Source organism: Haemaphysalis longicornis, unplaced genomic scaffold, assembly GCF_048455015.1.
Source record: "Haemaphysalis longicornis isolate Haplotype H1 unplaced genomic scaffold, Haemaphysalis longicornis Haplotype H1 scaffold_4, whole genome shotgun sequence".
Taxonomy (NCBI): Eukaryota; Metazoa; Arthropoda; class Arachnida; order Ixodida; family Ixodidae; genus Haemaphysalis; species Haemaphysalis longicornis.
In genome coordinates, this window is record NW_027526361.1 from 28,627,512 (window position 1) to 28,699,600 (window position 72,089).

The 72,089-nt window shown below is 48.5% G+C and overlaps 1 protein-coding gene across 1 annotated transcript; it reads left to right on the top strand.

Moving 5' to 3' along the window:
* Window positions 1–11,501: 11,501 nt before the first annotated feature.
* Window positions 11,502–23,489, top strand: LOC144178414 (reelin domain-containing protein 1-like). Its single transcript, XM_077706250.1, has 4 exons — window positions 11,502–11,632; window positions 14,801–15,013; window positions 20,564–20,774; window positions 23,378–23,489. Exons 2-4 carry the CDS (start codon window positions 14,809–14,811, stop codon window positions 23,439–23,441), a joined length of 480 nt encoding a protein of 159 aa, XP_077562376.1. The 5' UTR covers window positions 11,502–11,632; window positions 14,801–14,808; the 3' UTR covers window positions 23,442–23,489.
* Window positions 23,490–72,089: the final 48,600 nt, after the last annotated feature.

Here is a 72,089-nt window from a genome sequence, read left to right on the forward strand (position 1 = left end):
TGAACCCCATATGAACAGCGAGCCTTGGCATGAATATGCAGAAATCTGAACAATGAGCATCGGCTGAACTGCTCTTTCCCCTACCTTTTTATCTCTCCCCCCTCGTGGTATCTGACCTCCTTACATCAATAAAGCAATTCTCGCCCTTTACATTAGTGAGTGCGCTTTCCGTGCGCTTACGTGTTTTTTTTTTTTTTTGTTGGCTGTTTGCTTATTTCTGATCCTGATTACTGTGAAGGAGGAACGTTAAAAAACACAAGAAATCGGCACATAAAAGAAATAGACGTATTAAGAAACCCACAGTGCTTCCAAATGAGCTAGCTCGCGTTTTATCGCTTTTTAACTATATCAGGCGTATAGTAAATATAGCCTAAATTAGTCTCCTAATTGCGCATATTCGACTTCCGCTTTCTTTTGCTGCGTGCGCTCATATTGCTACACGTATTCGTACAGGGTACACGTTGGCCTGTCTTACGTTTAATGTGCGCGTTTATTTTATACGATGTCAATTGGGACACATTCGTAACGAAAAATCCTTCTCCGCCTGTCTCATAAGAGGTGGTCGCTTTTTTAAACGAAGAATTGCGCTCACCTGCATTTGTGCCTTCCAAATGGAAAATAAACACGCGTTTATTCTCCTGGAGGCGACATTTGTCTGACCTGGGAGTACTGTAGGACCAGTCCATACTTTGAGCATTTACGAAAAAAAAAAAAGAACTTATTTCTTAGCTGTACCCCGAACTCCACGCTTAAGAATGCCCGGAGAATGAAATCGCGCTTCATTGCTCGACACCATCAGGTGGAAGAGGAGGAGGAGAAGAAGAGTGATGTATCACGGCTGTCTGCTGCACTGGGTTCGGTTCACCCGACTGACGTCACCGGCTTTTTCATTTCTTTCTTTCTATCTTCGTAAGTGCGGAAGCTTGGACGAGTTGGTAATACATTGCATTGGCGGGAAGCGCAAATTAACACAAGGACAGAGACGAGAACAACAACATAGACAAGACGAAGCGGTACTATCAACTGAAATTTTATTTTGAAACGACAGTACTTATATACAATAACATGGTGTTACGGAAGCACAAGGGAACATATCATGGAACCTAAAAACTATCCTTAAAACTATAAATTGTCACTATAACCACAAAGCCATTTTTATGCCACTTCGCCACGAGCCGATAGATATTGCAGTTCTTTTGCTGACAGTGAAACCGACGTAACGCTGATGCAGTCGTCACCTAATCTAAGAATTTCCGCGGCTTCGATAATTTCTCGCGTAGTCTGCTCTTTGTGTCGGCCTATTACCTTGCATTTTTGAAACACCGGCCTGCAGCCACACCGGAGGCATTGCGAGCCCAGATGGCCACTAGCACTAGTATTAGATACGTTGTTGCTGTGTTCGCGCAGCCTTTTATTAAGGCAGCGGCCTGTTTGGCCCACGTAACGCTTTTTGCATGGGTGGAGGGGTAGCGAATGCACAACTCCTTTTTGACAAGGCCCAAACTTTGCTCTGTGCTGCTTATCGCACCTCTTCCCCTGTGAAGGCGCACTGTTGACTTTTCTGCAAAGTCACGAAAGCTTGTCGGGACAGAAAAAACCACTGTCACTCCTGTATCCTGCGCAATTTTCTTTAGTCTATGCGAGAGCCCATGCATGTACGGAATGACTGTTAATTTATCTTTCTTTGTTGCCACGCCGCTTGCTGAGGCAGCAGCGGTTGTGGTGACAACCTCTTCTGTAGGGACCGGTGCCGCTCCCCCCTCTGCCTCCCCGTCTTCCAGTGAGCTGGAGGGTGCCGACCGGATGGACACCGGGGGCCCCGCATCGGCTCCCACCGCCACCGCACCTCCCGTGCCACCTCTGGTGCCCCGGACGCCCTCGGCGGTGGCGGCTCAAACGAAGGTCTCCCGAAAGGGGGCCAAGTCCGGGGGGCCTGGTCCGCCGGGCACCCTTCTGGCATCCGACGACGAGATGGATGTCACGCCGTTCCTGCCTGCAACGCAGCGCAAGGAGCGGCCTTCGATGTCCAAGCCGACAGAAAAGCCTAAAAATCCTAGAATAACAGCCCCGAAAGACGACACATGAACAAACACACACACACTCCAGTTATTCTTAATTTTAAATAATGGGAACAGACAGTGGCGGTCCCAAGGGGGGGGCGAAGGGGGCGGTCGCCCCCCCCAAAGAGGTCCTTAGTTTCTTATTTTTAGTTTTTTTAAGCATTCCACTTGCGCGAAGTTAAATCCCAGTGGGTTGCACCGCATACGCGTACACATGCCTCCATGGTTATCACCACCTCCACAGAATTGGCGCAAGGAGGGGAGCGATTCTTTATTCTCCTCGCCCCCCCCCCCCCCCAAAAAAAAAAAAATCGCCCCCCCCCCCCCCCAAAACCCATCTCTGGGACCGCTACTGGGAACAGAAAACATCATCCAATGGAACTGCAGAGGCCTCCTTAAAAATCTTGACGATGTGTATGAGATTCTGCATGCCAGTCAGCCAAGTATCATGTGTCTCCAGGAAACCCACCTCAATTCTGAACAAACAAATTTCTTAAATAGGTACATGGTATTCAGAAAGGACAGGGTTGGCTGCACACACTCTTCAGGAGGTGTGGCAATTGTCGCCCGGAAATTCTTAGCCTGCCACCCTGTCACTCTGAACACTGTCCTTGAGTCTGTAGCAATCCGTACGATAATATTTAATAGGTTGATAACGGTATGCTCCATTTACATTCCTCCTGATCATGCACTTTCGAGCTCTGATTTCGAGGCACTGGTCGACCAGCTGCCCGAACCATACATCCTAACAGGCGACCTTAATGCGCACAACTCTCTTTGGGGCTCCTCCAGAACGGATGCCCGAGGTCGCCTGATAGAGAAGTTTCTTACGTCCTCCGGAGCATGCCTTTTCAACAAAAAACAGCCTACATACCATAACTTAGGACACAATACATACTAGCATCTTGACTTGGCTATTGGTTCCGCAGTTCTCTTTCCATGTCTTGAGTGGGGTGTGGGCACAGACCCATATGGTAGTGACCATTTCCCCACTTCATTAACGTATATAGGTATAGGCCCGAGCAGTCCATCTTCCCATAAAAGGTTTAATGAATCAAAAGCAAACTGGAGCACATTCACACCAACATCTCAACTACACCACACATCCAAAAACACCTACACGTGGAGGAAGCCGCCCAACTCGTCACGGCGCACATCCTCGATGCCGCCGAAAAGTCCATTCCTCAGGCTTCCAGTGAGTCCCGCACCCCAAGGAGGCCCTGGTGGAACGAGGACTGCAGGCGGGCGCGAGAGGCCCAGAACAAGGCGTGGGGTGTCCTTCGCCGGTACCGCACGTCAGATAACCTCATTTCTTTTAAACGGGCAAAGGCTTTTGGGAAGCGAGTGCGTCGTGAGACGAAAAGGGAGAGTTGGCGCACCTTCCTCACTTCCATCAACTCATACACTGACACACACAAAGTCTGGACACGAATACGAAAACTTAAAGGACAACAGACACACAGCCTGCCCCTTGTTAGTACAACAGGGGACACACTGGAAGACCAGGCTAACACGCTTGCACAACACTTAGAACACGTGTCCAGTTCAGCACACTACACAAACACTTTAATGAAACACAAAACATCTGCGGAGAAGTCACTGCGTGATAGCAACAAGTCGCACACTTCTTACAATTCTCCTTTTTCAATTTATGAGCTGAAGGCTGCTTTGACCACATGTAAACCTTCAGCTCCAGGTGCAGATAAGATTACTTACACAATGATACAATTCTTACACTCAGACACCCTTGAAACACTCCTACACCTATACAACAAAATATGGCTTTCGGGGCACATTCCACGCTCTTGGAGGGATGCCATAGTAGTAGCTGTCCTAAAGGAAGGGAAAGACCCTTCCTCTCCTGCCAGTTATCGTCCCATTGCCCTGACAAGCTGCCTGTGTAAGCTCTTTGAGAAAATGATAAGCAGGAGACTCGTGCACTTCTTAGAGAACAATGGTCTTCTCGAGAGCTGCCAGGCAGGCTTCAGGGCGGGGTGATCTACCAACGATCAACTCGTTGCATTAGAGGCGTATATAAAAGATGCTTTCCTCCATAAGCAGTACTGTATGACAGTATTCTTTGATCTAGAAAAGGCGTATGATACTGCTTGGAGGTATGGTATCCTCATCGATCTGAAGTCCTTTGGCATAACGGGTAACATGATGAACACGCTTTCCAGTTACATGTCCGAAAAGACGTTTCGCGTGCGACTTGGAACTGCACTCTCTAGGGTTCATGCGCAGGAAAATGGAGTGCCACAAGGTGGAGTTTTAAGCTTCACCCTTTTTATTGTGAAAATGAATTCCCTCAGGAAGGCATTGCCACCATCGATTTCCTGCTCAATTTATGTAGACGACGTACAATTATCCTATAAGTCTTGTAACCTGTCGGTCTGCGAACGCCAAGTCCAACTTGGTGTTAACAAGCTAGCTGGTTGGGCAGATAGCAATGGTTTTAAATTTAATCCAGGGAAGTGCACTTGTGTTTTGTTTTCCAAGAGGCGTGGCATCCGGCCGGATCCTGACATTCAACTCAATGGTGTCTCGATTCCTGTCAAAAAGGAACACAAGTTTTTAGGTATAATCTTTGACGAAAAGCTCACATTCATCCCACACATAAAACAACTAAAACATAAATGCTTATATAAAAACAATGAATATCCTGAAGGTTCTGTCGCACATTTCTTTTGGTACTGACAAACAACTCTTTTTACGTGTGTTTACCAGCTTGATAGGTTCACGATTGGACTATGGTAGCGTTGTTTATGGGTCAGCCACTAAAACATCCCTCAGAATGCTGGATCCTGTGCTTCATCTAGGGCTCCGCTTGTCGTGTGGTGCCTTTCGGACTAGTCCAGTCGAAAGTCTGTATGTAGAGTGCAACAAATGGAGCCTAGAACGTCAGCGAGCTTACACAGACCTGCTTTATGCTTTTAAAATCTCATCAATGCCCCACCATCCTTTTACATCAGTTTTTATGATACATCCATATCTCAACTTTTTACTAATCGTCCATCAATCTCTGCTCCCTTCGCTTTCAGAGTAAGAGAAGAAGTGTCACAACTTGATGTCATGTTTTCAGACACCATCAAAACCTCCGCTACTGAACTTGTCGTACCATGGCAGCTTCGCCCGATATCATGTGATGTATCTTTCACAAGTGTCAAGAAAAACAGAGTGCCTAGAAGCGCGATCGCGCAACATTTCTTGTCCCTGCAGCACAAATATTAGTGTGCTGAATTTTACACGGATGCTTCAAAAACTGCCACAACTGTTTCCTGTGCAGCGCATGGTGGCACCTTTAATGTCTGTAGAACTATGAATAGAAATACAAGTATCTTTACGGCAGAGGCCTATGGCATACTTCTTCTAGTTAAACATATTGTTATAAATCAAATTCCGAAATCCGTAATTTATACTGATTCTTTAAGTGTTGTGCGTTCATTATCCTGCCAGAAGTCTAAAAACCATGTGGTCAATGCTCTCATTAGTACTATTATGTCTGTGTATGTGTTAAACCTTGAAGTGACCGTGTGCTGGGTGCCAGGACACTCTGGAATTCCAGGTAATGAGACCGCAGACCGAATGGCGGCTGCTGCTGCCCTTACAACTACAGTTGACATAACAACAATACCGTACACCGACCTCAAATCACACATCAGACAACACCTTCGCACAACATGGCAAGCACCCTGGAATTAACAGACTGACAACAAACTACACATGATAAAGCCACTCTTGGGAGCATACACCACTGACACACACAACAGACACAACGAAGTTACCCTGGCTCGATTACGGATAGGCCACACGCATGCAACACATTCCCACCTGCTCACGGGATCTCCAAGACCCCTGTGTAGCAGGTGTGGGGAGGGCCTATTCATAGTCCACATACTCATACAATGCAAGGCACTTGACACAACACGACACAAACACTTCAGAGAACTCTACAGACAACATATTCCCCTACACACATCGTTGTTTCTGGGTGACGATGCCATGGTTTCTGTGAAACTCGTGTTTAAGTATTTGTCAGATGTTAAGTTTTTAAACCTCATTTCCTATCATGCATAATCAAATCTGGCCCTATACACCAGCCATCACCATTATCTTTATTGATCTTAATATGTCCAGTTTACACGTTTTATACCTACCTTTTGTGGTAATCACTTCTTTTCATTAAATAACTTCTCTGGCGCTCTTTGCCCTCGTCGGCCTTGTGCCATTAAACACCAACCATCATCATAATTTATATTTCTTAATTGTGGATTCTCTTCCTTGGGATTCAAGTGAGCCGCACTTTCCTAGTTCCTTGAACAGCCCCAGGGAAATGGAGGACAAAAGATGCCCCGGGAATCCCGATTCCTCGAGGCGTTCTGTTTGGCTTCGGAAGCTCTCGTGGACTGTATACGGTGGCAGGATTTCCGAAGGGCATTCTTGTAGCAAGCCTTTATGACAGCTCTCTTTACCAGCTTAGAGTGAGCAGAGTCAAACGGTAATAAAGGCTTGCTGCCCCTCGGCTCATACGTCCAACAGGTGCCCTCTGGGGAACACGAAAGCTTGATGTCCAGGAACTTAAGTTTGCCTTCAACTGGTGCCAGAAAACCGGGGTGTGCTTCGGATCATGCGTTGCGCCTATACTCAGCGACTTAGTTCTAGCAAAAATTGACAGAGTCTTAGATCAGAAAATGCAAGACGGGCATATCGTAAACAGTTTTCGTTACGTGGATGACTACCATGTGCTTCTGGAGGCAACACAAGATGCTTTGGAAAGTGTACAAGCCGATGTGTTTGACCTGTTTACATCGTGCATGACGCCGCTTCGTGTCACAAGTGAAGCACCAGTTGAAGGCAAACTTAAATTCCTCGACATCAAGCTTTTGTGTTCCCCAGAGCGCACCTATCGGACGTATGAGCCGAGGGGCAGCAAGCCTTTATTACCGTTTGATTCTGCTCACTCTAAGATGGTAAAGAGAGCTGTCATAGAGGCTTGCTACAAGAATGCCCTTCAGAGATCCTGTCACCATACAGTCCACGAGAGCTTCCGAAGCCAAACAGAACGCCTCGAGGAAGCGGGATGCCCGAGGCATCTTTTAGATGCAGAGCATCTGATTCACTCGCCTTGTCCCTCCGGCGTCGTCGTCGTTGTCATCGTCGGCGTTGTCCACCCCTCCCCCATTCTCCTCGCCGCGCCAGCTGCGCTCTCCGGCGCTCACCCCCTCTCCTCTCCGGTAGCGAACACTCTCTCGCGAGGGGCATTGCATTGGATTCGATTGAATTGGATTGGATTGGATTGGATTGGCTTGGCTTGGATTTGGATTGGATTGGATTAAAGTGGATTGTGTTGGATTGTGTTGCGTCATAGCCGCGGCGCGCTGGGGCCGGCGCGTGTGCAGTACTCTCTCTTCCGCGGTTTCCTCTCCTTGGGGCGCGCTGCGCATATAACCGGTGTGCCGTTCTCCGGCGAAGCAACATCCACGCTTCGCTCGAACACCTAGAGTCCACGCCGCTTTACAAGTACGCCAACGTCGTCATCGACTGGGACCGGCTTACGCAGTCCCCTCAACGTTATGCGCGCTATAAAACGCGGTCCCTTCGCCGCTCCGCCTATGCGTCGCATCTACACAGGGGTTCCCGCGAGGGGAGGTGGGAGTTTTTGTCCTCCATTTCCCTGGGGCTGTTCAAGGAACTAAGAAACTGCGGCTCACTCGAATCCCAAGGAAGAGAATCCACAATTAAGAAGGATAAGTTAACAGTCATTCCGCACATGCATGGGATCTCGCAGGATACAGGAGTGACATTGGTTTTTTCTGTCGCCGACAAGCTTTCGCGACTTTGCAGAAAAGTCAACAGTGAGCCTTCACAGGGGAAGAGGTGCGATAAGCAGCACAGATCAAAGTTTGGGCCTTGTCAAAAAGGAGTTGTGCATTCGCTACCCCTCCACCCATGCAAAAAGCGTTACGTGGGCCAAACAGGCCGCTGCCTTAATAAAAGCAGAGTCCTTCAATGCTTTACTGGTCACGAAACTGCTCCGTAACTCAATGGGAGAGCTTCATATGCTGCGTTTGGCCGCCGCGCGGTGGCGTCACCCTCTCACTGAGGTCACTCCTCGGGCGGTGCGCTGGCTCGAACGGCGGAGCCGCGGCGAGTTGTGTTTGTTTTGTGCGGGGAAAAAAAATGTAACGTGCATATCGCGCTCTTGTGATGCGACTTAAGTAGTGCAACGACGATGCCGAACATGTGTTGCGTCCCGGGATGTCGTTCCTTGTACAATGATACCACAGAAAATGCTTCCTTGTTCTGTTGAACCGAGCGACGGGGAGCTGCGTGAGAAATGAAGGCGCGTCATTCCAAGGCAAGCAACGGGAGATTTCAGCTTCGATTATAAGTGTGTGACAGTGTGTGGAAATGCACTGTGTGTGAGAATGGAAAAAGCAATTTACCCTTTTGAGTGCATCGTGGACCTAGAAATGTACAAGGCTAACTTAAAGCCGGATTTTTGTCATATCAGTCAGGTTGTAGCGGTGCTTCATTACCTGTTTGCAAACTTGTATTACCTTGCGCCGAGGCTCACGTGTAAGAAAAGCTTTGGGACGTCCTTGTGCTTTTACTTTTCATATTTACGCGAACTATCCTTTAGGGTTCGTTTTGTTTGTTTTGTAACCGCGCGTGGCCGATTCCGGTTTCTTATTTTGCGTTTGAACCGGAGCGCCCTTTTGCTCTTTTTGTCGTACGTCCCCTCGGGCAATATTGTTTGATATGGAAAGGGTGTCAACCTGTCGCTAACTTGATTTTTTGTTTCTTCGACAGTGTTCTTGATCCTATTTCTATGGATATGAAATTAATAACGTTCCAGGAGTAATGCATGCATAGCAAACGCCGCGCAACTCACTTTATCGACGTTCATCTGTTCACGTCACACTGCGGACTGCTTCTTCGACGTTTGTGTTTCATTCTAGTCTTTTGTAGTGCAGGAGATCGCTAGCTCGCTGCGTTCACAAAAGCTTTGCGTCGTTCTTGGCTGCGTGGCAATATTCTGTTTCCGCCGTGTGCTGCGCATCGCAGCGCGAAAAAATAAATTTTTGTACAGTGGTGATCTCGCTAACGGTGAACGCGGGAGCGCGTGGCCGCCGGTACTATCAGAGCACCCTACCGTGCCCAGCGCGAACTATCACGCGTGCGCTGTGCGTGCCGAGCGATATTTTGCTTTCAGCGCGCGCATCGCGTCATTGGAGCGCCTGCTCGTCGTCTGCTATGTTGCGTCTCGTCTGCTAATGGTACCTTGCTTTGATCCGCGATTCCTGGATTTTTGCATGAAAACGCCCAAATATAAAAATATAAAGTATGATAGTTTTCTCAGTATATTGAATGAACGTCGTAGCGCCTGCGCCACTTTTGAATGACAACCTTCAAAGCCTTGAATTGCGTGCTCCAATGTGCATTTCAAAGACTTTTTGTGAGCACTTGCAAAAATAAAATGCTGTTAAAATCTGCGTGATGTTTTGATTGAGTCTGTTTGAAACAAGTGGGCGAGTTACGCTGGTGTGCTGAAACGATTGTATTGGAGCTAAAGAACGAATTACCGCTCACACGGAAACATTTTTTATGTGGATTCTAGTTTCCTTTCATCCACACATTGGGTGACAGCTCCACCGCTACACACGCGAGAAACATAGCAGACGACACGCAGACGCTGCGATGACGCTGTGCGCGTGCTGAAGGCAGTCTCGCTAGGCACGCACAGCGCATGCATGATGGTTCGCGCTGGGCACGGTAGGCTGCTCTGATAGTACCGACGGCCACGCGCTCCCGTGTTCACCCTTAGCGAGATCACCACTGTACGCTGGACCAAGCTCTTTTGTCTCCCTTCGTAACACTGAATTTTTTTGTTGCGTGTGATAAAATAAGTTTCATTGTTCTTTTTTAGCTTCCTGATTTTGCAAGGATTGCAAAGCATGGAAGCAGAAAGGCACATGGTGCAACATATATATCTTCGTGTTTTGATCCTTCGTGTTTCTGCAGCGTTCTTAGATGTTCTCAAGTATGTACCCACTCATCGAAACGACAATACTATTGGGCTACCTCTTTTAGCGTTCTGTGCATTAATCAACGGATTCATTAAGCGTAGTCTGAACGACACGTACTTGGCTTCTTTCAGTTTTTTTTATTGTATTATCGATAGGCCCGCAGCAGTTCGTGACTACACAGCTACCGTATGTGTGGTATTTACAACTTTGCTTTAAGAAAAGAAGCAATATAGATTTAAAATCTGTAAACACGATGGCGCAGCGCTTGTTCCAGAGCACACAGAGGCCGTTGCCGTTTGCGGCCGAAGTCTACGGTTACTTCGAAAAATAAAACCCAATTGAAGGCAGGTGATAAACACAATAACTGGACTATTCATCGCTAACTACTGCGAAAAAAAAACACACACTTAATCAGAGCGCAGACACCAAAAGCAGCGAGCGTTTGCACGCCAAGAGCTGGCCAATACACCGCACGCGCGGCGGCTGGATGACCTTCGTGCGGCGGTGGCGCCTGTAGTGGCGCGCGCGGTCCCTATATGAAGCGAGCGCCGAAGTTTCATGACCAGTAAAGCATTGAAGGACTCTGATAAAAGGCTGCGCGAACACAGCAACAACGTATCTAATACTAGTGCTAGTGGCCATCTGGGCTCGCAATGCCTCCGGTGTGGCTGCAGGCCGGTGTTTCAAAAATGCAAGGTAATAGGCCGACACAAAGAGCAGACTACGCGAGAAATTATCGAAGCCGCGGAAATTCTTAGATTAGGTGACGACTGCATCAGCGTTCCATCCGGTTCACTGTCAGCAAAAGAACTGCAATATCTATCGGCTCGTGGCGAAGTGGCATAAAAATGGCTTTGTGTTTATAGTGACAATGTATAGCTATCTTTTCGACTCCATGATATGTTCCCGTGTGGTTCAGTAACACCGTGTTTTTGTATATAAGTGGTGTCGTTTCAAAATAAAATATCAGTTGATCGTAGCGCTTCCTCTTGCCTATGTTGTTGTTCTCTTCTCTGTCCTTGTGTTAATTTGCGCTTCCCGCCAATGCACTCCATCTTCGTCTCGTACCGTGCAGGACGTTCTTTCAAAATTTGAAGGGTTCAGCGAATGATTCACGCTTTTCCCATCTGGTGCCCGTGCATCGCCCGATAGCTTTAGGGGGCGTGATCGGTTGCTACATTGTAATCATATTTAATGCAATTCTCTTAAACAATGTGCAGCGCGGAACAATAGATTCCTGAATCACGACGACAGTCACGACCCACATGATTGCAAGGCCATTGCATTGCCCACTTCAAAGATTGCGTACATCGCCTTGTCTCATTTCAACCAGCACTGTGCACGGGCTATCGGCTCCTGGCCCGAAATTAATTTAGGTGCTGGAGCCTTCACAGGGGAAGAGGTGCGATAAGCAGCACAGAGCAAAGTTTGTGGGGAAAACGTCACAGTCCTACCACCTATAAATACCAACGATAGCCAACCAGGGCGACACCGTTCGGGCAGGGAAGAGGATCAGCTACATCGGCTTTCGCCGCGTGGTCGGTTAGTACCAGCTTGTCTCAACAGCATTTTTTGTTCAATTTAGTTTTTTGTTTTTTAAATTATACGATAGTCTTACCTGGTTAAATAAAATCCCACTGCTTGTATTTTCCTACTTTCCTATCAAAGTTTGGTTCCAGTTGCTGGCCTATACCCCAGCAGTATAACCCGCAATTTAACCAATTACCGCACATTTAGTTTGTATGAATCTGTACAGGCAGGCTACGAATCGTAGCCTTGTGGATTTATTTCATTTAAATTATATCTTGTTAATTTATACAAGGGTGATTTAAATTAACGCTATCTACAAATAGTATAGGGCAGCTCAGTACGGCGTTAATGTCTGGTGCAGCGTACCATTACCAATAGACAATAACAACAACCCCGAATCCGCTTCACTACGCTGTACAGGAATGAATAATACTTACCCCGAAAAAAGCAAACTGAAGGATAGTGTGCTATAAAAGAGGTAAGCCAATTATAGACCATATACTGTTCTTCAAAGAAAGCGCACATTTTACGGCACACTCGGAAAGAAAAAATTTAAGGCGCCTTGCATTTTGAACCAACACAATTATAGACGTCGTGCTATACAGTTGCAAATGTCGCAGCTTCAAACGAATTTTTTCATACCAGTGGTTGTCCTTTTTGTTCTTTTTAATCTCGACTGTTTTTAGTTAGTCTTTGTTGTACCTCGGTTATTGCTGGAATTTCACTAGGCTATAGACTGAGAGCCTCCAGTGTCAATCACTGTCAGTGCCTCAGTGCTGGGCATACGTGTCTGGTCCTACTTGTCCTCTTTTTTCCTCTCTCTTTTTTGCCCATTTCCCCTTTCCCACGTGCGGGATAGCAAACTAGGCTCTAGCCAGGTTAACTTTCCTGCCTTTCTTCTACATTCTTCCTTCCTTAGTACTCTTATATTTGTTACAAAAGAACAACTACCATACCGTTGAGCTGCTGTAATGTTCAGAATTATTATTTCATTCTGATTTGCCTTATTGGGCGAAGAGCCAGTATCCAGGCAAAACCAAGCAAGAATATCGACTGAGACTTTGCACGCCACTTCACAGCTTGAATGTGGCAGCAATACCAGTAAGATTACGAAAAATGAGATTACGAGATTGCGGACAAAACGAATGAAATAAACAAGAAATGCCCGCGAATGGAAAAAAAATTACTCTGAACACAGGCGTCGGAACAAGAATTGTTGGATGTGCGAGCGTTTCCCTGGGCCCGAGATAACGAATAATGGTGACATATTGAGAAATGGGGCGTGCCTGACAGAATTAATGAATTTGTTTTGTAGCGTGAGCTACACTGGCCGAGGTTGATCAGTTTCGCGTGGCTCCTGAAGACCCGTGCTGCGCATGCGCGAGGAGCAGTGACGTCACACAGCGCACAGAACATTGCTCACTACCTGGCGTCTCTCACACACCCCACGCGCCCAGCGTTTTCGCCGACCTCCCTTACGCACGTGGCGGCCCGGTCCTCTTGATGATCATGCGATGGGTGGCCGGGTGTGGAACTGATGGCTCGTGCGTCGCAGCAACACCGGCGTGTGCCTGTGGAACCAGCTTAGCTCTGGAGTGATTGGTGACGCTGCACCGGAGCCGCTTGATAAATATACATGTGTCACATAATGCGTATACCGTGTGTGTGTCATTGAAGCAGCAGTAAGCATGATAATCAAGCTAATACTAGACAACCAGGAAAGCTAACAATAGCCAGCTGAACCTTAGCTCACGCTACGCATATCCTGGCATAGCCTAGCTAAGCCACTGCCAATTTTTTAACAGCGGAGATGTTGTAGGTCGTTTTCGTAAGTCTTTTAAAGGTCGTTCGTCACGCTGGGGAAGGAGCAAGTCGCCAGACCCGCCAACGGCCTCGCTGATACCACTTCCCAGACCCAACGATAGAGGTTGCAGTGGTCTCGCAGGCGCGGGTTCCTCTCCCTCTAGCTAGGGGAGGAAGAGGGGAGGGAGCCTCCGCCACTCACGTTTAGCTACCTACTCCTCTTCGCGAACCGTGGAACTTGCGTGGCGACGGCGCTGCCGTTCTCGGGCGAGCGTCCGTTGACGTTCGAACCGACACATAGGCAACAGAGGTCCGCAGTTTGAGATTTCTCACTTAGAGAAACTAGGTTTATTTTTTACTTCGACAAGGCGACACTAAAAAGGATCGCCGCTGCTTGACGTTTCGCTCGCTGATGCAAACATAGATGCAGTAACGACGAACGGAGACCACAACCTTGTATCTGGCGGACGTCTTGTTGAAGCTAGCTATTTGGAAAGCTCGATACAGTTAAACAAAATTCCATATACAGTTTTTCTGCAACGCTATGCAATTTCTTCTAAATGAAAATTTTTTCCGCAGTTGTTCTTTTAGTCCATGTGAGCTACTCATCAAAATTCATGCGCAGATTTGTACTCAGCATCTGCGCACGCACACAAAAAGGAGCTCTGGAATTGCAAACTGTTTTTGCAGTCTGCAGAAGCCCACGCATTCTCACTAGTCTATCGGCAAAATTTCGAACGTTGTTCCATCAGCGCTCACCGTTGTGCCAGCAAAGTTTAATAACAAACGCCCCGCCTGGCTTGAGCAGGGGAGGTATATCTTCGTTGTGCACGTTTTGAGAGTCTGTTTAGCGTTGTTTTAAGTCGTGGTAAAGTTCCGGCAGCGAAGCCCGGGGTTGTGCGCGCACGAACACCGCACCGTGCTGCGTACCACCGTTACAGTTGTGTAGTTCGCGTTCAGGACATCAGGGTCACAAGAATCATACTCTTTTCAAGCGGCAATCACTCAGAAGGCCCCATCAGATAGAACAACGAAGGAGCCCTGGTCACTGCGAAACGGCTTACTTCTGTCACGCCACGCAACTCCTGCTTCTATTGGGTGTCGCTGACAGACGAAGTTTTGTTTGGTCAGAAACAGGCTACGCAGCACAAGCGATTTTTTTTTTTTTTGCGTAGCCCGCAAATATCTCTTCATGGGTATACGCCTCTGAAGGTATCATATCGTGTCACTGTAGCAGTTAAAGCGCGGTTATGATGGCCGTGTTATTCGGGACTTTGATTGACGCTAAAATCTCGAAGAACACTCAAGATTCGCGTGCCGCTATTACTTGTTTAATGTTGTCGACAACCATTGTTCTCCCTTGCGGTTTGTGAGCAGGAACAATCATGGCTCTGCTCGGTTTGCCTCTCCTGGTACTGCTGTCCTTGTCTGCTACCATGGCGTTTCCTGACGGTGCTCCGGAACTGACGTGTAACCCCTTATTCGACATGCGCCCCGTCCACTCTGAGACAAGACCCTTGAACGCCAAGAACTCCCCTTACAGGCTGGTCCAGGACAAGGTAGACTTCGCGCCAAAAGAACGTGTGAAGGGTACGTACTGAAACTATCTCCAGCGCTCAGAGATCATACTTCAGTACAAGCGGGGTTTTTAAAGACGATAGTTTTTCTTGGGCTACTTAAACCCAGAAATTTTGGTCTGTCTGTCCGTGACTCGATTCAGCCACCCGGCCAAAGCAAAACAATGCCTGCGCAATAGTCATATATAGTCACAGCTAAATCTACCCGTCTATGTCCAGTGTAATGTTCATACTTGTCAACATTGTTGAAGAAGAACAAGACATTACGCAAATATGAGACAGTAAATCAATACAGAAGTGATATTTGCAGCGTTCTTTTATAAAAAAAATCAAACATGCTTTACTTTTGCGAAATTAAATACACTGCAGAAAAAGAATTCACTCCGCCGTCGCCTGCTGTCGCCCGCGCCACTATAGCTTCTGGCGCCATTTTAAGAAATCAACCGGCAACAGTTATGAAAGGTTCCACTAGGTAGGTTCCACGTTCTGCTTGCAACGTACGTGGAGTAGGGAAACGCGGTTCTATAAACGTTGAAATAGGGCGCCTGGATTCACGCGCGTCTTCGCCGCACGGCAGCGTTCGCATCGAGACACCCGGTTTGGAGCAGTGGAACGCGGGAAATTTAAAATGATTTAAGCAAACCTTTGGTGTCTTTACCTTGGGAGGAGCGCGACGCAAGAGGAACAACATGAGAAGTGAGCGGGAAAGCGAAGGGAGGCATTTACTTCGCAAAAGCCGATAAAGACTATCGTCTTTTGACGGCATTTGCAACGAAAGGAGCAGATACGCGGCCAATTTTTTCACTCGGAAACCCCACGCTCACAGGGTGTGAGGCTCGGCTTAGTAGACTCGGGTGTAAGATTGGTGCCTCCCGGGGGTCTGTAATGTGCGCCGAAATCTCGGCTCCTGGCCATTTCCATCTTTCGCCTCTTTCGCCTTTCGTGAGAGCAGCGGCCGCCCCGTTTGTTCTCGAACCCAGGTGTTCGTACGCTGCGACGCAAGGCCTCATCCACTGCTTTACCACGGCGGCCGAGGCGCACATTTCTAACCAGCTTCCCACTAATTGCTTTATCCGGGCATCGCTTTGTGCACCATGCTGTCAACGCTTCGAATTAATAAAGTATCTCAACTTTTAATGGTGGCTGTAGAACGTTCCAAAGGAGCGGTAAAAAAACCCTCCGCAGTTCTGCAGGAGGAGATAGTGGTCAGCTGCACTGGCAACCCATGTTTGGAATGAGGCACCAGAATCAGTGCTCAGAGACCCGTAATTTCTTGTGAATTAAACGGCGTCTACAAAATTTTATGTGGTAGTGTTTATTTAAATCATAGGCCATTGCACACTATGAAGCTGGAAGACTACCGAAGCTGTTCAGCACATGATATAACAGAGCCTTCGGAACAAAGGCATGATTTCATTATGTGAGAACACTAACGATGAAAAGTAACTAAAACTAGTCGTATTGATAGTCGTCTAACGAGCATTTGTAATCTTTTTTTTTTTTTGAGGGGGGGGGGGGGAGTTTTGGTGAAGAAAGAGCGAGTTAGACGGGCCATGTATGGACAGAACATTCGAATTCTGTAACGTTTACAACTTCACTGCTAACATTATACCACAAATAAAAGAAACTCTGAATCATCATAGAGTCGTCTTAGCAGCGGATATTGACATCATTGGTTTTTTGTTTGTAAGTTGTGAATAAATGGAAGCTGCTGAGCATATTCGCTTTAAAGTTGGCTTTGCCGTGATGTATTCTTGCACACGAACAAAAAGAAAACGCACTTAACCCTAGCGGTACGAAGCTGGGTTTTAAACTTTGTTTAGTTATTTATTTCAAGAAAGTAAACATCAAAACAAGGGCTCGACTTAAATCTTGAGAGTTTAAAAATGGCTGTGTTAAGACTCTTTTATAGCGTTACTGAAACAACTTAGCACAAAATAGTTGCGTGTGCTTTTCTTTCGAACTGTTTCATCTCTCTCCTCACGCTGACGGAGTAGAGGTTGATATATAAGTCGCGTATCTCGTACTTTACATCACAAACGTTGGCCACTTTGCTCCCACAAATAGACATTTTTAGTCGCCAGAAAATTGTACGGTTTATGGTATAGCTGCAGTGCGCAGAAACGAGTCAACGATTTGCTTTTTTTGGGGAACCTTGAGCAGTCACTCTTCAATACGCATTAACATTGCCAAGAAACTAAGGTTTCTATAATATCAAGTTCGTTGCGGGACTGCCAATTTCAGGAAAAGAACAAAGGAACGTCATTGATCTACGCAACGCCGAATCTTCAGCAGGTTTCGAAAAATGTTTTTTGCGGAATTTCTAAGTTGAGCTAATGCTTAAGATAAAATTGTGCGCAGTATGTTTTCGAAAAAGAAGATCCCCTGAACGTGGTGTTTTCGTTCGAAATAAAATAGTACTAACCAAACTGATAATAAGTAGTAGCTAACGTCTTTACTTATTTTCTAAATGGAATGAGCTGATAGAAGCTAATGATTTCGTTTTCTAAAGTTGCCTCTACGACATAAGAAGCTCTCGTTTAACCGACGACCTCTCGTAGTGTCATGTGTCGGTTTAAAAGGTGCCAGGCTTTTCCATGCATTTCTATTACCGCTCAAAATACTTATAAAAAATACACTAACATGCTACTGTTGTCTATCCTCGACTATAATGGTCGCCCACCCTTGGTCACGCGCTCGGGGCTCTCCGATTAATGGACACATCTATTTTATTTTCATTGCATTGCCTTTTGTGGGAGGACCGTTGTTTTAGTCCGTACGATGCCCTAAATCGTTTTGTCAAAAATGAAGACTTTGTGCAGTGTTCCAAAAACCTAAAGAGTTGTTAGACTCTTCTGGCCCGCTGGCAAGAGGGTATGGTCCACGCTGGGGAGCTGGCATGGTTGAGTGGGCACGCTCGTAAAAAAAAAGTTCCCCGGACTTTGCCACAAAACTTCCATTCAACAGGGACTCTAAACGACCCATCGCTGCACGAACGCAGCGAATTCGATCTATAACCAAGCCGTCCTATATGTATTTAGTTCCCGTAATCTACTCTGCGCCATATAACGGAAGTCAGATTGCTGGCAATCGGGTAACACTCCTCTTTACTTTTACTACAAATGCTTGTTTAAAGGCTGACAGCTGGTTAGGTGTTGATTAATTTAGACTAAGAGGAAAAACATCTGTTACAGCCAGAAAGTTTTTTTCTTTCACAGCTGTGACAGTCGTCCAGAAAAAAAAAATATCTGTTTGCAAAAGTATGGTCATACAGCCCACTTCCCGAAACGGTATGGAGTAAGGATGTTACTGACGTCCTTCTTCTTTGTGGTCATTTTCTACAATGTATTATCTGCCAGGCGGGCTTATCAGTTTGCTTGCGGTATGTCTGAAGTATTTCGTATCATAGGTGATACGATAACATGCTCAGCGAAAGAAAATAACATGCTCAGCGAAAGCTGCCAGCAATGTCGGAGGGATTAAAAAATTGAATCAAAATTTCTGAAGCATTGAGGGGCAATAAGGAGAACACCGGTATGGCGCTGTTTCTATAGCCTGCTATCAAAGAGTTCCCATGTCACTAAACAAGGTCAAGTGCGCAGTACAGTAAAATGAAGATAAGAAAATTAAAAGTTTCAGTGTGACCGCATGGCTAAAACGATCCAAAATAAGCACCTATTCCCCCCCCCCCCCCCCCCCTTCACACGACGTTTGGCACATTACGGACGTTTGATAATTTTTATAGTGGGTAAGCTCTAACACTTTGACTCAAATTTCGGCCTGTGCCGTGGCATCACCCAATGCGAAATTGGCGTTCCCTGTTACGCAGTGCCCCAGCACATGTAGATCTCATTTTCGAATTCATTGTCATGCGTTTGCTGCCATTCGCCGAATTCGCTTTGTTTTTTAACATCGGTTGCCCTCATGAAAGCATTGTTGGGGAGCTAAACCGTGGGATTGCCTCGGAAGGCACCATTTTAGAAGCCAACTTTGCTGATGTCCAAGAATTCAGGATATCAAACCCGGTCACACGTACGAGAACGAGGTATAAGAAAGTGTTCGAAAGCTACAAATGAACATTTTAATAGCCAAGGGAAATTATAGTTGTGAGCGAAATTACTTACGAAATGGTCACACGATAGGTATCACTGGTTATTGGGTATAGGCCACGTTCAAAGGGGAGAGAGAGTGAGAGAGGAAAGACATTATTTACACTTGAAGTGAGAATTTTTGTGGTTGGGGTCTTCAGTCCAAGACTCCGTCGGACGTACAAAGTGACGTCACAACTGTGAATAAGAAAGAAAATGAAAGGTTTGTGTAAGGACGGCCAGGCGCAAGCTTAACAGAAATCCAAACTACTGATTCATACTGCGCCCCAAAGTTCAGCCATTATACATCATTAGTGAGCGGTTAATTCATCAAATTGAAATTTGCAGAAGGAAACACGACCTAGTTAATGAGTTAATGACTGAGTGAGTTCTCCTATAGCCAGCTCATCTCACCTAAATTATGCGAAATTAAATAAAACACGCCTTTGATAAGAGATCGATCGATCGAATGGAAATCCGATTACCCCGTTGCAATTGTTAAAGGTCTGTGGGCCTAAAAAGGCTTAAAACCAGCAACAAACCAGCGCCACTCTTTTACTCACGGCTATGAGCTGCAAAGTCAGCCAGGTATTTTCTAGTATACTCGTATTCCATTTTTACTTACCGGCGTACAACGGCCAAGTGTCCGTGGAATTGTTCCTTGTTGCCAAAATCGACTCGGGTGTGATTGCACTGCTGCTAATACCTATGAGCGATTCGAATAGATTTTAATTTGCAGCAGTCGAGAACACTTCCGCACGTGGGCCGACCTTCCAACAGCCTGCGAATACCCCTGCGTGTGATAGTTATAGCCACTCAGTCAAGGTTTTCGGCGGAAAAATTACCGCGCGCGAAAGAGATTAATCACTTAGTAAATTATAGAGGAATATATCGGGGTTCCGGCCAGTGTCACATACCATACCCGTAGAATGGCACACGCCCGCCTACGTCTGCTGCACAATGCTTTATGAAATGGCTGGCCAACTCCCAGTTAACGGTTTTTATTTCTCATACGACGGCTGAGGCAAATAATTGTTCGGCGCTATTAATGGAACAATCAGATTGAGAGTGACCCCAGAAATGACGAGAAGTGTGCAGGCTCACGCGATGTACGGGTTCACTTCGGGGCATTGGCGGGTCCAGAGAAGGGGCGGGGGGGGGAGTCCGGATGTCCTGACCGGGCCCCCACTTAATTTTTGAATTTATACCCCAAAGAAGTTGACCCCTTAGGTTTAGAAGTCTTGTCGATTTTTTTAGTTCTTGTATTTTTGGTTTTCGAAATTTTCGATGAATAAAAATGCTATCCTCCACCTCCTCATCATCATCATTATCATAATCATCATTATCATCATCATCACCATTACCACCACCACCGATAAAAGCTGGCCCCCCGCTCAGAAAGAAACTGGATTCGCCCCTGCTTCGTAAAGCCAGATTCTGAGCCTCCGCTGAACTTTTCCGCCTGCCTGCTGCAGTGACCCTGTACACGGTGGGCAAGCCCTTCCGGGGCTTCAAGGTCAAGTCGGTGGACGAGCAGGGCCAGGAAGTGGGCCGCTTCATTCCGGGTGCCGGATACAAGCCTCTGAGCGAATGCGCGGCCGCCACGCATCAGAGCAGGGCGGAGAAGGAGCACGTAGAGATGCACTGGCTCGCACCGGCCGACAGGTCTGGACGAGTGCACTTCGAGTGAGTAGCGCCCGCCGCCGTCACCTAGAGACTCCGGCCAACAGTCTTTGGTGAAGTTGGCGTGTAGCGTGTTGTGCAGCTGCTGGTGCATGCAAGCTTTCCGCAGTACATCTAAAGAGACAACGTATTCTGCGGGAATCGTATTCTGTGGGAATACGTATTTGGCTGGGGATCACCTTGCCCCATAAAGGCCAGAAAAATTCGCAATTCGAGCTAGTGCCTATAAGCGAAACTCACAAGGCTGGTGTTGAGTTCATTTTGTTTTCAGATATACATTGGATACGTTAAAAGAGTTACAATTACATCTAAAGAATAACACAACTGAAGAGCTTCATTGGAGAACGTCTGGGCGTATACGTAGTCTTTAAAAGGAAAGAACAGCGCAAAAAATTGCGATACCTCACAAGGAACAGAGAACAAACAGCGCTGCGTCTGCTTTTTTTTTTTTTTATCCTCATGTGTATTGCCGTGTTTCTTAGCGCTGTTGCACCAAATCCTCTAATATTCCGTTTGGGCAAGTATACGTAGTCGCAATACATTTGTCTCCAGACCCGACGTCGTTGCACTTTTTTTATTCACCATCAATTTATCCAAAATACATTGCACAAACTGTTGGGCCTAGAGCCGAAGCTAGTTTAGGCCCATTACATAAATATGCAATACAGCAGCAATCATCTTACAGGTGAGTCAAAAGGTATTGATTACATACAGTGCTCTAGAATCAAAGAATTACGTAAAGCTGATCAGAACAAAAAGAGGGAGAGTTCATGTTATGCTGGATAGGTAGTACCTTTTTAGCGTATATGCAAAGTTATTAGCAATTTTCTATAAGTAAAGTGTTCCAAATTTTTGCTCCGTAATATTACAGTAGCCATTGACCATGGGTATTTCGTGTTACCGGCAAATTAAAATTCCCATTACTAGCATTCCTAGTGTTCCTGGTAGGTAACACAAATTTATTGAGAAAGGATGCCAATTAAGAATAATTTTGTTGACAAATATGCAGACCTTCATTTCAGGAATAAGCAAAATTGGGAGTATTTGAAGCTCAGAGAATAATGAACGGCTGAGAACATAAGAGTTAGAAAATGTCCGTCCTTATCCGTAACGCTCGCTTTTAAAGGCGAATGATAGGACCTGAAAACGTTTGATATGTAAATGCTCGATATTCACAACAACACGTCAAGTTACAATGAAAGAGTGCGTAGTAAATAACCTTCAGAACTGGGACATTGAGGTACGTTCTACTTCTTAAGAGGGTGAAACAGGACGATGCAAGTTTTGAGAATATGGTTACAATGTGCTCTTCCAGTTCTTATGGCACTCCGGAGTCACCCCTAGATATTTGATGAAGCCAACTGGTACAAGCAAACAGATAATAAATTATATTTTTTCTTCAAGTAGCACTTTAAGAGCTTAACTCAGACATTAGTGATTGAGTTAATCTTACTTTCATGTATACATTTGATTCATAAAATAAGCCAAAGCTACATATACTAAATACTACACCTTAAGAGCTTCATTGGAGCTGATCGGGGCATGTCTGTAGTCGCGATACCTTTGCCTCACATCATTGCACTCCAAGTAGCCGATTCGACGAGAAAACCAGCCATTATTATTCCCCGAGGCCAGTTGTGTCGACGCTATTAAGGCAAGGTAATAAACGTTCGTTGAGTAGCACCTAATCTGTTCTGATCTAAAAACAGAAACTCGAGTTCTTTCTAGAAGTGACAGTTTTCAGGTTGAAGAGTTTTCACACGCACCGGTGCCTAGAAACGCCTCGAAATATTCTAGCCTCTTACGGGAAATAAGACAGCCAAGAGCTTCACTGAAGCGTGTCTGGTCGTTACTATACTCGGTGACAACTTAAGAACGGCACCGGAAGTTGCCGCTGTGCCTTATCACCGTAGCCGGATGTTTCTCCGCGCGGCGCAAGTAGGGCGTTACTGGGAATATTTTTAACATGGCGTGAGCCGTTCCCGTGATTTTTTGGACTCAATATGCTTATAAACGACTCCAGTGACGACAAACAAACTGCGTGAGACAAGGCAGACGATATCACGCATTCATAGCAAACCCCTTTCAAAACGCGCGCGCACTGACGTCACGGGTCCGGCGCTTTGGCGGAGTGATACACTACGTGAGGTGGTGCCGTTCTTGAGTTGTAACCGAGTATAGTTACAACCCCTTTGCCTATAGTGACGATGTCGTTGCCCTCCAAGTAGCCGCTGCTGACGAGAAAACGAGCAATTATTAACCCGCGAGGCCGGTTGTTTTGATTTTATTATGGCAAGGTAATGACGGTTCTTTGAGTAGCACCAATTCTATTCGGCGATAAAAACTTGTATTCATTCTAAAATTGACAGTGTTCAGGTTGAAGAGTTTTGACATGCATCAGTTCCTAGAAATGCCTTTTAATGTTCTTCCACACAGTGGAAACTATGGTAAAAAAAGGTGGTATTGTGCGCACACGTTGCCGGGATGTTGTGGAGCTAAGTGTCCCATTGTACGATTTATTATTTTTTTGTGCCGTCTTGATGTTACTAACGGTTCATTTTTCACGTAACCGTACTAAAGCGGCTTTTGTTTTTACTTCCTTTCAGTGCAACGGTGGTTCACAGATACTACGAGTTCTACATGAACCTGACCAGCACACTCCAGCAGTAGGTTGCGTTGCAATCTCATCGAATAAACTGCACCATCCTGTCTCAGATATCCCGGCTTGCCAGTGCCTTTTATTATAGAAGATGGGAGGAATCTACTGGTACATGATACTGTGCCGCCACCAAGAAAATGCCGTAGCTGTGAGGAACGTCATAGTGGTGTGGACTACAGATCAGTTTAGACAACCTGGCTGCGGTTCTTAAAATCTTGACAGACAGGCGCTTTTTTTTTGTTGTTGCTGTTGTTTGTTTGTTTCTGTTACCAGCGGACGCAGCCCCGGGATCGAATGCGCGTACTCGTGCTTCTAAACAACATATGTAGCGACTGGTTCGCCACTGTGGCTACACTGCTCGCCTTCTCCCTCCCTCTTCGAAGGTTACGTGGCACGTTGTGCAGTAACCGTGTGAATAGTTTTATGCGAAAGGAATGAATGGTTCTTTGGGCGGTTATGCCGCTGTTCGGCGTCTATACCAGCAAAACATCTCCAAAAATTGTAGATGATGTAGTAAGGATATAGGTGGCATAATTAGTTGAAAAAGAAAATTAGAGAAATGGGGACTGGATAGAAATTGAACGCCGGACTCTGCAATGCGAGTCCGGCATGAATCTAACGGCTTCGTGGCTTAAGCCCTCCTTTTTTAGGCAGTTTAACAGTGGACCTAGTGAATGCGTTGCGGCACTCGACTCAGAAAACATCAACAACTGGTATATGCAGCAGGAGTAACGAGCTGACGAAAGAAAGGTAATGCAGAGCATTTCAGAGCATTTGCAGAGCAAATGCAGAGCATTTCAGTAACTCACGATGTCACCCGCGTTGACGTCCGTAGTCGTAGTCCGCACCCCTCCCCCTACACTATATAAAAAAAAATACTATCCGGCGCTTGGTTTCGATCTCTCGACCCTGCGGGCGGAACGCAATGTACATGGTGCTCTACCCACTGCGCCACAAAGCCGACGCAGAATGGGAGGCTACGAACGCGCTTTATATCCTTGACTCATTCAAACTACGTCAAGAAGCTGCTGATACAACGCATTCACTACCACCAACTCCCCAAACACTAAACGTTAACGCAATACACCCACCCCCTATGCGACGCATTTACTCGAGTCCCCCTCGCGGGGAGATGGGCCCAATTTTTTTGTTTCCGAATGGGAATCAGACCCACACCTCCGGTCTGCGAGTCAAGCACGCATCCCCCCACACAAATTCAACTGCGAAACTTTAGATAACTCAAGGTGGATCTGGTGTGGATTTTGTGGAATGGACCTTTTTCCAGTAGCGATCTGCGCATGCGCGGGCTGCCGGACTGCCATTGTTGGCAGTCGCCTCGGGAAAAATAAAAAGGTTACCCCCTCAGCTTGATTCTTGGGGAGTGGCTATGTTTCCTAGCACTGCACGTCTTAGGGGTGAAGTCCTTTAAAGGAGCCATGAGGACAAAACAAAAGTTAGTTTTATTTGAAAGATTAGGTGTTTCATAGTACCCCAAGCGCTTTCCCTGAAGCAAACGATGCTTTATTCACTGAGAAATAAGGCAATTTAAGCCAACTTTTTCAATCTCCCGCTAAATTGTACATTTCATGACGTGAACAATGGCGTCATATGAGCCGGTACATGAAACAGATACTTAGTATGTCGACTCCATATAGCACCCACACGCGGGAATAAAACAGGAACCAGAACTCGTGCTGAAACGAGACGGCGGCCATTTTAAAAATACTAGTAAAACCTAGTACACCCGCAGCGCTAGTCATGGAATCGCCTGATCCGGACAATAAAGCTCTGGCCGAGGAACTCGGGCTTGCATTTAACAACCTCACACCACTTGAACGCTCAATGCTTCTAAGTGCACGAGCGGCAGGAGTTGTGGGATACACAGATGGACCGGAAAGCGACCATTCCGCGATACCCACAACAGACGAACGCCCAGCCGTCGGCACCGCTGCCTCATCAGCCCCGTCGAGACGTACGAATACAGACTGGTACGTATGTGTCGTATTTTTATTACGGTTAATATTATTTCAATTTCAGTAGCAGTACCACTTATGCCAGTTGACCGGTGTCGTGTATGGAACACCGTTCGCGCGAGCTCTCTGCTCCGAACAGAAAGATACGAGCGTCAATGCGCGGTGTGTACGGTATTTTTTTTTCCAAGCTCAGAGTGCTTTGACGGCGATTTGACGAAGTCGGTGACGAGCGGCGGCTGGCCCAGGACTAAGCTAACGTAAGGGTCCCTGCCGTAATCACTTCGTCGGAAATGAAGCGAGCACACTCGTACTTCATTTAGCTCCTTTTCTCCTCCGTTTGCAAAGTATAGCAACTTGCTTCGCCGAGGTTCGTCGTTGGGCAGCGCACAAAAGGAGATCTCTTCACCGGCGGAGATGTCGCACTCCCTTGACGATTTGCCCGTACTACATGGGCATGCGTCCCGTACTTCAAGACTCAGCAACGAAAAAAATTTCATTGTAAAGTATTCGAACAAACTGAAGTTTTCAGTTGTTGTAAACTTTTACGATACTTTTACAGCAAAGCTGTATACCTCATCTCCGTCGGCAAAAGCGCCAAGGCGCGAAGAATATGCTTATGCACAGCATGCTGTTACCCTACCCAAGTTTCACGTTAGTGGAGATGGCCCGAGATTTTTTATTTCCCTCTCCCCACTGTCACCAACCCTATCTGACCATCATCACCGACTCGCAGCAAGCCTGCCGCCTCTATCAAGCCGGCCTCGCCCCGCCAGCAGCCATTAACCTCCTTCAACGCCTCCCTGAAGGCATCGACTTTTCCATCGTCTGGACCCCCGGCCACTTCGGCCTGGCAAGGAATGAAGCGGCCCACGCCGCAGCCCGCGCACTCATTATCCGGGCAGTCACTTCCTTCGCCTCGCCTCCAGCAAGCAACGTCTCAACCCCCCGACCCAGCAGCCCTGACACCTCTTTACCCCACGTGCAACTTCATCCTCTCCCACTACACGAACTCCCGACGGCAATTTCCAGCCCCCCACCCTTCCCTCACCGCCCAACATTCTCCGCCGACTACAGACCGAAACCTACCACAACCACATCATCCTATCCCACAATTCCCCTTCTCTCCACCCGACTGCCCACATTGCAACATCCCTCTCAACACCTACCACCTCGTCTTCCCCTGCCCCCAACACCCACACCCCCACCCCCGCCCTTCCCCTTCCCCTGAGCAGTGGGAGTCCGAGCTGAACACCTCCGCACCGGCGCACCAGGTCGCCCTGGTGCGGCGCGCCCTGGCGGCAGGTCGTACAAGAGGCCTCCTGGACTTAGGAGGCTAACCATACCCTTCTACCCCTTCCCTTTAAGATGAATCAACGATTTACCATCCATCCATCCTCTTTTTCCAGAGTTCGCGGTGAGTTCATACGTGCACACAAGGAAGGCAGCAGCAGTTTGTGCAGCAGCAGTTGCGGCGAAAGGACCACGCGCTGACAACATTCGTTTTTGCAGGCTGTTGCCGGCGGTTGACTCAGCGCAGAATTGGTTTACTGCTGCGGGTCCACTGGTTCATCCCCACGTGTGGCTGTGCTTGCACGCCTGCCCAGCAACAGCTTTCCTGGAGAACCTTTCTGCGACTGCGTCGAATGCCTGCTGACCACATGACCACCTCTGGGAGGATATAAGCCTGAAGCGGACGCTTCCAACGCCATTGTGCAGCAGCAGTTGCGGCGAAAGGACCACGCGCTGACAGCATTCGTTTTTGCAGGCTGTTGCCGGCGGTTGACTCAGCGCAGAATTGGTTTACTGCTGCGGGTCCACTGGTTCATCCCCACGTGTGGCTGTGCTTGCACGCCTGCCCAGCAACAGCTTTCCTGGAGAACCTTTCTGCGACTGCGTCGAATGCCTGCTGACCACATGACCACCTCTGGGAGGATATAAGCCTGAAGCGGACGCTTCCAACGCCATTGTGCAGCAGCAGTTGCGGCGAAAGGACCACGCGCTGACAGCATTCGTTTTTGCAGGTTGGTGTGTATTCTTTGCGCTGGTTTTGTCATTTTAAAGCCGCAACTGCTGCCCAACGTGACTTCTTTGATTGTCTCTGTACTGTGTTTGCGATGCCTACTTGCGCAGAACTTGCCAAACAAATCGATTCTCTTGAGGCCTTTCTCAAGGACAACATCGATTCTTTGGTGAAAGACCTTGCCACGAAAATGCTTCAGAAGTTTGAGGAACAGGGTGTTGGTGAGCACATAAAATTGGCCGAGACAGTAGGGTTTGTAAGCGATAACTATGACTCCTTGTTAGCGCGAAATGCTGAACTTGTCGCGGCCAATAAGGAACTGTTGGCGCGCAACGCAGTCCTTGAAAAGAAAGTGACTGACATGGAACAGTATTCAAGATTAAATAACATAGAGATAAAAGGCATTCCTACAACAAAAGGCGAAGACTGCAAAGCGATACTCCAGTGTGTCGCTGATGTAATCGAGTGCCCTATCTCTCCCGCTGACATTGATACCGTCCACCATGCATAGGCGTGCGCACAGGGGGGGGGCAAGGGGGGCGGCCGCCCCCCCTAATCATCTGAAGGGGGGCGCCAAATTTGCCCCATACCTTGGCGATGTAACACATGAAATTAAAAATTCTTGCTCCGAAATATTTTGTGTGTTGCAATTTCATCGCATTGAAATAAGAATTTTATAACCATCCCTGTTTGCACTGCATTCGGACCACTGGGCCTTCAGTGGGAAGAGGTCGGGAGTTGCTGTAAAGGGGGGGCGCAGCGGTAAGACTTTGCCCCCCCCTAAACGATAACTCTGAGCACGCCTATGCCACCATGTGTCCACCAAGTCTAAAGAAAAGAACCTGATCGCACGTTTTTGTTCTCGCGACAAAAAAAATGAGTTCGTCCGCAAAGCCCGAAAGGCTCGGCTTCTTGCAAGCCAGCTTGGTTTTGCCGGAGAAAACGACAAACCCGTTTTTGTGAATGACCACCTTACAATTGAGAACAAGCGTTTGTTTGCGAAAGCACTGGCTCTGAAAAAAGAAAAAAAAGTGGCAGTTCCTTTGGACGGATAACTGTCAGATCTTGGCACGAATGAACGAGGACTGCAAAGTCAATCGCATCGTCACTGAAGCTGACCTGCGCATCTTCACCTGAGCCAGTCTTTCGCGCACATGCTCCTTCGCACCGCTTTCAATGTCTCTTTTATCTCCAGATGAACTAAAAAATGTACTCTTAGGAAAGAATAGGTCCCTTATCCATTTTAATGCCAGAAGTCTTCGGAAAAACTATGATGCTATTAATAACTTTATCGCTTCACTTCATCATTCATTTTCTGTCATTTGTATTTCTGAAACTTGGTTGTGCAACGCCGATTGCAATTTATATGGTTTCCCGTCCTATCAGGCCGAATATTGCCATCGCATGTCAAGTATTCACGGAGGCGCTGCTATCTTTATTTCTCCAGAAATAAAATACTCTCGTCGGCAGGATCTGTCTATCAACGTCCCCCAGTGTGAGACAGTCTGGATCGAAATAGATAAATCATTTTTTTCCGGAATGCCATAAAAACATTGTTCTGGGCAGTATATACCGCTCCCCATCTTCTTCCATTCCTGATTTCGTGCTCGGTTTAGCTTCGGTATTCAGTAAGGTATCCGCTGAAAATAAGTGCGCGGTAATTGTAGGAGATATCAATATTAACTTGCTCGATACTACCTCGAACTCATATTTAGCGTACACTAATTGTTTTAGCGAATTTGGTTACGAATCTTTAATTCTGCATCCCACAAGATGCGTAACGCAAGCACTTCTTGACCACGCCCTGTCTAATATATCTCCGTCACCTGAATCTGGCGTAGTAAGTTGCGACATTTCAGATCATTACCCGATATTTCTTACGTTTCCCACTAACGCACAAAACTCTGTTCCTTCTTTTTTCACCTCCGTTCTTAACAAAGAAGAATTCATTGATTCAGTAGAAAAAACTGATTTCTCTGTAATTGATTCCTTAAGTGACCCGGATGGAGCGCTGCATACGTTTTGTAACCTATTTCTAGGGGCTGTTTCGTTAAACTCAAAAATAATTAAATGTAAAAAAAGGCATAAATACCCGAGTAACCCGTGGGTAACGCAAAAGTTACTAGAATGCATGCGTAAAAAGGAAAATATGTATAAGAAAACTAAAAGAAGCCGTTCAATTTACCTCTTGCTAATCGATACAAAAACTATTGCAACATCCTAAATGCTATGTTAAAGGACGCAAAAAGGCTCTACTACGAAAAGGAATTCAGTAAATTCAAGAACAATCCAAAAATGCAATGGAAGCTTCTAAACAATTTCTTAAATAATGCATCACGTAATGTCCCTATCTCTAAAATTGTTCATGACGGTCGTACCTTTCATCAACCGGATCATATTGCTAATGCTTTTAATGACTATTTCTCAAATCTCCCTGCAGCAGGCCAATCAGTAACAAATGTTAATATGTGTCGGTCTTCACATAATTTTTATATTTTTCCTGTCACTCCCGATGAAGTTCGTGCCACGCTCCTTACCCTTAAGAATACTTCAGCTGGTTTAGATAACGTGTGTGCATATCATCTAAAACTTGTTGCTCATTGTGTTTCTCTTCCTCTCTCCATTATTATCAACAAGATTTTCGCTCTCGGCATTTTTCCAAGCTTTCTTAAACGTGCTAAAATTATTCCTGTTTTTAAGAAAGGAGACAAGCACCTAATATCTAACTACCGGCCTATTTCTATCCTTTCTTCTCTTAGTAAAGTGATCGAAAAGTTGTTTGCTAATCGACTAAATAACTATCTAACTAAATTCAACATTCTTAGGCCCTGTAAATTTGGTTTTCGTTCTGGAAGTTCGACTAATCTTGCACTTTTGTCGTTAACTGATTTTATTAAAAAATCGTTCGACTTAGGTATGTTTGTTGGATCTGTTTTTTTAGATTTTACTAAAGCTTTTGATACTATTAATCATAATATTCTGTTTCACAAACTTGAATCCTATGGATTAACCGGACCAGCTTTAAATTTCCTAAAGAATTTTCTTATTAACAGGGAAGGTAGTGTTTGGGTTAATAATGCGTATTCTATGACTAAAGCGATTAATCAAGGTGTGCCACAAGGTTCTATTTTAGGTCCTTTATTGTTTATTATCTATATTAATGACCTTGCTGATTCCATTAATGCCTCACACTGTGTTCTATATGCTGACGACACCACAGTATCTTCGGCTGATAAATCTTTGTCCAATCTTACGTCTAACCTAAATATTGTTTTGGCTAAAGTAACTAATTGGTGCCTCATCAACCACCTACTAATCAATCCATCAAAAACTAAATTTATGATTTTTAGACCACCCCAGAAGCGCCTGTCATATATTCCAACCATTTCTCTCTGTTCGAGTACCATAACCCCATGTGACAGCGTCCTTTTTCTTGGAGTGTTCATCGACTCGCTTCTGAAATTTCATACACATTGATCACCTTAGAAATAAGACTGCTTTTGGCATTCGAGCTCTGATAAAATCCCGCCCATTTTTTTCACGCCAAGCCCTTATGTCTCTTTATTTTGCCTTCGTTCATAGTCATATCACATATGGTAGTGTTGCATGGGGTAACACTTATGATTGTCATCTGGCACCATTACAACATATTCAAAATCAGGCTCTTCGTATCATTACTAACAGCTCATTTCGTGCTAACGCCTGTGTTCTGCTTCAACAGAATAATGTCTTATCGGTCAAAAATTTATTCTATTACAACATAGCCACGTTTTTGTTTCAGCTGCGTGTTCATAATTTATCGTACCAATTTATTGACAGGCAACTATTACAAAATAACAACTCCACCAGATTTGCAGCCAACGAAAATTATTTATTACCCATAGTCCATACTAACTATGGTCAGATGACATCCGCTTTTTCAGCTATCTCATTCTGGAATAGTCTTTCGGTAGAACTGAAATCTTCATCATCATTCTTTTCCTTCAAACACTTGCTAAAAACGTTTTTGTTGAATCGATGAATGTATTGTTTTTATTATCTGTATTGCTATGTTACTGTTCATTTCGTTGCCCAAGTTTTTTTAGTTCAGCTTGATTGTAGTTGTAATGCAAGTGTATACTTAATGTGTTTTTTTGTTGTCAACCTTTTTACCTTTTTTTTTTGTTTGAATTAGTATTGTGATAGCAATATGCTACGTGTATTTTTTTTTTGCATTTTTGTTTAACCGGTTTTGTCACATTTTCTTACTCTACTTTAGCGCTGCCTAAGCTGTGTTCATTGCGTTTAGTTACTGTTCTTTTTTTGATTTTGCTGCTTTCTGTGTATTCTTCATTTTGTATTAATCATTCAAGGGTCCCGTTGCAGTCTGTTGACTATGGGACCCTTGTCTGTATACTAATCTGTATGTATTTCTCACCGTTTGGAATAATAAACAATTCAATTCAATTCAATTCAAAAAGGCTTTTAAAGGAAATAGGCAAAAATGTTCGAGGCTGACCACGCTGCGAGCACACACCTACCAGAGAATCAGTAACAAAATAATGAAAAAAACTAATGAAGAAGGGGCGATTCGACCACTGCAGGCCTTCGATACTTCAAAAAAAGAGCCAGAGTTGACAGCTTATTAGTTCGCTGGTTTTTGATGTGGCTATCGCGGTCCATGACGCTGTATAGCGCACAAAAATGTTGCTGGAAACCTGCAACGCACGACTTAAGCCTTTTAAGACTTTTGAATCTCCACATCAACTTAGCGCTCACAAGCGATTATGTAAACATGGACAGGTAAAAAAAAACACGAAAATATGAACAGGACGCGCAAAACGAAGAATTTGGTTTATGGAGGTTACAAATATAATGACGTGGTTGTGGTATACAGTCTAGTCCACTTATAACAATATCCAAGTGCCAAGAAAATCCCATCGTTATAACCGATAATCGTTATAAGCGGGTCGAGAAAAAAAAAAGCCACAAGAGAGATCAAAACATTTTATTAGCATGCAAGTGAGGTAGTGCAACTACTCGTTTGCAGAAAAGCCATAGTCAGTCAGCTTTGACTGCTTCACGGGAAGCTGACGCACATCTTTTTCGAGAGCATCCAATTGCTCCACATAGCTGAGCGGGAGGTCCTTCGCGAAAATGAAGTCCCGTAGGGACTGTATCATTCGTTGGGCCTCGTGCGATGACGGTACCTGGGTAGGCTGCTCAGCCGCGTCGTCGTCGTCGTCGCTCTCACCGCTGTCCGCTGCACCACGCACACTCGCAACGATCGCCACGTCACTGAGGCACTCGAACGTTTCCACACCATCGTCGGCATGGAGAAAATCGTCGAGACCCGACGCGTCTTCGTGAAGCGCCGACCATAACTGTGGCACCCCTTCATCGTCGGGAGCTTTCGTGGCCTCCCCTGGGATCGCTTCCTCCTCGCCTGCTTCCTCCTCGTGACGCATTTTCGCATTTTCGGCGCGCGCGGTAAGCGGATTCAATCGCTATATCCGATATCGCGGCACGGGAGCATCGTAATAAGCGGGTTATTTTACCATAGAAAGCATACAAAATTGGACGGTGCAATTGTTGTCCATCGTTATATCCGATATATTGTTATAAGCGGTATCGTTATAACTGGATTCGACTGTATTTGGAAAGTCACGTTTACAAACTTTGCTGCTGTTATGCCGTGGTGCGACAACCTGACGAGCATAGAAAGAAATTGCGCTATTTGTGTGTTCCCGTTCGTAGTTTCGCGTTCGCGTTTCATTTTTCTATGACTTAACAAGATCTGAGCGAAGCAGGCTCGTATGATGCATGGTCACTTCCAAGCTTTAGAGGCGTTACCACCAATGCAAGCTTCCGCAACAAGGAAATATTTTCTTTGCCCGAAAGTTCAAGTACAGGAGTGGGTCCTCGTTTACGTTGTGACGGAGAGCTGTAAAGCATTTAGTTGCAGATCCAATCAGTACCTCCTGCAAAGAGTAGGCGTAAACTTATCAGGGTGGTCAGGGCCTCCGAGAAGGTGAAGGGAAAATCCGTGACGGACGCAAACAAAAACGGTATAAGACAGGGCGGGTTCCCCGAATTTCCAGCATAGCTCTGCTATGGCGAGAAGTGTCTGCCTGTGTAATCCCACAATAGCGAACGTTTATGGCAGCCGGTTTCCGAAAACCTCATCGATAGGACTACAAATGCGCATTGCTGGTGTCAAAATATAAAAGCGCCTTTTTAAAGGGAAATATGGTTAAAACGCGGAGCTTTCGGTCATGCAACCGGAGTTTAAGTCCAAAATCCAAACTGATCTGACCGTGTCGCAATGGTGCAATCGCATACACGTTGTAGCTTCATAACGCGAAGGACCCATATTCGCTTTTTTTAAACCGAAGCTTTCCATGCCTTCACTTGCACCGTAGATCGTAATACCAAAACTTACGGCAGCAAGGCTAACTTTACACAATGTGTTTCCGCAAAGTTCACATGATGATGATTCTGAAACGCGAAGTCTCTCCCTCTGAAAAAAGAAAAAAGAAAAACGGGCGAAGCTTGCCCTGAGTCGCGCAAGGCTTGAGCCATAACGAAGCTGCAGGATTTCTTCCTACGTGAGCACTGAAGGACACATCACCACGCATTTGTACGAGCAGAGTCCTTCATAGCTTTTCTAGTCACGAAACTTCGGCTGAAGTTTTACGTAGGGACAAAAGCTTCCGCTAGGGGCGCCACCATTCCTAAGGGGGCCACGAGCCACCGCCAGTGCTAGGATTATTGGCCGCGAGGCCCACCACTGGAGAGGCTGGCGCTGCGATCGTTTTGTCGTCACTTGTTGGATCGCCGTTCCTATCTTGCTGCACAGTTTGCTTGCAGCGCGTGGCACTTCGCTTAGGAAGCGCGTTATAGAAGTATTTCCGTGTTAATGTCCGTCGTTTGAAGTTAATTCTCAGTACGTCAATCGCAGTTTGACGTCATGGGGATTTTATAACCGTATCAACTGTGGTACGTTCTCCGCAAACAACTTGAGCGTGGTGGCGTATGACGTATGCGACCGAAGCGTAAGCTGCGGCTCGTTTCCCCGATCAACATTCAGACTACGATGGTCGCCAAGCTAAGTTTCTAGATTTCCCTTGTTTGCAACAAATGTATAAATCAGGAAATCATGAAGCGTTTACTGCTCTCAGAAACGCTCCGCGCGCACACCCGCCGTGCCTGCCCGCACGGCCGACGGAGCAGCTCGAACCGACACAGGTCGCGGCAGCAACAACTTGTCGCCGCTTTTTAAAATCTCACTACTAGTGGAAAAGTAATTCGACAGCGGTGAATGTGGATGTTAGAGTGGTGAAAAATTGTGCTAGGTAGTGTCATCAGCTGTGGTTTTCGAAGCGTTGCTCGAATATCTGCCGCGATCTACGCCGACCGTCCCCGGAGGTCGGTCCCGGCACGGCCGGCCCGTTCACGCGCGCGGTGAGGCGAGCGGCCGGAGGATATGATGCGTGCGCGCAAGCATCGGCCGAGGCCGTGGCAGGTATCTTGATCATCGATCGCTTAAACGGCATTCACCATGGATACAAAGTTATACATACAAGAAAGGGGGTGACAGTGAAGTGAAAAGTTGTATTAGGGACTCTCATTCGCAACTTTAACGACAGCGGCGAAGAAATGTCTGCCGCGACATTAAGCCTAAGTTACCAACATTCGATTACGTGCATCCGAAGCCGGCGGGGAGCGGTTTGAGAAGACCCTCTCTTCGCGCGCGCGCGTGTTGCGTTTGGGTTCCCCTGTCACTTTGGGGGGCCCCCACAGCTCGGTTCTCCTACTTTAATACTCCCAATTACCCTAAATCATTAACGACGTGTTTCGCCATACACAGCCTCGCCTTCTGTGAGCAATCGTGAGTTTCGAAATTGATGCTAGAGGAAGGCAGGCTCACTGTAAACAGACCAGAGCCCACGTTGCAATTATACATTCCCACGCCGAAGTTTTAATGAAAACTAAATATAGCCATGTCCAAACCCGCTCGAAGGCGTTGAAAACTCGCGTTCATACCAATCATACATTGTGGACAAGTTGTCGGGAAAAGTAAACATATCAGCCGTGCAGAGTACAGGCTATACGGCAGTGATCGTTAATCAAATCCGGGAATAACTATGAAAAACATTGTAGGGGTAATAGGCACTGCTTAAGCCAAACTGCGCCTCATAGCAGTACTTTTAAGCATGCGCGGCGAAGCAATCTGATCACCGTTCTCACGTAGTCATTCATTTACCAGGCAAGGCGAGCAGTACGCGCAGTCAGATCACAAGTGAGCGACGCGCTTCCGTCGCTGTTACAAGGTGTTTCCTTGCACACAGAGTCTCGTAAGTGTCATGTCACAAGTATTTCATAATGAATGTACAGCGCACTTTTCTCGGCACCAGTTGCATCGTCCTTGGCGTTAGCTGGCTGCGTACGAGCTGTGGGCACGAGGCGGCGTCGCCGGGAAAAAGCGAGTCGCTGATTGCTCGCCCGGGTTATTCGGGTTGCAGACAACTTTTTGGGGTAAATTGCACATCAAATCCACAAAGATGTGGGGTGGGGACGGTAGCCACAGACACACAGACACACAAACACGCGGCCGCATACGCGCAGGAAATGGGTTGTAGCAGACGACAACCCGACCCGGCGTCTAACAAGTGACGTCATTCGTACGTGGCGCCACGGTATGTCCTCGAGGCGATATGCTGAAGTTTCTACGCAATTATGTGCGTGCTGTTTTTCTTCCTACTGTTTCTTTGATGTCATTGAAGTCATTGAAGTGCCACCAGATAAAATAAATCGAAACGGGATCGAGCGTCGACGACTACTGAGATCCCGAGAGCTGTTTGCGCAAGCGTACTGTTTATTTATGTATGCTGGAATAGCTTATAGACGGCAGCGCGTTTAAACTGTTCTCACCCCTCTTGATAATGTACGCTGTCATTAGGCACCTCACGGCTTAATTGAATGTATACATACGAGGACTCGAAGCGGTAGCTCGCACATTTTGGAAGACGATTCTTATCACGCTCCGTGCTTTCTGGCTCACCGGTGCGAGCATCCACTGCCAGACCCGCTCGATAACGTGTTTATATTTGCGTATGGCCAAAGAAGGACTATTCTTACGTGATAGGTAAGCTTTCTCTCCTTGTAGCTAGTGCGACAAATAGGGGCAGGGGAGTGAACGGAATAAAACACGAGTAGATAGGACCGCGGCGGTCGTATTGGTTTCTGTTCGGCTTGCTTCTCACGCGCTGCAACCCAAGTATCCAAGCCAGATAAATCGTCCGACACAACAAGTTTTATTCCACACCTCTGACTTGGATTCTCACCTTTAACATTCAGTCGTAGCGGACGCTCGTTAAAGCTCGCCTATCGCTTCCTTTATGTGGAAAGTTTTCATGGGCAATCGGTGCGGTTGCGTAGCAGGGCGTTTCGCTTATAAAAAAAAAACCTAACATCTGATCGATCACTTCATTTCTCGCAATGCACGCGGGACACCCGTCGCGCTTGACGTTTGGTAATGTTTACCATTTAGAGTATTAATAATTACCAAATAAGTAATTATTAATTTTGTTTTTGTCAGCAACACAGGGAGGCTTTCAAAAATCCTCGGAACGGCACCGGTCCTGAGCTTCGCTATCTCTTTAGCTGTAGCCACAGGACGCCCCCATTCCCGACAGGCTCGCCACTTCTGATAATGTCGGTAGCGTCGAAATGCTTTTCGCAGACACGCCCATTGATACGGACAGAGCTATAACATCTGTAGCTTCCAACCGCGGTATAGCCATTTTTCATTCCTTTCGAAGCTCGGCGCAAGTCGGAGAACAGAAGAGTGACACCTTTTCATTTGTGATTTTGTATTCGGAGCGGCAGCCCATCACACAGCACTTCTTAGGCATTGTTGATCCCAAGTTTCGTGTCGTCGACCATGTACACGGTATACTGGCTCATGAAGTTCGCGTAACACTGACGATAGAAACTTTGTCGCGGGGAATTCCACACGCAGCCTCTACACAGTGCATTCGAGCTGCCGCCGCGGCCACTGCTTCGGTAGGCCTCCGGCAGCGACAGCCCCTTACGACCGCCTGATGCCGTGTAGCGGCCGTTCATGGCAGCATATCAAGCTCTTTCATAGAGTGACGCAGAAGCTTTGTGACCAGAACAGTATTTGTCTATTTACATTGTGTATTTAAATTGTCTATTTAAATTGTCTATTTACCTGTTTCGCAGTCGCTTTGCGCTGTGCATCGATATTGTCATCTTCCACGCGGCAAGCATTACATAAGCGGTAACACTTGACGACAGCTGGGGCGCAGCGGGGTCGCGTACGCGCACGACGCATGCGCGGCGTTCCTGGAGTCGCGTTGAGGTTCCAGGTGTTGCGCCAGTTGTGGAGTTGTTGGTTGCTAGGCAACGCGAGACGCTCATCGAGGTTTCCGCGACAGTGCATCATTAGAGAATTATAGCAGAGCGGCGAACCGGTCCCGGTACGGTACCTGGTATACCTGCGCATGCGCACAACCAGCTTTTCTGCCTCTGCGCACGCGAACTAGTGCCAGCCGCCTACCGGGTACCATTCTGGGACCGCTTCTCCGCTCTGCTATAACTTTCTATTAACTAGTCAAGTCAGGGACGCAATCTACTTCTAGAAGGATGAAACAGACTGTTCACTAATACACGTGCTCCCTTTTCTGCTGGTTTCGAAAGGCCGTATACATATGCAAATTATTTTGTGCTTTACCCTGATGGCTTTTTCGTTGCGCCATCGTTTCTGCTCTCCTGGCAACTTTTCCTGCGTGGGGGAAACGGGAAATGGGAAGAATCCTGTTTCGTCGCTCATTCCTTCTTGCAATCCCCATTTGCAGCCAGACAGCACTTCGCAATTTTGACTAGACCGCAGAGGGCAAGATTCGAATACGGCGAGTTTTGTAGGGGAGACATGGTGTTGGAGATTCGTGACTATGGATATACATACTCAAAGCCACTGACATTCTTCAGAATGAAACAAAATCTGCAGTCTGCAAAATAGTGTGTTGCTAAATGAAATGTTTTGATAGTCTGGCAAACCTAAGAGTTATCTCTCTATTGTTTCAACCGTATTTATGTAGGTGGCATCACGCTAAAGAAGCTTACTTCGCTTTTTGAAGTACACGGGGCCTATCTGGACGATTGCATAGACGTTACTTCAGGGAAGCGACCCTCGTTTGCCAATTTTGTCAGTTTACCGACTTAGTTCTGTGCATTTTTGTGCGTGCTGTCTTTCTACTTACCATGGCCACGCCTTGTGTTTTGCGAATTTTCTTCCTCTTTTTCCCTCTTTAAATATGTACCGCTGTCATTTATTTTCCTTTGTATTCCCGGATCCCCATCCCCATATGTAAGGTAGCCAACCGGACAGTTGTCTTGCCCTGGTTGTCCACCCTGGTTTTCCTGTACTGTTCCTTCCTTCCTTCCTTCCTTCCTTCCTTCCTTCCTTCCTTCCTTCCTTCCTTCCTTCCTTCCTTCCTTCCTTCCTTCTCTAAACTAAAGTAAAAAAACTTCTCTGCGATCGAAGATGACTTACGATTATAACTTGAGAATACATCGTCAAGTTCGAATCGTAAGTCATCTTCGATAGCGTAATCTCTTCACGTAATCTCGTTCTATTTAGACTATAGTCTCAATAACAAGGGATTACGTGAAGATAAATTTTGGCGTTATTAAACAAAAAACTTTCAGAAATAAAGGCACGCAGAGAACGAACAGGTCAATTTTGGCTTTCGTTTAACGACATATCACACATTTGCTGATTTTCATTGAAACCGTTGTGGCCTTTAGCTCTGCCCTCAGTGTTTATTTTCTAATAAAAATTTAATGGCCAGGTCAAATTTATACATGTTTTTAAAATCTTCATTATGCATGAATATTTCGCACGTCTAACGTTATAACTCGTAAGATTTCAATTTTAATTGCAATCAAACAGTTAGCGGTGGTAATCTTGGGGTAATCGTGGCATGGTTAGCGGTGGTAATCTTGGCATGTGACCTCTCTGCGTCTGGCAACATAGAGGTCTAGCGAGACAGAGGGGTGGCGAAGCCCTGCGCGGCATGACCCACTCCCTCACACGCCGGATAGTGATAATAAAGTCTTGTTCTCTCTCTCTCTCTGCGTCTTTATTCAATACCACCAACCGCTACGATCAACGTACGCCGGCACATTTTTTGTTAAAATTTTGTGCAGTAATCTGCCTGTAGAGGCCCAACTGACATTCTATTTCAGCGCCGTGTCTCAAATGAACACCTTGACAAAGAAACGAACCGCAACGAATAATATCCACTGGGAAAGTCGGTATTCGCTTATTCGGGATTTGCACCGCAGTGTGGCTTCTGGGTCTTTCTAAACCGAGCTCATGTGGATGTTACAATTTCGACTGCGTAAATAATATACGGCTTCTTATTTTGCTGCTCAATTTCTTTATGTATTTCCCATTTTACCTCACGGGCTATATTTGCCTATTCGTGTCCAACGATACTTGAACTTAGAAGAGGGGGACGTGGTAACGACAAACAATCCCCCACACCCGACGCTAGGGGCCAAGCTGGGGTGGGCAGACGTTTGCCACAAACTTGTATATACACTGGTGACATTTGTACGCAGTGCCGCGAAGTGGTTGCTGCCATCACAGCTATTCGGAGTGTCAGGTTAATGGTTGCATCAGTATACATACGTCCTGCGGTGAGGGATGGCGATGACACCGCATGGATCATAGCTCTTTGTCATCGAGCCCTAGGTTTGCCCATGCTAATTGATGGAGATTTTAATGCTGTTCATACAGCTTGAAGCAACACTAAGGACACAAGAAGGGGGTCTGCATTGATTGGGGCAATGGAGGCTGTCCACCTTGAGCTTCAAAACGAGGTTGGCACTGCAACCCGCCTCGCCGACCATGCCAAGCAGACCAACAGTTTTCCGGACCTTACCTGGGCAAGCACGGTTCTCAAATGCGAATGGCACACCTTGCCAGATACCCTTGGTAGCGACCATTTCCCAATCGCAGTGAAGCTGAAGTGCCTCAAAGATCACCGTGAGTCCCGCCAGGCCTACGTGATCCGCTGGGACAAATTTATAGAGACTCTCGTACAAACTCCATCGGGGGATAGCCATAGTGAAAAAATCTCTCACCTCCCCTCGCAGGAACCCCTGTGTAGATGCGACGCATAGGGGGTTCACGTTTCAGCGTTGGACAGCGGAGGAACGGCGCTGGAACGATGGAGCGGAGCGGCGCAGGCACCGCGTTTTATAGCGCGCATAACGGTGAGGGGACGCGCCAGCGCCAGTGCGTCTGCCGCGGCTATGACGCAACACAATTCAACACAATCCAACACAACCCACTTTGATCCAATCCAATCCAATCCAAATCCAAGCCAAGCCAAGCCAATCCATTCGAATCCAATCCAATGCCCCTCGCGAGAGAGTGTTCGCTATCGGAGAGGAGAGGTGGTGAGCGGCGGAGAGCGCAGCTCACGCGGCGAGGAGAATGGGGGAGGGGCGGACGCCGACGACAACGCCGACGCCGGATGCAGCGACAAGACGAGTGAATGAGATGCAGACGCATCTAAAAACACGTCTCAGTCACCATTGTAGACACCATGCATGCTGCGACCTAAGCGTATACGGTGAAGGCGGACTCTCCGAATCCCGACATTTACTTACTCAACCTTTGGGCCAGTCGCCTTCAAGCACAGCAGCGATACCGCAAGAACGGCCAAACACTTTCACTGCGGATTAAGCTGAACAAGGCTACAGCCGTTGCTCGTCAGTACTCCAAGAAGTTGCCCAGATGATGATGATGGTTAGTGTTTAATGGCGCAAGGCCAACGAGGGCAAAGAGCGCCAAAAAGAAGTTGCCCAGAGCTCAATGGCACGCGCACTGCTCCTTTTTCAACGAAAGAACGGGCCAGTCAAAAATGTGGAGAACGTTTCAAGCCATGCAAGGAAAGCGGCGAATGCGCACAGCTGGCCAGAACCTTGCCCTTCGCCTCAAAATTGACGAGGCCGCTCTCGGTAACATGGCAAGAAACGTTTTTTCCCCCACAGCCATTAGTTACGTGTTCACTGGCAGAACCCAAGGCAACCGCAACAATATAAACGCAAAAAACCCTATGGACACTCCATTCACGATGGCCGAGCTGGTTACGGCAATCAGCCAGTCAGCGCGCGCCAGGACCTGACGGCATTACATCTTCCGCGCTCAGAAACTTTCCTGACAACATCTTAGAACAACTACTTGATTAGTTCAATGACATCTGGCTTAATTCCTCTATACCACCGGAATGGAAGCAGTCCTGGGTAATACCAATTCCTATAAGCCTGGGAAGCAACCAGACATGTTGGAAAACGTGCGCCCTATTTCACTTACTTCAGGTGTATTCAAAGTGATGGAGTGCATGGTTCTTTACAGGATTCAATGGCAACTAGAAACTACTACCCAGCTTGGGCACACGCAAAGTGGGTTTCGCCCCGGCCTTGCGCACAAGACAGCCTGCTTCTTCTCCATTCTACGTTAAAAGAAGCTTGTACGTCGGTTAACCCCAGGATCGTAGTAGCAATTGATATCGGAAAGCTTTGACTCCGTTACTCATGACTCCATCGTGGAAGGAGCGCGACGCCGAGGCTTATCAGGAAAGACCCTTAAGTTCATACACTCTTTCTTGAAAGAGCGAAGCGTCCGCGTAACGGTGGGCAAGGCCTTTGGAGAGAAAACAGTAAACCGAATAAGTGTACCTCAAGGGGCAGTGCTATCTCCAATACTTTTTAATATGGTCATGGCGGACCCTCCACCTATGCTGGACAAGATTTCAGGCATATCTTACACCATTTACGCCGACGACATCACCATCTGGTCTACGGGTGGCTCGCTCGGCGAACAAGAGCAGGTTCTGCCGCAAAGACTGGACACAATCACTTACTCTCTGGACTCCGAGGGTCTCTCACCTTTTCCAAAAAAGGCAGTCTTTGTGGTAGTAGCCAATGCCCGCCTTCACAAGCAGCAAATAAAGGACCACATCACCCTTTATATGAACGGAGCGAATCTGCAAGCGAAAGAGAGTGTTCGTATTCTCGGTCTCCCTGTTGATAAAGATGGTGGGTGCGGAACATGGATGTCGCACTTCTCCGCACGTGGAAGAGCACAACCCACCTAATTAAACGAGTCACGTCCAAATCATGGGGAACTGACGAGACCTCTCTGCGCACACTTGTAAACAGTCTCTTGGTTTCCAAAACAATGTACGGCATAAACTATACGTACCTCAAAAAGAAAAACTGGCAGAAGCTTAAAATCCTACATTGTGAAGCTTTGAGCGTTGTTACAGGATTGCCAAAATTTACAGCCAAGGACGTTCTGTGTGCAAGATAATAGACTTGACGACATAGCCGAAGACAGACGGATTGCACAATTTCAGCGTCTGGACAGCACCAATGCAGGCATGCAGAAGACTTCTTCTCAGAGCTGGTTTCGAGATTCCCAACAGACATCCGCACGAACTGGCGGTTCCGCTTTGGGAGGACATTATTGTGACTACCAAAAAATGTCTGTCAAGACAACCCAAGACGAAGGAAAAACAAGGTTAAAGATCACCTCCTAGAACTAGCCAGTGAAGACCGAGATACCCCAGCAAGTCGTACCCTGCATGTCTACACAGACGCCGCAGTTGAACATGACCGCGTCTCACTCTTCTGGTACAGCCTCAAAGACCTAAGCGCAAATGCACATTTGCGCTTTGTCAAAATATCCAGACGAGAAGCCGAGCTAGGGGCCATCCTGCTTGCCTTGACGGCAGGCAAACATGCAGGCAAACATCCAAGCACCCTCGGCCCTCCCGAACGCAAAATAATTTACACAGACTCAATGGACGCATTCGAGCCCTTGGTTCACGCAAACTACTAGCCTAACTGTCCGCAGAATCAAGAAATTTATGGCTGAATGCCAACAGAGTGGCCTGAAATATCGAATCCGATGGGTCCGTCCCTGGGCATGAAGGGACACTGAAGGCAATGAAGAAGTCCACAGAATCGCCAGGAATTAACTTTGTATTCAGCCCGAGCAAGGCTGTTTAGAATCCGCTGATTCATATGCGGAAGCCGCCATCGACACAGAGAACGGTGCTGCTCTGGCAAAGGCCGAGCGGAAGGCCGTTCTTCAAAACAAAATTCTGGAAGACCCCAACCTGTTGCGCCCGGGTCCAGCCGATGGGCAACAGTGCGGCTAAGGAGTATAAGAACGGGCACAGGCCTTACGCCTAGTACGGATCACTACTTCTTTGGGCGTGGAAACCGGTACAGTACTCCTAACTGCCAGAAAGGTGGTACCGGTGCCCTGTGCAGTGCACGACGCCTCCTGTGGGAATGCTCGGCATTCAGTGTTCTTAGAGAACGCTGCCTAAAGACACTTGGCCCGCTACGGCCGGCAGACTACGAACTTTGGGTTAATCTACTTGGAGCCCCACCTCACAGGAAGCACCTGCTGGATATTCTGCTGATTTTTATCAGGGAAGCCTTGCGCTGCTGAGCACGAGGTCGCGGGTTCGATTCCCGGCCGCGGCGGCCGCTTTTCTGATGGAGGCGAAAAGCAAAAACGCCCGTGTGTACGAGATTTCGGCGCACGATAAAGATCCCCAGGTGGTCAAAATTAATCCGGAGCCCTCCACTACGGCGCGCCTCATCGCCTGCGTTGCGTCGGCGCGTTAAACCCCAGAATCAATCAATTTATCAGGGAAGCCGGAATTGAGGACTGCTTCTAGATGTCTTTCTTTCCCTGTTCTCCCCACTCCTTACTTCCTATTCAATTTCCGTCTCTTGACCGAGGCCTCCGGTCATGTCAGTGAGACTTCTCTCCCTCTTTTTTTTTTCTTTCAATAAACGTGTGTTCATTCATTTCCATTGTTTATTTATAACCGACACATCATTGCTTGTCTTGTACCTTTACTTCGCGTCGCATGTTGCAAATTATGTATGTTTGTATGGACCTTTTGAAACTCACGTACGGTTTCAGTACCTGTGAATATATCAAAAAGACAGATACGCGTTCTTTAATCCCAGCCGTGTATTCCCTGATATAATAGTAAAATATAGTACCAATAGAAGACATTACTAATAACAATGATAGTAATAGAACAGTAATACCATTAATCATATCAAAAATAATGTTAGCAATCGGGCCGCGTCTGTGGGGGCGGGGTTACCAAATTTTCTGGGCCCCATGTGCATTCAAGTTCCAATTTGCAGCGCTGGAAGGTACTCCACCGTGGTCTTGTGCCAGCTCCCTGCGGATTTCAGCAGGAACGATTCTGTTGGTCTCCCGGTGCAGGACTCTAAGGGCCTCTGCTGCCTTGTGTGCCCGCTGAACCATGCAAACCGACTGGTCTTTGCAGCGGTCGCTGCCCAGCAGGGCCTCCCATTGCTCTACGTTAGGGTTTTCGATCTCTCTCCGTCTCTTTACACCTAAGCACATCACTGCAGTTCAGCACGACTTAATGATGGGCGAGTTGGTAATGCATCTTAGAAATAAGCACGGAAAAGACAACGACGCAGAAAAAGAACACACGGGACGACGGCCTCCTCTGTCTGTGCCATTGTCTTCTCCGCCATTTTTTAACAGATAATTCACTCTTGAGCACATAGTTTGTGTATGGTATCTCGTCAGTAAGCCAGCGTATCAGCTTAGTCCTTCAGAGCCGCGTGTATAAAAAGCAAAACCAACGAACGCTGGTTAAGTACAGCTAAAGACTTGCGCGACAACGTCGTCGATGGCTATTTTTTCGCCTGGGTAGCTGTGCCCAACTCATGCATGCATGGAGTGTTGCCTGCTCCGTTGAGCACAGTTTGTGTATGGTATCCGAAGTTTTGAAAAAAATCCCGGGCCATCTCCACTAATGTGAAACCTGGGGAGGGGTGAAACATGCAGTGTATAAGTGTATTCTTGTCGCCTTGGCGTTTTAGCCAACGGAGATGAAAGCGTTGGCGGTAGAGGTATACAGCTTTGCTGTAAACGACTCGTGTCTTGAAGCACAAAGCCTTCTAGCGCGAGGCTTACACGAGTGTCCCAGTGTTTTTTTAGTAAGCGTTATGAAGCGTTCCAGTGCGAGGCGTAAACGAGTGTCCCGGTGTTTTAGTATCGTGACTACATGACACGCTGGTTACGAAGACTTCATGAGACGCCGACAGCCCGAGCCCCCAAGGGGTTTCACCCCTAAAATACCAAGAAAATGAGGATTTCTCGTGCACGCGCACCTCGAGCGCACGTTCGTCGAGCCAAGAGTACCCACTTAGGGAGACTAACCAACATTGGACACAAAAAAGGCCCATCTCCCCGCGAGGGGGACTCGAGTAAATGCATCGCATAGAGGGTGGGCGTATTGCGTTAACGTTTAGTGTTTGGGGAGTTGGTGGTAGTGAATGCGTTGTATCAGCAGCAATAGTTCGCATGGCCGAAGAAGAGGCCTCTCTGCTTCGAGAGGCTGGGCGTGCAGGGCATACGGTAGAGATGATAAGTTGCGCTTGCAGAGTGGCGTAAGAAAGCGTCCACTAAAACGGCGAGCTCACTCTGGCCTTGCTTAACAATATTTCATTGAAATTCCACGTCACCGTCGTCAACCACAACGTCACAACGATACTAAAACTAAAATTTTCGTCCCTCTATGATAACCCACAACAGCTTCGCCATTCAAGTCTTGCGCGTGAGGGCTGGCTTCCCTGAATTTTTTTTTTCAAGCGCAGGATTTCAACTCACACTTTTTCATCTGTGTTTTTACTGTCTTTGTAGCCTCAGGCCACCTTTTTATTCTATTTTCTCTGCTCACTGTGCCTTCGTAACCATTCTCATAATTCAAAAATGCGCTTCCACCGACGTGTTCACAGGCGAAATTTCCGGCTCAAGATAACAATCGTATCCTCCCGTTCTTGCGACCTTCTTATTTCCTCGACTCCTTATTCTGTTCGAAGGGACTAACAAGCCTTATCCTACCCCTCTCAACACGTTGTTTGAACCTGGACGGGTAAACAAAAATCATTGCAGGCGTGCTACACAAAAGCGCTGGCTGTATAAAGAGCCCTGCCAAAAGGCTATTTTTGGCCACAAAGTAATAGCCTGGGATAATTCTTGACCGAGGGGACGACGACTAAAAACCTACGAATCCATTCGGGGCTGTTTTGGCGTCCCTTTCATTGTCCCCCCCCCCCCCTTCCCCCTCGTCACTCATTTTTTTTTTTTATTGCGGAAGTTTGCTAATCAGCATAAGGGGAAACTAAATGTATAGATACACGCCGGATTCCCGAAGGAATCGGAGCAGGGGGCCATGATGTGGTCCTTGTATCCACGCCATGAAGTCTGGCGGACGTCCGGGGCGCGGGCCGCAGGTGGCGATGTGCACAGCGCGTAGGCTTCGCAGAGCAGGGCAACTCCGCACCAGGTGCTCTGCTGTAGCCTGGTCAACTGGAGCGGGGCAAAAGAGGCAGGTGGAGTTGAACGGGGCATGGTATTGAGGAGGCCAGGACCTCGTCACAGCTGGCGTGAGGGCGACTCCCAGGCGAAGACGTCTGAGCAGGACCTCATCTTGGCGAGACAACCCGCCAGGGAGATCTGTACCGCACGGGGGTATGAGAGCGCGCGCGGTGCGCCGTAGACGTTCTTTTGCACTGGCAAGGCGAACACCGTTTGACGAAGGTGCAAGAGGAGCTGGATAGTGCACACGCACGGGGTGTGTTCCGGCATCTGCAGCCTGCATTGCGGGGTGGCTATTCCGTTGGCGCCATGACACGCGCACACGACACGGATAAGTGTCCATTATGTCCTGGATTTCTAGAAGAAGTTCGTTGGACGTGAGAGTTTTACGAAGCTCTCGAACAGCTGCCGACGAATCAGTGTAAATCGTATAGCCCTAATATTTTCAAAAACGCCCTGGCCAATCCCCTTCTGGAGGTACAAGCCACTATAGTAGGGAGGGGAAGGAAGAAAAAGAAGAAGAGGAACAACAACAACAACAACCACAACAACAACCACAACAACAACAAGACGTTTCTTCGTTTTCGTGGGCCAGCCCCACAATCGCACCTGTAGAAATATCACTAACCATCATACAATACTTATGTCATCTGGGTCTGATTAATTCTTGTTGGTCCCTTCGAGTTATTATGCGCTATCAATTGGTCAAATAATTATCAGCACCATCCTGTATGAGTATCAAGCGAAATTTGGGGTTCGCAAGCAGGGCCAACTGATGAGGGTATGTCCGCCAGGAGGCGGCCAAGAAGAAGCAAAGGAAGGACAACAGGGAGCACCACCATCGTGGGCCGAGGTTCATCATGGCCGCTTACCCAGCAGCTCCGTCCGCCTACCCTTACCGCAGCCGTGGCCCCAACTACGGCGCCCCACCGGCCGACCCGGGTCTCCCTTACAGAGGCACCGCTAATGACGCCCCACCTACCCCCGTGGGCCACCCTTACAGAGGCACCGCTTATGGCGCCCCACCTACCGACCCGGGCCACCCTTACAGAGGCACCGCTTATGACGCCCCGCCTGCCTACCAGAGACCCTCTTACAGTCCCCGGGACACCCCTTATGGCACCGGCTACACCGCCACCGACCTGGGCCTCGCAGCCAGCGATGTGGGCCTCCTCGCAGCCACCGATTTGAGACGCGCAGCTTACGAAATGGTCCGCGCAAACGCCAACGCGGGCCGCACAGTTCCGCCGCCTGCGGCTCCGTCGCCGCACGTGACTCCCGCAAAAACCCAGGAGGAGGATGAAGACGAAGGAGAAGCCGAGGAAGTGCTTGTGGCGCCGCCTAAACCACCGGTATGATGGCATAAGCATGCTTCCTTGGACTCTAAGGCCGCCAACTATGCTTGGAGGCAAGGATTATGCTATGCCACCACAGAGTGTCATACAGGGTTTAATGGTATGCCGTTTCTAAAAAGCAGTTTATACGATGCATGACAATCGCACCAACATGTTCGTGAATGCGACCCCGTCCACGCACATGAGCATGTGCACGGTATCCAGAAAACTTGCTCACGCGGAGAGGAGAGGGATTTCACCGGGAAGATGCACGAGTCCACTTGATTGCATGACATACTTAGATTTAACTTCGTCAACTTTGGCTTTCTGAGCCAACACGTTTTCCTAGTCGAACACTCTGACCCGGGCGAGTTGGTGCCCTTGACGGTGATAATGCAGGCCTTTCGCCATCGGACCCGTCTGCTCTCTCTAACGCTGCACAGTGGCGTATCGGGGGTGTGCTGGCACCCTGATAATCTAAATACGGTGGTACCTTAGTTGTACTACAGAGAAAATAAACATATCAGGGTGAATTTCAGCGGTAGTGAATTCAAGAAATGCCGTCGTGTTCCTATCAGCGCAGAGTAGAGCAAAAAGCGAAAGCACAATTCTTCTGAGTAAGACCAACCGCGAATGCAATGCTGGTGAATAAGACAGCTCGACCGGTAATTGCTTTCTAAACAATCCCGTTGCTGTCACGCAGGAGCCACTCGGGCCCGACCCGATTGTGATTCTGGCTATCGTTGTGATAACCGCCGGGGGCGTCATAGCGCTGGTCTTCTACATCATCAGCCGCAACGACCTGGAACTGACTTCGCCCAATTACTCAGTCGCAACTGGGGAAACGCTCACGACTGCGTTCCCGAACAACACGTTCTTCTTCTTGAAGGCCACTAAGCCCTCCAAGGAGAATGTCACTGCTTCGTCTGAGCTGGGTGGCACCGACGAGTATGACGCCACGTCAGACGCTGCTTCAACTCTGGGCTCGAGCATGGCGACTATAGCCGAGAACATGACGCTGAGGGCATAGCACCGATACTGTTACCTCTTACATGCCAAGCTGACATCAGTCCTAATTTACTGTAATGTATGAGACGTATCAATTATACTGGAGCCGCACTGGGCAGTGTGTCAGCTTGCAGTTTCTCCGTCTGCTTGTGATTGTCCCAAATGTCTACGCGCTGATTCTGTTTCAAATCGCAATTTTTCCTGTTCGCAGTTAAAAAGCCGATGATGATGATGAAACAGCATTTATTGAGCCTAAAGGATTTGGTGGTGCCCGCAGGCACCAGACGGGGCTGGTTCCCTATTCACGGGACCCATTTGTCGCCAACAACTCCTGGCACCTGGCCACCAGGGCTGGCTGGGTCAGCAGGCGGGGCTGGACGGCAAGGTCTCCCATCGCACAAGGAGTGGGGGTTTGGAGGTGTAGGTAGGATAGGGGGGTGTGGGGGAGGGAGTGGGGGGAAGTAGACTCTTGAGGAACGTGCATTCCGCCATGACGTGCGACAGGGTGCCTTCGGTCTGCTTGCAGAAAGGACAGGTGGCGTCGTGTAACTCGGGATACATTCGATGGAGCAGGGTTGGGTGCGCGAGCGACCCCGCCTGCACTATTCGCAGGATCGTTTGCCGTTGCCTGGTTAGAGAGCGGTGCGGTTCGGGTAAGCCGTTATTCCCTGTACGCTCGAGTAATCTCTTCGTAGTTTTTCATTGGGCTCGGGGTGTCCGCGTCATCGCGCGAATCGGTGGCTGCCCGGAGCGTCATTTCGCTGGCGTGGTGGTCGGCGATGGTGTTGCCTGCTACACCCGAGTGAGCTGGGACCCACACGAGTTCAACGGCTCGTCCCGGTGTCACCTTCTTGTTCAAAATCGCAAATGCCGCGCAGGAAACGCGTCCCCTTCGGTAGTTCCCGTACGCAGTCTTAGAGTCCGTGACCACGGCCTCGACGTCCGGTTGAACGAGCGCCAGAGCCACAGCCACTTCTTCTGCCGTCACGGGATCTCTCGTCCTCGTCGACGCTGTGACGATCAGTCGGTCGTGTGTCGTAACGACTGCCGCCGCCCGATCGCTGCGTTTCCTAAGCGAGGCGTCCGCGTATAGAGCCCGGGGATTCTCCTCCAGCTGTCGGGCCAGGGCCTTGGCCCGCGCATCACGCCTCCCGTCATCCTTACCCGGGGTAAAGCCGAGAAAGTGCCGTGCGCTCGTGTGTGCTTGCCTCGCGACCACCGACCAGCGCCCCGGCGCACGTTTTAAATGCAGAGCATTTCAGTAACTCACGATGTCACCCGCGTTGTCCCGTCGTGGTCCGCACCGTCGCTGTCCGCACCCCTCCCCCTACACTATATAAATGAAAATGCTATCCGGCGCCAGGTTTCGATCCCTCCACCCTGCGGGCGGAGCGCAACGTACATGGTGCTCTACCCACTGCGCCACAGAGCCGACACAGAATGGGACGCTTATATCGCCTTATATCGTTGACTCATTCAAATTACTGCTGACGAGCGCTCTCTCGTCAGCAGTTGCCACAAGTGCAACAACATTAACGTAACGCAAACTACTTAACGTCGTGCGCCCCCGGAAATGCTCTGCATTTGATCGTGCCCCTCGCGAGGGGGATGTTTATACAGGAACTCCTACTTCTAGCGGACTCCTGGCGCCCTCTTTCTGCCATTGTAGAGACTATGAGATGGTCTTCGAAGGGCGCCAAACTTGAATTTTTTTTTCAAGCCAAGCATACCCATTTAGGGAGATTGGCGAAGATTGCGGCGACCACCCGGCAGTTGAAAAGAAACCGAGAAAATGCCGAGCGCTCGTGTGTGCTTGCCTCGCGACCATTGACCAGCTCCCCGGCGCACGTTTGTCAAGCCAAACATACCCGTTTAGGGAGATTGGCAAAGATTGCGGCGACCACCCGGTAGTTGAAAAGAAACCGAGAAAATGCCGAGCGCTCGTGTGTGCTTGCCTCGCGACCATTGACCAGCTCCCCGGCGCACGTTTGTCAAGCCAAACATACCCGTTTAGGGAGATTGGCAAAGATTGCGGCGACCACCCGGTAGTTGAAAAGAAACCGAGAAAATGCCGAGCGCTCGTGTGTGCTTGCCTCGCGACCATTGACCAGCTCCCCGGCGCACGTTTGTCAAGCCAAACATACCCGTTTAGGGAGATTGGCAAAGATTGCGGCGACCACCCGGTAGTTGAAAAGAAACCGAGAAAATGCCGAGCGCTCGTGTGTGCTTGCCTCGCGACCATTGACCAGCTCCCCGGCGCACGTTTGTCAAGCCAAGCATACCCATTTAGGGAGATTGGCAAAGATTGCGGTGACCACCCGGTAGTTGAAAATAAACCGAGAAAATGCCGAGCGCTCGTGTGTGCTTGCCTCGCGACCATTGACCAGCTCCCCGGCGCACGTTTGTCAAGCCAAGCATACCCATTTAGGGAGATTGGCAGATTGCGGCGACCACCCGGCAGTTGAAAAGAAACCAAGAAAATGCCGAGCGCTCGTGTGTGCTTGCCTCGCGACCATTGACCAGCTCCCCGGCGCACGTTTGTCAAGCCAAGCATACCCATTTAGGGAGATTGGCAGATTGCGGCGACCACCCGGCAGTTGAAAAGAAACCAAGAAAATGCCGAGCGCTCGTGTGTGCTTGCCTCGCGACCATTGACCAGCTCCCCGGCGCACGTTTGTCAAGCCAAACATACCCGTTTAGGGAGATTGGCAAAGATTGCGGCGACCACCCGGTAGTTGAAAAGAAACCGAGAAAATGCCGAGCGCTCGTGTGTGCTTGCCTCGCGACCATTGACCAGCTCTCCGGCGCACGTTTGTCAAGCCAAGCATACCCATTTAGGGAGATTGGCAGATTGCGGCGACCACCCGGCAGTTGAAAAGAAACCAAGAAAATGCCGAGCGCTCGTGTGTGCTTGCCTCGCGACCATTGACCAGCTCCCCGGCGCACGTTTGTCAAGCCAAACATACCCGTTTAGGGAGATTGGCAAAGATTGCGGCGACCACCCGGTAGTTGAAAAGAAACCGAGAAAATGCCGAGCGCTCGTGTGTGCTTGCCTCGCGACCATTGACCAGCTCCCGGCGCACGTTTGTCAAGCCAAACATACCCGTTTAGGGAGATTGGCAAAGATTGCGGCGACCACCCGGTAGTTGAAAAGAAACCGAGAAAATGCCGAGCGCTCGTGTGTGCTTGCCTCGCGACCATTGACCAGCTCCCGGCGCACGTTTGTCAAGCCAAACATACCCGTTTAGGGAGATTGGCAAAGATTGCGGCGACCACCCGGTAGTTGAAAAGAAACCGAGAAAATGCCGAGCGCTCGTGTGTGCTTGCCTTGCGACCATTGACCAGCTCTCCGGCGCACGTTTGTCAAGCCAAGCATACCCATTTAGGGAGATTGGCAGATTGCGGCGACCACCCGGCAGTTGAAAAGAAACCAAGAAAATGCCGAGCGCTCGTGTGTGCTTGCCTCGCGACCATTGACCAGCTCCCCGGCGCACGTTTGTCAAGCCAAACATACCCGTTTAGGGAGATTGGCAAAGATTGCGGCGACCACCCGGTAGTTGAAAAGAAACCGAGAAAATGCCGAGCGCTCGTGTGTGCTTGCCTCGCGACCATTGACCAGCTCCCCGGCGCACGTTTGTCAAGCCAAACATACCCGTTTAGGGAGATTGGCAAAGATTGCGGCAACCACCCGGTAGTTGAAAAGAAACCGAGAAAATGCCGAGCGCTCGTGTGTGCTTGCCTCGCGACCATTGACCAGCTCCCCGGCGCACGTTTGTCAAGCCAAGCATACCCATTTAGGGAGATTGGCAGATTGCGGCGACCACCCGGCAGTTGAAAAGAAACCAAGAAAATGCCGAGCGCTCGTGTGTGCTTGCCTCGCGACCATTGACCAGCTCCCCGGCGCACGTTTGTCAAGCCAAACATACCCGTTTAGGGAGATTGGCAAAGATTGCGGCGACCACCCGGTAGTTGAAAAGAAACCGAGAAAATGCCGAGCGCTTGTGTGTGCTTGCCTCGCGACCATTGACCAGCTCCCCGGCGCACGTTTGTCAAGCCAAACATACCCGTTTAGGGAGATTGGCAAAGATTGCGGCGACCACCCGGTAGTTGAAAAGAAACCGAGAAAATGCCGAGCGCTCGTGTGTGCTTGCCTCGCGACCATTGACCAGCTCCCCGGCGCACGTTTGTCAAGCCAAGCATACCCATTTAGGGAAATTGGCAAAGATTGCGGCGACCCCCGGCAGTTAAAAAGAAACCGAGAAAATTCCGAGCGCTCGTGTGTGCGTGCCTCGCGACCACCGACCAGCTCCCCGGCGCACGTTTGTCAAGCCAAGCATACCCATTTATGGAGATTGGCAAAGATTGCGGCGACCACCCGGCAGTTAAAAAGAAAACTGAAAATGCTGAGCGCAGTGCAGCACACCCTCCGACGGCTCTCAAAAAACAAGAAAGAGCCAAACAAAAGGCTATCACCGCTCTCGACAGAGCAGTAGCGGTGGGCATTCTTTTGAAGGGAGGGATACATTATGACCTCAACTGCACCCAACAACTCACGCTACAAGTTCTTCACAATTCCACCCTACGCACCATCACTGGCCTCCCATGTCATACAAAAATTGCAAACATCCAACAAGCAGCGACCCTCCCACCAATCCACCGCATCATTCAGGAACAAACGGATCAATACAATTTTAAACAACTCACCCACCAAGGCGTGCTCCTCACCGCGTGGGATCAACGAATCCATATTCCCCTCCCTAATTTTCCAGCCCCCTGGCAGCGGCCCCACTTCACTCAATCCGTCACCTCGCAACCCGTCGCACGCAGGAAGCCCAAGCTTCGACAGCAACGCTGCCGACGCCTTGCCTCAACTAAACGACCGGGTGAAATTGATGTCTACACAGACGCTAGCCACATAAACCCACACGTCGGCACAGCTTGGATCAGCCCGGACAATTTATCTGTCATGGGATCCCAATATCAGCGTATTCCCAATACTACTTCAACGGACGCGGAGCTCATCGCTATCCACGATTCTCTCGACTACTTCATGTACGATTACCATCTCCCCATTTCCCCCAACCGTCGCATCCTAACAGACTCATATGAAGCTGTCCAAGAACTTTGTCATCCCAGGTCCACCCACCCTTCTGTCCACCACATTATTCATCAAATCACTGCGCTCCAAATATCAGGCTGCCAAGTCCGAATCGACTGGACCCCCGGTCATGAACCAGCCGCTCCTGGGAACCAAGCAGCTCACGTGGCTGCACAGGAGCCCTTCTCACAATAGCCTCCAATGGACCCCCGGCGCCGCCCTTCTCGGACAACTCCTGGCCCAACTGCCCTGACGATGACGCCACTCTCGCTCCCGCAATCAAGTTCCGTAGATTCAGGCAACTGAAACGACAGTTCCTCAAGGCACTCACCCCTTCAAGCCACGTCACCTCCTTCCCACCCTGCCCCAAGCACAAGAAATCTTGAACAAGTTCCTGACCAACCCCTGTACGGCACCAGAGACCATTCGACAATGGTATTATCCACAGCATGCCTCCCGATGTCCCTACTGCCACCACTCCATCGCAGCCGATCTCCACCACTTCATCTGGCACTGCCCCAAGTTTTCTCGCTTTCGTACATTCACTTCTTCTCACCACGACACCTCAACTTACATCGACCCAGCATCCCTCTCACACGGCACACTCTTCGAAATCATCATTTATTCGACAAAAAGCTGTCTAGTACGCGCAATTTAGCAGTGGTCTGCACGACTTCTGAAGAGATTCCTTGAAGACGGCGTCATAAGGACCGTACTCTGCCCTCCCCATTCCCTTCCTCCACCCCTGGCCTTTGGCTTTCTTTTCTAATAAAGTTAACAACAACAACAACAACTCGTGTGTGCGTGCCCCGCAGCGACCGCCCAGAGTCACCGGCACACGTTTGTCAAGCCAAGCATGACCACTCAGGGCGATTGGCCAAAATGTCCCCCCCCCTCCAAAAAAAAAGAAGAAACTCCAGTGTTCGTCGTAATCGTGGCAACACTTGCTCGGAACGACAAAGACACGTCATAGCGTACGCCCCTCCAGGGGGATGCCCAACGATTATCACTTCCAAAAAATGAAGGAAGCTCACACTTGTACGCCTCGAGCTTCGTGATGGCTGCGCCGCCAGCAGCCGCTTCTCCGCGGCATCTGTGGGATGAGCGCTGGCTGGCTGATAAGTATTCATGAAATGTTTTGGTTCTCTTTAGCTTTTTTTCACACGAAAGTGTTTTATTCCGGGATTCACGAAGATTTAACTTACGTCATATCCGTCACGGAAATGACGCCAATTACACGAAGCAAGCGGCCTGTAAAGGGTGCACACCTGCACGCAGGGTCTTCTTGCGGGGAAGCAACCTATAGTACCAAAGAGTACGTTATACTTAGGGTTGTTCGTTTTCGGGTGTTATATTTTACCACGAAAGTGTTTTATCCCGGTGGTGGTGGTGGTGGTGAAAAACATTTATTAAGACTATGTACAAGTGAGAGATAGGGGCGGCCTTAAGGGCCGACCCTGTACAAACTGTAGGAGGAGTCCCTAGTCCAGGACCCGTGTGGCCTCCGTGGCGGCCCGCGCCCTGGCCACGAGGGCCCTGGCCACGAGGGCGCGCCCTAGCCACGAGCAGCCGAGCAGGGCAGCCTCCCAGCTCTCACGGGAAGGGGACGTGATTGGGGGACCGCCGGGTTGGATGGGCATGCCCACACCATGTGGAAAGTATCCGCAAACGGATGATCACAGTGTGGGCATTCCCCGGAGAAGGCCGGATTGAAGTGTCTTAGTATCGCCGGGCACGCGTGTTTGTGTATAGCCGTAAGAGCCAGCGCTCGTCAGCCTTATTCAGGCCCGGCGCGGGAGGCGGAAATCGGAGCCTGTTTGATTTGTACATCGCTGTGATGTCGCGAAATGAGCTGACCGGGTTAGGTTCTGGATCGTCAAGAGATGGAGGGCGAGGAGGGTCCCAGGAATCAAGCGCGCGGGCTGAGGAATCGGCAGCCTCGTTACCACCTAGTCCTGCGTGAGCTGGAGTCCAGATGACGGAACGTGTATTTGGGCGGTCCATATAATAACAGCCCTTGAGGATTCGAGCAGCGCGAATGGTGATGCGACCTTTGGTAAGATTTTGGCACGCACTCCGCGAATCGGTAGTAATGATCCGAGATGCGGGGTCCGCTGCGGCGAGTGCTATGGCGACTTCCTCCACATGAGAAATGTCCGGTGCTCGAAAAGTGAGCCCTTGAACAGGCACCTTTTGATGGATTACGTCTGCCGTGTACCACCCGGATACACCGAGATTTCACTGGTGTCATATCCGTCACAAAAATGACCCCACTACACCTTTGCTGAAGCGACCCGCCAGCAGGAAGTCGCTCGCCACCACACCCATAAGACAGCCGCCGACCCTCAAATCATTCTCAACTGCAGATTTCGCTGCACATTTCACTTTTGTGTTTTACCGATTCCTATGACAGAAGAATCAACTACAGTTTTTTGCCTTTCCGCACCCTAAACAAATTGTTATGGTCATGTCTGTAACCAAACAGTACATTTGTGGCACTAAAAACAGTTGCGGCTTGGTAGAGTGCTGGACCGCCAACAAAAGCTATCCAGGGACGCGGTTCTGCGTGCTGTCTGGCCGCTCTTACGGGCCTCCCGCACGACAGCAGCATATCACGACGGTCACCCCCGAATACGTCAGGCACAAGTGAATTCTATTGTAGCCTAGGTTAGCCGTGATACTGGTCCAGTGAGAGGTTGGTGTCGTCTTGCAGAGTAGACAACGAATGCGGCTTCGTTTCGAATATATACGTGTTGGAAAATCTGTCTCGAGGATGGGATTATCCCAATGCCTGCCAACCACTTGCCTTTTAACGAAATATAAGCCACGCGAAAATGTTGAGAATAGTGCAAGGCTCTTCGTCTTTAAATATGTGCACACTTATGCCTGATAGCAAGAACAAGGGAAAGTTAATAAAACCACGGAATATCCATAGGGAATAATAAATGGTCCGCAAGTCGTTGAAGAAACAGAATACCTCCTACCAGAATGAAAAAAAAAAAAACAGTGCTACTTCGGAAATGTTAAACACGTTCGTTTAAACTTAAGCCAGGTAGGACTCACCAGACTCGACCAGATGCGAAATGCACTGCCATTTCACAGGGCATGGGTAGGGGGAGGGGCGCTTAACCTTAGTTGTGTTCGAATGCGGTACGAAATCAAGGAATGAACGTTTTAGTAATCACACACACAAGCAGCGCGTTCACTTTTCTTTTTTTGTTTTTCGCCTTCAACGAAATGCTGATCACTCGGCGGGTGCATTTTTTGAAGGGTAGGCAGTTCACAAAGAATAAAAGGTGTTGCTGCAAGAGTGTGGTATCTGATAAGGGACTCTGATTTTAGTTTGCGCTAGTTTCTGCAGGCTCCCTGTGTCATAAGGTTATGTTTCCAGGAAGCGTTTAGTCGCGGACGCGGCTTACTCTATAAGCCCGTCGTCGCGCGCTCCTCGCAAAGGATAGCAGACGATTGTTTGCGGGCGCTAACTTCAGGACAAGACGACTTAGCATTGAATTATTTGTCATGTACTGATCCCCGAGTGTAATTTTGTATTACCCACCATAATTCTTTTTAGAATGAGCTTAAAATTTATGCCGCATTGGCTTGTCCAGGGTAGTGATCAATATCCGACGGGTGATATTGGCAAGCGTAACCGGTGTGCTGTCAAGTATAAGCGCTCCGCTGGATTACGTAAGCGGGCAAACCGATTTACATCATAGTGAATAGCCATAGCATGATCATCTGAGGAAAAGCTGCTTACGGAGACTCTGTTAGTAAATTTCAGTGCAGTGGAATCACAATCAGCTCCATGCATATGCCAGCTTCACGACGCTGGTCTCTGACACGCACCTGGCGCTCATACAGACCAGATGTATCACACCAACATCTCGTCAGAAACGATTATACTCTAGTAAATACACCACATTTGCCAACATAATGGCTGCCCCACATAAATATGTATTTCCAACGCATACAAACGGTAACTTTCAGTTGTGAACGTGTCCCAAAAGCAGCGGCGACAGTGGGCAATGGGCTGGAGCATCCCGCGGCTGCTCTCAAAACGGGCCACTAGAGGGATTTCAGTGGCGCCCTTACGGGCAGCGCTAGAGAGATAAGGAGGCCAGATGCCCTGGGGGGGGGGGGGGGGGGGGCGAGGTAAAAAGATAGGGGAAAAAGCAGTTCAGCCGATGCTCCCTGTTCACACAGTTCTCTGCATATTCATGCAAAGGCTCGGTGTTCATATGGGGTTCACAGTTCACTCGCTTTTTTTTCTTCTCACTTTTCACACATAAACCGGGCAGATGGAGCGTGTTCAGTGCACTCTAGGGAAGTCGGTCGAAATTTAAAGACGATAGTCTTTCTTGGGTTACTTAAACGCAAAAACTTTGGTCTGTCTGTCTGTCTGTCTGTCTGTCTGTGACTCAGTTCAGTCACCCGGCCAAAGTGACAGCCGAATATAAAAGTCTAAGTCCGGTGTCAGTGTTCATACTTGTCAACATTGTTGAACAATAATAAGACATTACGCAAATATAAGGCAGGCAATCAATACATAAATGATATTTGCAGTGTTCCTTTGTTAAAACATTCATGGATGCTTGGTTTTTGCGATAGAAAGTGAAATACTACATCAACGGTAGAAAACCGTCGCCTGCTGTTGCGAGCGCTACCTCTTGGCGGCATTTAAGAAATCAAACAGCAATAGCAACGAAAGGTTCAACTACATAGGATCCACGTTCCCCTTGAAACGCTCGTGCAGTAGGGCATCGTGGTTCTATAAATGTTGTAGTAGAGTGCCTCAATTCACGCTCGTCTCCGCCGTACGGTAGCGCTGTCATCGAGACAGCCGACTTGGAGCAGTAGAACACGGTAAATTTAAATTGACTTGAGCAAACCTCTAGCGCGTTATCGTGGCAGGAACGAGATGGGAAAGCCACAGCATGAGAGGTGAGTGGGAAAGACAGGCGAGGCCTTTACTTGGCAGGGGCGCCAGTCGACTATCGTCTTTCGGCGACATTTGCGACGAAAGTAGCAGATACGCCGTCATTTTTCTGCTGTGGTGGTTTAACTGGTTTATTGATTGGAGAGGCTGGAAGCGAATGTGCTCCCGGCTGCTCCATTTCACCAATACAGGTAAATAGACCCGGCTATACAAGTCCACTGTGCACAGCAATTTCGGGAATACTAACAGTTGTCTATAAAATGTCCTCCTGGGTTGGTGCTCACTGAGTCACGGTAAAAAGCTAATACGTCACCTAATAGCTTGTCGCTATTCCTGTAGAGGTAAAAAACACATTCAGAACACGAACAAACTTATTTTGAAGATCCGCATTGTTGTTGCTGTTGTTTTCTTCGCGGCACATACACACTTCGGGTACTGGCCAGAAACTGGGTGCTGTGAGAGACAGTGTGTCCACTTAGAAAAATTCACGAAACTGATTTGGAAATGTGATGAAACGTTCGTAGAACAGGTGCCCACCAGCCGCGCAGAACCCTGATTCCATGGGAGGCTGCGAGGTGTGCCCTGTGGGGAGGGGGAAGTGAAGATGATGATGATACTACAGTGTACGGTAACACTATTATCAATATTATTATTATAATATCCCTAATGAAAATAATAAATCGTGTTATTAACGTGTTTACGTGCCCCGAGATAGCAGGTAGGCCGTTACGTTCACCCCGAACATAGTAATTGATAATACATAATATTTATAATAGTATCTTAATGAGCAAAAGTATGAAGCCGACAACGTTCGTTTATATGCTTAAAGAAACTAAGTGACAATGCGTCTAGCTACTGCTTCTTTCTGTCAAACTGGGAGGAGCAGGGCAAGAATTATATAGACTATGCCTGAATTCATGCTCGCACTGAGCACGAGGACGCGGGTTCGATTCCCGGCCGCTGCGGCCTCTTTTCTGATGGAGGCGAAAAGCAAAAACGCCCGTGTGTACGAGATTTCGGCGCACGTTAAAGATCCCCAGGTGGTCAAAATTAACCCTGAGCCCTCCACTACGGCGCGCCTCATCGCCTACGTTGCGTCGGCGCATTAAACACTACACTCAATCAATCAAATCAATCAATTCATGCTCGCGTGCGTATACTAACGAATAGGGAACAACGATAGTCAAGTGGCTCACAGCAAAAACTCTCACAGCTTGGGACTTGCGAAATGGTAGAAATCTTCATGTGTTGCTTTTAATCACTGGACCTGAATTGCTGGTTAGAATGAACACACTTGGCAGATCCGCTATTTTATTTATTGGCGGAACTGACACAACATAAAAATTCAGTGCCCTTCCTCTCCGGGACGAAGTATGGCCAGTGAAGCTGTTGTGCGTAATGTTAGAGTCGTCTTAGCAGATAATGGCCATGATATTTGTTTTTGAATAGTTCGCGTGAGACAGCAGTTACAGCCGTTTTCTGTAACCGCACTGCCTCTGTACATGGCCATGTAACGCTTACAACTTGACTGTCAACTCACCTAATGTCACAAGTAAATGAAACTCGGCGTAATGTTAGAGTCGTCTTAGCCGCTAATTATCGTGTAATTTTTCCCGCGATACTTCTGGTTACAGAAGAGTTAGAGCAGTTTTCTGAAATCATACTCCCTCCATAGATGGCCATGCTTCACTGCGCAGCAGGCAATGTGAGAAAGCCAACTTACAAAAACCAAGTTCCCAACAATTGTCTCAAGGAGAGGAGGAGAAAAAACTTTATTGGTGGCAAAAAGTAGATTTTCGTCTTCCCAAGTGAGAGGAGCCCTCATTCCAGAGCCCCTGTAGCTTTGGCTGTCGCCCGGGCCCTCTCGACCAGTCTGCGCTGATCTTCCAGGGTCGAGCTGGACAGCACGGCTTCCCACTGTTCACTCGTTGGATTGTCATTCACAGGCACTGTCTTAGTTTCGGGACAGGCCCATGTGACGTGGTAAAGAGTAGCTGTTTCTCGCCCGCACAGTGGGCATTGATTTGACGGATGGACAGCGGGGTACATCGAGTGGAGGAGGCTGAGATGTGGGTAGGTGTTCGTCTGCAACAGGCGCCATTCTACTGTCTCCTCTTTGGTTAGGTGTTTGTGCGGCGGAGGAAGAGAGCGGCGACTTAAACGCTGATGTTGCAGAATATCATGATATGTCAAAGGGATTGGCACTGGAACTGTGGACTGGTCGTCCTGAGGTGGCGGGGCCCGGATAATCATAGCTCGGGCTGATGCATGCGCTCGTTCGTTCCCGCCCAGGGCGCTGTGTCCTGGTGTCCAGATTACTGAAGTTGTGGGTAGTTGACTGGGCGAATGTTTAGTCAGGATTTGATGGGCGATTTTAGATATTCGGCCTTTGCTAAAGCTGCGACAGGCTGCTTGCGAGTCGGATACTACTGTTAAGTGTTTGGTTCGCAGGGCTGACGTGATGGCTAGTGCTATTGCCGTTTCCTCTGCTTCTAAAGGTCGTGGTGTACTCACTGTCGCGGTCGTTCGTTCTCCCATGTCCTCATCAATAACGCTGATGACCATAGCTGGCCTCCCTGGGTAGCTGGCTGCGTCGGTGTACCGCACGTCTTTGGATTTTTGAAATTTGATTTGGAGAGCACGGGCGCGGGCTTCTCGTCTCCCCTGGTTGTAATCAGGATGCATGTTTTTAGGTATAGGTCTTACGTGGATTTTGTCGCGATACATGTGTGGGAGTGTCATCGTGTGGTTATGGCCTGCAGTTTGTGTTGGATACCCTAAGCGTTCGAGAACCTGCCTGCCCGTCGGGGTCAGCTGGAGTCTTTCTCGTTGGCTGACGAGGTGTGCAGCAACGTGTTCTTCTACCGTGTTGTGGACGCCGAGAGCCAGGAGCTTCTGCGTCGAGGTGGTGGGTGGAAGATTTAGGGCTCTCTTGTAGGCTTGCCGGACGAGGGATTCTAATTGCTCCTGTTGTCGCCTGTTGATTGTGATGTAGGGTACGGTGTAAGTTACCCGGCTGATGACGAGTGCTTGTACTAGACGGGTGGTATCTTCTTCTTTAAGACCATGGCGCCTGTTTGCGATTCGGCTCATGATGCGGATGACTTGATTTGTGCTGTGCTTGAGTCGCTGAAGTGCGTGCGATCCACCGCCATCTTGTTGAAGGTAGAGTCCGAGGATTCTGATAGTCTGTACTTGTGGAATATCTTGATTGTCCAATGTGAGGGAGATTTGAGGAGGGTCGTATGGAATTTTTCCGCATTTTTTCTTCATCAAGAGTAGTTCCGACTTTTCCGCCGCACATTCAAGACCACTGTTGCGCGCGTACTGTTGGACAATGTCGGCCGCACTCTGCAGGGCTTCCTGTATCTCGCCGTCCGAGCCGATGTTTGCCCATATGGTGACGTCGTCGGCGTAGATAGCGTGGTGCACGCCCTCTATCGCCGCGAGTTGAGCTGGAAGTTTCATCATCGCTATGTTAAAGAGTGTTGGCGACAATACAGCTCCTTGCGGGGTTCCCTTGTTTGGAGTAGGAAGAGGGGGGGTTCTGAGGTCCCCTATGCCGACCGTGGCGGTACGGTTGCGGAGGAAGGCGCTGATGTACGCGAAAGTACGTTGCCCGCAGTTTATGTCGCTGAGGTTTCTGAGTATGGTTTTGTGACTGACGTTATCAAATGCAGCCTTGAGGTCTAATGCCAGGATGGCTTTGGTGCTGTAGGGAGAGATGTGCTGCGTAATTTCTTCGTGGAGTTGGAGGAGAATATCTTGTGTGCTAAGGTGCGGACGAAAACCAAACATTGTTGGTGGTAAAAAGTTATTGTTTTCTATGTAAGGCTGAAGTCTGTTTAGGACAACGTGCTCGAACAGTTTGCCTATGCAAGAGGTTAGAGAAATAGGCCGCAGGTTTTCCAGCTTGGGTGGCTTGCCTGGTTTGGGAATCAGGACGATATCAGCGTGAGTCCATTCTCTTGGCAGTGTGCCTTCTTCCCAGTGGTGGTTGAAATAAGTTGTAAGGGCCTGTATGGAGGTATCGTCTAAGTTTCGGAGTATGCGGTTCGTGACCTTATCTGCTCCCGGTGTGGTGTTATTGGTGAGGGCCTGAACCGCCTGCTTGACTTCAGAGAGGGTGATTGGTCTATCCAGGTCTTCGTTGGGGTCGCCTCTGTACTCCTCTGGCTTGTCCGACGGTTGCTGTTTACCTATATATTTGTCCCGTAGAGCATCAAGGATGTCTTGGTTGGTTCCTGGGTGTTGGTGCATGATTTTCTTGATGGTGTTTTGCGTAGCTGATCGGCTTTTTGTAGGGTCCAAGAAATTTCGCAATAGCGCCCAGGTTTTTGCACTACCTAACGTGCCTTGGAGTTTGTTGCAGAGTTCGTTCCAGTTTTGCCGCATGAGTTCCGCTGCGTACTTGGCGGCTTCTTCCGTAATTTTTGCTATTCGAATTTTGAGTCTCCTATTCAGTTTCTGTCGGCGCCATCTCCTGAGCATACTTCTTCGGGCTTGACAGAGGTGAAGTAAATGAGGGTCGAAGGCTGGTTTTTCTTCCGATAAAGTCAGCTCCTTGGATTGGCTGGATAGGTCTTCGTGCAGATCACGAACCCACTCTTCTATGTTGGTAATCTCTGAAGAGGGGTTGTTTTCTCTCTGCTTTCGAAATGCATCCCAGTTGACGAGGCGTGTTTTCTTTACGGGATGGTTCTTGCACGTGAGAGGGACTGTGGTGACGAGAATACAATGGTCGCTCCCAAGTGTCTCTTCAGAGTTGTGCCATTCTGCTCTTGAAAGGTTTTTCGTCATCGTCAGGTCGGGACAGGTGTCTCGTGTTATGCTGTTACCAATTCTTGTTGGGTAGTTAGGATCCGTGTAAAGGGTCAGGCCTTGTTGATGGATGAGTTCCCATAGCTTGTTTCCTTTTGTGGTTGCTTTGCCGTATCCCCAGGCCGGGTGTGGCGCATTAAAATCTCCCAGGATGACCACTGCGTTTCTCTTGACCAGTTTCAGGGTTGTAGCGAATAGGTAATCGAAGTCCTCTTTCTTGCGGCTCGGAGGACTATATAAGTTCAGTACAAAAAGACTAGGCTGACCCCTTTTGGTGGGCAGGATCTCTATAAGGATGTGATCAATATCACTGCCATCTATTGTATGTTGTACGACTGTAAGGTATCTTGCGACAAGCGTGGCTATTCTGCTATTTGGGGATGATGTTGTGTGGGTGCTATAGCCTGGTTGTGATGGTGTAGATCCAGTTTCTTGTATGGCTATTATGTCTGGGCGGTCTTCTACGTGCCGTATGTATTGGTGTAAAGCGCCACTTTTCTGTTTATACATGCGACAGTTCCATTGCCAGATTGTTAGGTTGTTTCTGTTTGGCTGAATCGGCTTATTCATAATCATCCATTGTGTCAGGAGGCAGAGGCAGTGCTTCTGGGCTAACGTTAAGTTTTACCTTCTTGCGGTTGCCTTGATCATCCACGTTTGGCTCAGGGGTAGTTTGTTTTAGGTGAGTGTGTTGCATATGATGCCATAGTTTTTTCATGTTTTCTTCGTTTAGGGTGCTGTGTTGTTGCAGTTGCTGTGTTTGCATCACTATTTCCTTCATTTGCTGCTGAACCTGCATGATGGCTTCGGAGAGACCAGCTACTGTTCGTTCTAATGTTGTTACTACGGGTTCGGCAGGAGCTGGTGTGGGACAGGGGTCACTCATGGGTTGGGGAGTTGTTTCGTTTTCGATTTGTGTGTGGGTTTGAGGTGAAGGGATTGAATTTTTGGTAATTAGCAATGCTTTCAGTTGTCTGTTTTCCTCTCTTAGCTGTTGGTTTTCAGCTCTTAATTCTCTGAGTTGACCTATTATTTCGGCTAGTTGCTGGTTAATGTCGGTGGTCTGTTGAGATGAGGATTGAGTCGGTTTGTTCTGATTGTTTTGTGGGAAGAGCCGTGCTGACCAGCTCACCTTGCCATTCCCGTGCCGTTGACCGGATCCGCTGGGATCCATGGTAGCTGGTTGCTGTTGGGCAGGTTGCCTTTTGGAGCTGGACCGATGTCTCGCTCCGGCTCCGGCAGGTCCTCGGGATAAGGATCGTGACTGGTCATTGTTGAAGGTGTCTCTTCGGCTTTGGTGTTGGCTCGTCTGAGGTGACGGTGGTGAGCGTCGGACCAGTCTCTCAGGGCACCTCTTGTCGCCCGTGGGGTGTGCACCCTTGCACAGGACGCACCGAGGTGTGCACTCGTGTTCCTTCGCGGGGTTGGAGAGACCGCACACTGCACATTTCACGGTGTCCGGGTTGGGGCACACGTCGGCGCGGTGTCCTACTTCATGGCAGACGTAGCATACGGGGCGTGTGGGCCGATACAGGCTACAAGAGAGCATGGCGTGTTCGAAGATGACGCCTCTGGGCACCCGCTTTCCGGCGAAGGTTACTAGGGCCGTCGATGTCTTTCCAAGCATTCGGGCGGTTAATATTTCGTATCCAGGCGCGTGGAGGTTGTCGATGAGTTCGCTGATTGGAGTTCCGGGTGGAATGCCGTGTACCACTCCACGTGATGAGTCATCCGGGGCAGCGATGTACGCAGTGATTTCGTACTCGTTGCCTAATATATGTAGTGATTGTAAGTCTCGAATGTTTCGTGCCAGGTCTTCGTCCGGAGTGCTTACGATGGCGATGTTCTGTACTTCGTCTACGCGTGTTTGGAAGAAGGCTTTCGCTGTCCGCTTGCTGCCGTGTTGCGTCTTTTCAGCGACCGCTCGTGAGAGGTGAACGATCTCTAGGTTAGACAGTTTGAGTGCTCCCCTTGGGCGTATGATGATTTTGTAGTCATCTCTTGGTAGGGGAGGGAGTCTTTTCTGTTGCTTAATTTGTGACCTTGATGTGGATGTGATGTCCGGCTTGGGGCTTCCTACGTCGGGGTTGATGGATTGTGACTTTTTCTTCTTGTTTCGTCTTCTTCGTTGTTCTACCCAGTCGTCTTTCTCGAGTGCTTCTTCTTCATGATGGGTGTTGTCCATGTTCTCGGTGTCTTCCACGTCACAGTCCATGCCTGGATCGTTGGCCGGAACCGCCGGACGCTGGGCCTAACCTCGGTTAAGCTTGAGGCAGCCGGCGCCGCCGTTCCTCGGTGCGCCGTGTTCGAATTAGGGTTAGCTTGGCTGGGCCGCTTGAGATAGAAAAGGTGGCCGGAAAAGGCCAGCCAGGGCTCCTACCTTCCAAAATGTGGTGTCCTCAGGTAGCGGATGGTTGGAGACACTCGAATCAATGGTTCTTTCCGAGGTGAGTGTAGAATTATCGCCACAGAAAGTGAGAAAATTCAGAGCCCATGTGGACTGTACCTGAACAGCTCGGCCCCCTAGTGGCCGAACAATTGTCTCAAAACACCAGTGTATTGCTGGGAATACATTTAAAGGAGCAATATAAGCGGTCTTGTATCAACACATGAAGGATCTAGGACCTTTTTTTTTTTAATTTTAATGTTTTTGTAGCGTGAGCTACACTGGCCGAGGTTGAGCAGTTTCGCGTGGCTCCTGGAGAGCCATGCTGCGCATGCGCGAGGACCAGTGGCGTCACACGGTGCACAGAACGTTGCTCGCTACCCGGCGTCTCTCACACACCCCACGCGCCCAGCGTCTTCGCCGACCTCCGTTCCGCACGTGGCGGCCCGGTCCACTTAACGACCATGCGAGGGGTGGCCGGGTGTTCCGTCGCAGCAACACCGGCGTCCACCTGTGGAACCAGCTTAGCTCTGGGGCGATTTGTGACGCTGCGCCGGAGCCGCTTGATAAATATACATGTGTCAAATAATGCGTATACCGTGTGTGTGTCATTGAAGCAGCAGTAAGCATGATAATCAAGGTAATCATACACAACCTGGAAAGCTAAGAATAAGCAGATGAACCTTAGCTCACGCTACGTATATCGGCATAGCCGAGTTAAGCCACTGCTAATTTTTTTTCTAGACTGCAAATCGGTTTTTTTGGGGCGGGGAATCTGCTCCGGAGGTAGCGTGACGCGACAGCGGGACAGGCTGTTGTCAAGCCCAGCCATTTAGAACAGCTCTGCTGTTAATAGCAGCTGAACCGTAATTTACTCGAACGTAAGAAAAATCACTATTTGGGACTAAGTGTAGGTTACCATCTCCAGGGGGGCCGGTATAACCCCCGCTGATTACCGGCACTCCGAAGCGGAATGACCCGCATACAGCGCATATTGCGGATCATTTTTGAAAAGATAGAAGGAAGCCAATAGGCTTGACGCTTCTGGCGTTACACACATCTTGCGGCGTAAAACGCAATACATTTCTCGCACAAACCTTAAGCTCCAATCACCAATCTTTAGGGAACTGCCGCTGAAAATGAATTCAGCATCACCCTCACGCAGCCATTCCAAGCGTAATGCTCTTGGTCACTACACTCGGTGACAACTTAAGAACCGCGCCGGAAGTTGCCGCTGTGCCTTATCACCGTAGCCGGATGTTTCTCCGCGTGGCGCAAGTAGGGCGTTACTGGGAATATTTTGGACATGGCGTGAGCCGTTCCCGTGATTTTTGGACTTAATATGCTTATAAACGACTCCAGTGACGACAAACAAACTGCGTGAGACAAGGCAGATGATATCACGCATTCATAGCAAATCCCTGTCAAAACGCGCGCACACTGACGTCACGGGTCCGGCGCTTTGGCGGAGTGATACACTACATGGGGTGGTGCCGTTCTTGAGTTGTAACTGAGTACAGTACTACCTCAGAGTAAATTTCTAAGCATCTTATGACACCGTGAGGTTACAGCGATCAGCGAACCCATAGCCCACGTGTGCCTAAACTTCCCCTAGGGTTTTATAGCACGAGCGTTACTTACGCGGCCTGTCATGTTCTAGAACGAGGCCTACGAAATACATGAAGCAGAAGAAAACGCTTGCAACCGCAAAGGCAAAAAATTTTTAGCGCGCATGACAAGGTACCGTCCGCTGTTTATCATCTCATCTAATTCAATTTTCTTGAGATGGTTCCAGTTGCGTGAAAAATATAACTGCGTCCTTTTTGTCTGCATCTTGAATAGCTAGCTGAGACCAAGCGCTTTTGAAAAATGACAGGGGATGTGTGCATAATCTGCAATAATGTGAACTAATTACTCGCTATATTATACCAAAACGCATAAATAATCATCAAAATTGCCTTCCCTTTGAAGTCATGGGAAGTACAGCACCTTTTTCATCTATAATTGCTCTGCTAGCGAGTTGCGATCGCCCGTTTGACTACGTATACCAGGTGGAGGCGCTTGTTTTTCTGCATGAAAGGTGATCGGCAATAGAATACCACGCGGCATGAGAGGGGCAGCGTTTTACCAGCGAACACGGTATACTGTGCACGCCCTCACGGCGTCATTTGCCAGCTGGATGACTGCTTCCTGAACTTGGAGTAGTGAGCTGACCAGCGCGGCCTCTCACAGTCATATCAGATGGGGCGAGGCTAAGAACAAGAGTACAAACATCATGACGACCTCAATAAGAACCATTCGTACCATTGTTGCAGTAAGAATGCCAACAAACTCCAAGAACATCCTCCTTAGGGAACTGCCAGCAGCTGCTTCCTAATAATGGTATGGGCCATTAAACGAGCGGCATCATCATCGTTAACCACTTTTTATATTTCGTTCTATTTTTTCATGCCTAGGTTTTTTTGTTCCTTACTGATTACGCTCACCTGAGATGCTCCCACTTTATTTCCCGTAAAAATTGTGCCTTTGATTCTGTTGGAGATTCCGAGGGGAACGAAAGGAAAATGTTCCCCTCCTGGGACGAAACCCTGTCACCCGTGAGGTCCAGAAATATCATCATCAAGAAGGAAGGAACACACGAATGGCGCAAGAACCTGGCAGCGAGTCGTCTTCCCCAGCCGTTCGGATGGCCAGCACCGCCCACTCAGGGGACGAAACGGCAGTCTCGATCAGAGTTCCTCTGCGCCATGGCGGCGGTGCAGCCCTCCTGCACCGGTCAGGGCGCCGCAGCTTCAGCGCCCCGGAGATGGCGTGCGCCCTCTGTGTGGCGCTTGCCACCTTTAGCTTGGTGTTCGCCGGCGTCCTCTTCCTCGTCGGCTGGGACCCGGCAGTAATTCACGGTCTGCGAGCCTCGACGTATGGCCGACCAGAGCCGCAGACGCTGGTGTCTCCCGCCGACAACGAGACTGAGCCCAGGACGACGCCGTTCAGCCGCCAGTTGTACGCCAGCAGCAGCCACGACCCTGGGGAAGCGGCGGCGGAAGCTACGCTAATGAGCTTACTGAACGCTGCACTGCGCGAAAAGCGCCTGTACGACCTTCGAAGCAACAGGAGCTTCGGGAACTACGTATGACGAGTTACTGCTCCCTTGAGTTTGCTCTTACGCACTTGATAACACCTTCACCATGCCTTTTCTTTCTCCTTATCACAAGCCAGCCATCAGCTGATATTGCTTAAGAAAGCTGTTTAAGTTCTTTTGACGTATTTAATCCTGGTGTGGATATCTGCTTGTTGCCGTACCCCCGCCGGCCTCGCACACAGTGCTTGCCGCCATCTGCGTTCGTTCAATGAACGCTACTGTCCTCGTCAACCACAACGTGGGTCGCTCTAAGTAATGTCGACGCTCACTAACATTCGCAGCTTTTCAGTAGACTTGTAAGCTGGACCCTCATGAACAAGATGACGCGTCCACTGGGTGGGCCCCTGATTATGTGCAGTTAGACTTGTCCGAACGTGTATTTTACGTTCAGTGCACAAGTTCTGAAAAACGTGCGGTATGCCTCAAGCTGGGGTATACAAGGCCAGCGCCTTCCAAATGCAATAAGGCCAGTGCCCCCCACACCTCGTGAGACCCAATTCCCTCCTAACCGATGTGGCAAGTGTTGAGCTTTGCTGGCCTTTATCCGATAATGGTCTAACCACGCAGTCGAACGGCGATCGCCGTTTTCCTAGACTGCGAGGCGACACGAGGCTTCCCTAGGCAGGCCAATTCGGCAGCCTCGGACGGCTTAGCGAGCAAGTGGAGAACTCGGGCAGCCGCTTCCATTGTACATTTGCTCACTTTGTCTACTTCACCTCAGATATTTAGTAACAAAATCCAACGCCCCTTTCTGGGAGGAAGATGGTTGAAGTGAGAAGCTTTCACCGATACAAGTGCAAAGTTCATAATCCAATAAGCCAAAGTCCAAATCAATGACAACGCAGAGCTAAACGAACGTGATGTTACTACTTTTTATCTATTAGTTTGTGCTTTGATCACCTAATTGTGCTGATTCGGCTAGCTCCGCGTTGTCGTTGATTTGGGCTTACCATTGGTTAAGCGTGTGGAATGATCAACGTGCCATGTGCGCGCCTCTTAGTGAATAATCATCATCCTCATATTCATCATCATCATCATCACTCAACCGCATGACACTAAATGGCATTCGTTTCGCAACAATAAAACCGTTATGCTTGTAAATATGCCCCATTATTTAGGCGGTGTGTGATTGATGTGCCAATTGTGGAACAAATTGTGTAAGGTTGGCTCTCCTGCAGTGCCTTGTTTCTGACAGCGCCACAAGTGATAGATAAAAATCTACACTTTATTAAATCTGTATGTCGCCGATAATACATCGTTAAGTGAAAACCGACAGAAAGCGCTAAAAATAAAGCACCATATATATTTACTGTCACTTGTCCTTTAACACCAGCGCCAAAAGGCGACGGTGACACAGGCGACATATATGGGCGTCCTTAGCTTCAGGTCCACTTTTCAAATTTTTGTATATATTTCTAATTTTTTTTTGCCCTATTCCTAGCAATTTTTGTGTTGTTCATGATGGTAACTAGCAACGTAATTTCATTTCTACAACATTAGCCGATGCAATTAATGTGCGCAGACATAGCGGACGCTGAATGCGTACAACCTGGGGCACAGTTCTGACGTTCTGTAACAGTTCTGTAACAGTTCTGACGGGGTTGAACTACAAATTCCTCCCCTGGCCAATCCTCCTTACTTGACAGCGTCATGTACGTCAGATGAGACGACAGCAACTGTAATGCGAGGTTTATCGCTTCCGCCATCATCGCCATGATGCTGCTGCTGTTGCTGCTCTTGTTTCTGGAGGCCGTCGTCGCCCGGGTGAGGAGAGCTATAGATAAACAGCACTGCAGGTCTGTCTGTGTAGCCACCCATGATCGAAGCAGTACTTCTAATTCGAGAGGCCGACGTGATTACGACGCCACTACACGAACCCTGAAATGCGCATGCGAAGACGCTGCAAGCGTTCGCGGTAGAAGTTTGTTGATGTTGCAATCATCTACCAGCAGATGCTCATGAATGCACTGGTGGAGTTCTTGAGTATTGCATTTGTTGGAGTTGTATATCGCAGCGATTTGAACTATGTGCTGTCACGCGCATTTTTAACCTTTGTAGAACAGGATGCGTGAGAGCAGTATTCGTATACTTCTAACGAGATCCTTCGGTGGTTGCGCTTTTTAGACGCCGACGATTACCTATACGCACCTCCAGCGATGTCCCCGTCGCCATCGCAATTGCCAAACGTTGCCCAGATTTATAGGCACGTAACGTGACTATAAGCCTTGAGAAAGTTGTATCTTCAGAAGACATTGGTGGCTCTCGCCAAATTACTTCACCACGGGTGTTTTCGAGTCAAATCACGGCGCGCATTGTCCGCTATCGGATTCTTCGGTTACAGTGGAACTGTACGTCGCAGCTAATATGTGGTTAAGTGAAAACTGGCAGATTTTTAAAACAAAGCGGAACAAAAGACAACTCAAAGATAATGGCAAGGGTGTCACGGACATTTTGGCCTATTCCTTAA

What these genes read in the sequence shown, in the direction of transcription:
- LOC144178414 (XM_077706250.1), top strand. Translation starts at nt 14,809, where the DNA reads ATGGCTCTGCTCGGTTTGCCTCTCCTGGTACTGCTGTCCTTGTCTGCT. An exon ending in GCCAAAAGAACGTGTGAAGG is followed by an intron (nt 15,014 to 20,563) that starts GTACGTACTGAA and finishes TGCCTGCTGCAG; the next exon opens with TGACCCTGTACACGGTGGGC. An exon ending in TCTGGACGAGTGCACTTCGA is followed by an intron (nt 20,775 to 23,377) that starts GTGAGTAGCGCC and finishes ACTTCCTTTCAG; the next exon opens with TGCAACGGTGGTTCACAGAT.